Below are 72,089 nucleotides of genomic sequence, written 5' to 3' on the forward strand. Positions count from 1 at the left end.
GTGTCCTCCATGGTGCTGTGTCCCCCTTGGTGCAGTGTCCTCCTTGGTGCAGTGTCCTCCTTGGTGCAATGTCCCCCCCATGGTGCTGTGTCCCCCTTGGTGCAGTGTCCCCCCCATGGTGCTGTGTCCCCCTTGGTGCAGTGTCCCCCCCGTGGTGCTGTGTTCCCACCCTTGGTGCAATGTCCCCCCCATGGTGCAGTGTCTCCCTTGGTGCAGTGTCCCCTCCGTGGTGCTGTGTCCCCCTTGGTGCAGTGTCCCCCCCGTGGTGCTGTGTCCCCCTTGGTGCAGTGTCCCCCCCCTTGGTGCAGTGTCCCCCCCATGGTGCTGTGTCCCCCTTGGTGCAGTGTCCCCCCCCGTGGTGCTGTGTCCCCCATGATGCAGTGTCCCCCATGGTGCAGTGTCCCCCTTGGTGCAATGTCCCCCCCTTGGTGCTGTGTCCCCCTTGGTGCAGTGTCCCCTCCGTGGTGCTGTGTCCCCCTTGGTGCAGTGTCCCCCCCGTGGTGCTGTGTCCCCCTTGGTGCAGTGTCCCCCCCTTGGTGCAGTGTCCCCCCCATGGTGCTGTGTCCCCCTTGGTGCTGTGTTCCCACCCTTGGTGCAATGTCCCCCCCATGGTGCTGTGTCCCCCTTGGTGCAGTGTCCCCCCCATGGTGCTGTGTCCCCCTTGGTGCTGTGTTCCCACCCTTGGTGCAGTGTCCCCCCCGTGGTGCTGTGTCCCCCTTGGTGCAGTGTCCCCCCCGTGGTGCTGTGTTCCCACCCTTGGTGCAGTGTCCCCCCCATGGTGCAGTGTCCCCCCCATGGTGCTGTGTCCCCCCCCCCCCCATGGTGCTGTGTCTCTACCCCAAAACTATACAAAACAGATAGAAAGTGCAGAAATCTTTTAATGACAATGGTGTGACATGATACAAGCCCCCGCACTCCCCCAGTATACAGGAATCCTCTAACAGGAGGAGATCTCGTCTGACCCAGGCTAATCTAAAAGACTAAACACGCACAATGTGAACACTGCTATAAAACTGCACCTCCTTCTATTCAGGGAGGGCCTAGGAGCTGCCTGGGGTAGTGACAGGTTATTTGGGGCCATGGTGATGCTGCAGATTACTTGCGGGGCCAGTATGGAGGACGGAGGAGTCTGAGACGTTCCCTCCGCTGTGCGGACACGTGTAAGTACAAACCGGACGACATCGTATCAATAGTAGAGAATGGCGGCCACTGATGTGGAGCTTCATATGCAGGTTCCCTATGACAGTGCCTGGAGGAGATGAGGAGCGGAGGGAGAAGTGTCCTCAGTCCTCACTGGGGAGGGGGGGGGGGGTTGTTTGAGCCCCTCCCCCGTACTACACACAAAACGAGGCCGAAAGCAGAAAGTTCCAGTCCGGGTATAGTGCGGAGCTGCGGGATCGGGGCACTATACAGGGCACAGAGACCAAGGCCACCGGCCCCCACAGACTGACCTAAGGTAAGGCCATAAAATCCTACATCTTGGGCATCCCCTTTAAGCCGGGGGCCACATCTGCAACTTCCAAGACTTCCATCAGACGCTGCTCATTTTCTCTGACGTCGCAGTCACAATATTCCCGACATTGCAACGTGACTCCAATGACTGACATCGGTAAAGGAGTCACAGCCCGTGTCGCCACGTCAGCCTCGCCGTCTGCAAAGTGCCTGAAGTAAAGGGTGCAAAGATTAGTGAGCACATAGGAGCACTGCGCCCGGTGCGTCTCGTAGACTCTGTAGCAAGCGTCCGACCAAAGTCGCCAGACGCACGACTATTTCATCCAGCACTGTCAGTCACAGACCCCTGACGGACCCCAATACACTGCATGGAGTCCATGAGGCTCTGCATGTCTCCGCTATGTCCGTTGTTCTGCTCCTCCAACAGATCAGAGCAATGGACACCCTGGCACCGCTTTACCATCTAGTCTATGGGGCCTCTTCCCAACCCCCTAAGCATTTGGTTTGTGTTGTGGGAATGGCGCGTCTTGTATAATAACCCCCATTACCATACATAGGGCAGGGCACAGTATGGATTCCTTAATGTCCCGGGAGATTATAACATCTGCACGGGCTTTTCGGCGCTGTGCACCCGCTGGTGAATGACCAGGCTGGATCTCAACATGAAGAAGTCTCCGCAGTCCGGACACGAGTAGCGTTTCAGACCTTTGTGGGTTTTCCTATGGTTGACCAGATGGGACTGGCGAATAAAGTTTTCCCCGCACTCGGGGCAGGAGAAAGGTTCGTTTTCGGCGTGGAACTTCTGGTGCATGATGAGACTTTGTTTCTGGGCGTACAGCTTGCCGCACTCAGTACATTTATACGGCTTCTCGCCCGTGTGGAGTCTCTGGTGTCGGATGTAATTCGCCTTCTGTATAAACTCTTTCCCACACTGCGAACACGAGAAGGGTTTCTCTCCGGAGTGGATTCGGCGGTGCAGGACCAGACTGGACTTGTGCTTGAAGAAGCCGCCGCAGTCGGCACAGAAGAAGGGCTTTTCGGCGGTCACCAGTCTACGGTCGATGGCGTGGAGTTTCTGGCCAGCGGCGGACGTTGCAGTCACGTGTCGGGCTGTTCCACGTTCCAGGCAGGTTTTGTTACTACCTGTAAAATGGAAAAATAAAAGAACCAATAAGATAATGGTACAGTCCACCATCCTGTTAATATCTGATGTTGGGCGTCCATATGTATGAGCTGCTGCTGTGAACGGATCGGACACGTTGCATTTCCACATGTCCAACCCTTTGCCCTGAAGGGAGAGACGTGGTCTTGTGTGGCTGAGACTTGTCTATAAGACTCCAGCGTGGGCCGGCTGTGTCCTTGTACCCTGGTCGGTAATACTAAGGTCCTCCTACAATGACTTCTGCCTGCCAGACTCTACATCAGCAATTCCCAATCGGAATGCCGCAACAATCCGGCGGGGGAATGGCTGCTCGCCTCCTATTAACTATATGGGCCTCCTAAGCTGATGTCGTGGAATAGAAGGGAGCAGCGGAGCTTTATCTTCCTGCTCTATTACTCTGGCATCAGCTGGTGATGTCTGGTGGAGACTCGCGGCCTCCAGAGGATCACAGAGCACCGGGGGCCGAGAAGAGGGAAGTAAGGGGTTAATATATATATATATATATATATATATATATATATATATATATATATGTAGCACAACTACCACTGAGGGTATTAATACTTGTCTGGGGGCCACTGGGGAACCTGATACTATGTGGGGCCACTAACGGAGCTTGGGAATAGGAGGAGGTGAATGTGTGTATGTGCGGGATAGTATAGGACGGATTCACATAGAAAAGACTCATCAGAAGGGTCGTTTTTATGTATTTTTGTAGAAAAGATTTAATTATTTTTTCCAGGGGTCGCCGGAGTCTGAGAAGGTTGGAAACAACGGACTACAGGATAGAGCGACAGCAGCCTGACCATGACATGACGCCAGACGTGTACGCACCGGGGCCGGGGTCTGCAGCCAGCTCTTCTCTCTTAATCTTGACCCGGGTCTCCGTTTCCTCCGACTTAACAATTATGTTCAGGCCGGCGATGCCGTCATCCTATAAGACACAAAGATCTAAGAAGACGGTGCAGGAAGAGAGAGGAGCGAACAGGGAAATATTTCAGATTCGAGATTCGTTTCGAGTAGAGCCTCAACATCCGACTACTCAATCGAATATCGAATTCCATTATAGTCTATGGGGAAAAATGCTCATTTCAGGGGAAACCACTAAAGGAGAGTCACCAAGTCCACGAGTAGCAGGAGCAGAGTGTTTAGGAGGAGCGCTGTGCAGTTATTATAGTGTATGGGGTCCGTGCGCTTTAAATGCACAGCGCTTGCAGTTGCGCTGATAAAAAGTAAGCTCCCTCATAACAGCAAGCTGCCAGCTCTCCCGACTAGCAAAGACGAGTCTGCTGCAGAACCAGCAGTGATTGGCCAAATGCTATGCACTGGCCAATCAACACTGCTCAATTAATTCCTATGAGAAAAAGTAAGCTCCCTCATAACAGCAAACTGCCAGCTCTCCCATCTAGAAAGGACAACCGGCGGCAAATCAACACTGGTCCTGCCGGAGACTCGTGTGTGAGGAGGTGGAGTCTAAAATCGGACCACTATGGAGACTGCTGTGGTCCGATCTTAAACTCCGCCTCCTCACAGACCAGCCTCCGGCAGAACCAGCGTTGATTGGCTGAGTGCTGTACGCTGGCCAATCAACGCTGGTCAATGCATTCCTATGAGTAAAAGTAAGCTCCCTCGTAACAGCAAGCTGCCAGCTCTCCTGACTAGCAAGGACGAGCCTGCTGCAGAACCAGCGCTGTATACACTGTATAGCATTCGGCCAATCAATGCTGGTTCTGAATCGAATATTTATGGCGAATAGCGAGTAGTATTCGATCGAATACGACCATTTCGAATACCTGCTCGCTCATCTCTATACAGAAAGAATTCACAGTCTGACTTGATTTATGGAATTTCATGTATAAAACCTACTAATAAATCTTCTCCGAGTTTATAAAGCTGAACCTCTATGGATGATATATGTGCTGTATTGTATAGGACATAGAGATGAGGCCACTCCCCCATTGGGGTCACCCAGTGAGCTCCTATACAATGACCTGGGGAACACAATACACTTATACTGCTGTGGTCCGGTCCTGCAGTCAGGCGGCCATCTTTCCAGCCTACAGACTGTATGACAACCACACACACTACTCACCTCATCCTCCTCCGTCTCAGAGTCATCGCTCTCATCGTCCTCTTCTAGATATTCCTTTGAATGAAGAGGCCGAGAGGGTTTCCGTAATGTGTCCATAGAACTATCTGTAAGACATAACACAGCCATAAGTGTCCTGCCCTGCGCCCAGGCAGATCAGCCCCTCGTAGGGGCAGCAAGAAAACCATTTGTGGAAAACCAAAGCTCTGCTTCAATTTTTTTTTTGCTGCGAGTTGGACAGCGCAGGATCGCAGCAGCCAGCCGTCACTCAAAACCTAAGCAAGCAATAATCAAAGTGCAATACCACGACTTGGCCACACCATGAAGGGGAGCGCTCCAACAGCTTTTATGTGACTTGTCCCTGGGTATATGTGCTGTATCCTCTACAACCTATGGGATCCACGCCATGTCTCTGGGGTACCTGCACCTCTGCACAGTGGTCACATCCTTTAGGATACTTTGGTGTATACACACTTTTATATTAACGAAAATACCAGAATCGACAATACAGACCAAACTCTCCCCCAGTCCCCCGCACCTACGTCCTGAGCATGTGCAGACCTGTATTCGCAGCCCTCGTGTCGCCCTCACCTGGTCGAGGACCGATAGGAATCTCCTCCTCCTCTTCCTTAAACCGCAGCTCGCCATCACCAGCGTCCACTACCACGATATTCAGGCGGGTGTCCTAGATTGGAAAGAAAATACAATTCATACGACTCTGTACAAGATAGGCCAGTAATGTCTGACCGGTCCCTGACCCCCCCCCCCCCCCCCCCCCGGCCCCGCCGCAGCCCCTGCACTGACACTAGTAGGGATTGTAGGGATTGCTTAATGTCATACTCAAAACATGACCGACACAATATTCATTTACCATGGTGTCAGTGGGATCCACTCCGCGCCCGCCTGGGAGATCAGCCATGTTTCGCGTTTCCACCATTGGTCCTTGACCGCTTTGGTGCAAACGACTGAGCTTCGATTTACCTTTGTGGAAAAACGCACAAGAAGTTTTATAGGAAACATAAGAAGACAGCTGATAAACTAAGGCCGAGGGACAGGGACCAGACGACCCTCTAAGGCCAGTGTAGCGGTGACTTCTGTCCATCCTGGCCTGTGCAGCCATGTTTGGAAGGAACCCAACTGAGTTTTCTGGACTAAAAATATTATCCTAAGAATAAATCATCACTATTAGATTGGTGCAACACTCGCCCCCATACTGATCAGCAGATGGATTCACAGAGAATGGAGCAGGAAGCCGACCGTGAGACCAGGTCTGCAGATCAGCTCCATTCACATATATAGGAGACTATCATTACCCCCCCACCCCCTGCGTGCCCCACCTGCAGTGCCGCCTGGGCCCTCCGCCACGCCTTTGCCTTGTGGCCGCAGTGGGCCCTTCCAACCCCAGTGCGCCCATGGACACCCACCTTGCGCCCCGCTGGCCCCCTTCCCTTCCTTTCTCCCTTTGCCCCCCACTTTTTTCCTTATCCGCTTCAACATTCTCTTGCTCCGTTCTCCCTCCCCAACCCATTACCCTGGTCCCCCTTCCTACCTCACCCCGTGCCCCCTTTCCCCCCCCCCACCCTGTGCCCCATTTTTGCCATCTCTAAGTACCCTCCCACTCGCACCTGTGACCCCGGCTCCACCCCGGGCTCCCCGTGCGCTGAGGTTACAGGGGTGCATGGGGTTGGCAGACCGTGCAGCGTAGCTGCTGCGGCCATGCACGGTGCGCGGCAGAAGTAGACGGCAATCTGTGGGAGTGCGGCACAGTTCCCTGTACACCTTCCAACCCCCGGGGCCCCAGCGGACTCACCGCTCCACGTCACGCGCCGGACTCCAGCGATGCCGGCAGGTGCGGCTCTCGGATGCCGGCATTTTCTTCCTGTGAGTGTGCAGCCGGCTTGTCTATAGCTCCGCCCACGCATTTGCAGGTCCAATTGGAGCCCCGCACATGACGTGGTGACACGAGCTCAGGTCCTTCAGCCCTGTTTGTTCCGACCGACAGTCACTGGTGCTGGTGCGGCTGTCTGCAGAATGTGGGGTGAGACGGCCGCAATCTATGCCGGCTCCATGCTGTCGAACGACATGGCGTCGTCGCTCCAAGCCGGGAGCAGTCGCCATTTTCTCAGGTGGAGACTTTCTCAGTGGTGCCGCCCACGCAAGGCCACCAATATATCAGAGTGCTCGGCTTCCCCTGCAACCCGCCCCCAGACTGCAGCCAAGCAATCGGAGCCCCCGTGAAAGACCTGTGACGTCATCTCAGGTCCTGCAGCGGAGCCGGAGAGCACTTTCGCTGGTCGCGGTCGGGATTCCGGGTGAGTGCGGGACCTAAAAAGTAGCCTATGTTTCCTTCCTAGTGAATATCTAGGTCTGCGGCAAATTTCATGCTAATCCGTTCACCTATTTTTGCGTGATTGAGGAACAAACATCCAAACTCACATATTAGTAGGATAAGGCGTAGGGACTCAGCCCGGCCACTACAGAGATCAGCACACTCCGCTCCCTGCTCCATTCTGTACATCAGCTGACCAATAGGGATAGCGAGTGTCCGACCCCCCAGATCTAACACAGTGACCAATCCTTAGGACAGCTCATCCCGAATCCTCCTATAAGGTTCTTCTGTGTGACACGAACTCGACCCAACCTTGGACGTCAGGAAATTTATCAGAAACAAACAGCAAAGTTACCTGAACTTAATTCCGCAGAGCTTTCCTCCTCTTTACACTGAGCTCCATCTTGGATACCCGGCTTGTTGTCTTGAGGGTTTGTCTGACTGGACTGATCTGCAAAACATAGAAAGAAGGCGACTTGCGTCTCTCCGGGCACCGTCCGACAATCTCCTGTGTGTCAGGCAGCACAGCGCCCCGGCTGTTGTGTAACTCCCATGGTCTTACACATAGAAGTGAGTGGAGCATGCTGGGAGTTGTGGCAGCTGGAGGTCGCTGAGCCGTCTTACCTGCGCTGATGCTCACGGGGACGTCTTCTTCCTTGCACTGCGGTGCGGCGCAGATGTCCGCATCTTCTTCAGTATTGCTCGTTGGTTTATCTTTCCTGTGGACTCCCTGAAAGACACAGAATATTCCATTTACTGCTGCGGATCCTCCGCCATTCTCTTACTGAGCGGTCACCGGTCCTGGATGACTGAATGCACCAAAAAACATCACATTGAACTATGACCTCGGCGTCTCTGTGGCCTGAACTGGCTGATAACAGGGAACAACAGATTGTTTGGTGTTCAGAAGTGGAATCCCGACTAAATGTGAAAGTTTGGATGTTTGTTCCTCAATCACACCCGAACGGCTGAATGGATTTCCTAGAAATTTTGCACACACCTACATATTGGCCAGGAAGGATACATAGGCTACTTTGAAAGTGTCTCACTCACCCCAAAATGCCACCGCAACCCTCAAAAGTTGTCTCCTGCTCCGCTGTCGGCCCGGGCATGACGTCAGCGCAGGTAGTTAGACGCCACTCCTATTGGTGCATGGCAGTGTGTGGGCGGGATAGGGAGCCAGCACAGCGGCCCCATAGGTTTGCGCCGAATTGTGGGTGTGGTCAGTGCGCGGGGACCCTTTGATCAACATGGCGGCTGGCCGCATGCTTCCCAACGCCGCTGACATGCCGGCTGGCCACACATTGCCTCAGGTCGGCGTAACATGCAGCAGCGCACCTGCCCCGACCAAGGCACGTACCCACGAACTGTGCGGCCGGGCACACACACGGCACGGGAAGGACCGCACATGCTCGCTGAAGCTGCGGCCACGAGACACACACCTCCCCAGCATCTGCCTGGTGAGTGCTGTGGGTACAAGGGTTGGCGGGTTGCGGAAGATGGTGGGGGTTACTGAGGGGGCCGGGGGGGGGGGGGGGGGGGGGGTGTTTGGGACCAGAGGGCACAAGGTAAGTGGGGGGAGGGGGGCCAGATTGCACATGTGCAAAGGGGGGGGGTAACGGGGGTAATGGGTGGCGGAAGGGGTAGATGTAGGAGGTGACTGTAATCTCTAATGGGGGGGGGGGAAGGGGGCTGGGGGTGCGGGGAAACGGGAGGGCCAGAGGTGCAGCAGCGGAGCTGTGGGGTCTCGGCCCACGATACTGTGAGAGGGGCCTGCGCCAGCCGCAACAAAATGGCCATGGGGTGCCACGGGCTGCGCTGAAGGTGGTTTGCGCAAGGGTGAGGGGACAGCGGACGAAGTCGCGGGTTATAGCTAGTATATCTATCTATCTCTGTGTGTATATGAATATATTATATCCAGCTGATCGGTGGGGGTACCAGGGGCAGGACCCCCATATCATCACTCAGAATCCTGGAACACCCATGTAATATTAATGATATTTGTCAGGCATGTCACCATAGTATTTGATGAGCCGCCATTGTAGGAGTTGTCCCAGATTAGCGCCCACTCACACTCCCGCCAGCGCTCACCTCTCCGGTCAGGAGTTGGATGATCTGATTGGTCAGCTCCAGGATCTTCTCGTCATTGTGTCTCTCATACGGTGAAGGAGCGGTAATGTCTTCATCATCGTCAGATCTCTTTATTGGGACATAGTCCTGTGTGACACAAACCCCAACATTAGTACCGGCACATCGTGGGGTCGCACTATAGGTCCTCTTTAGGCCGAGGCCCCACGTTGCAGCTTTTTTTGTTGCAGATTTGGTTGCGTTTTTTTGAGCCAAAACAGACGGAATAACATTAGCGCCCCCCACCTCCCGGGACCCCTCACCTCTCCAGTCAGCAGGTAGATGATCTTCAGGGTGAGGTGCAGGATCTTCCCCGTCACGTGATTCCTGTCCATCTCTGTGATGTCTCCAGTCACGTAGTTACTCAATGTCCACCTATGGCCGTTCCATCAGATGAGCAGAATCCAGAATAAACCTGCAGAGAAGACAAGTCATGTGACGGACTGATGGACAACTACAGAGGTCGCCTCATCCAAACTCACAGGAAGCCCCAATATGGCGTCCTTTGGTTTGTTCCCCCCTCTCCAAGGCCCTGAGTTCATTCCTGACCCCCTCACGTTGCAAACAACGCCATTTCTCTTGAGACAGACGTCCTCTGCAGGTTCTTATGGAGTTAAAGGGCTTTTCCAGCACCATAGTAATGGCCGGCACTGGGCTGCAAACACTTTATACTTCCCTGCACCGTTCCCCTGCGCTCGTTCCAGCGAGGTCCAGTTCTTTCACCTTGTAGGAAATTGCTGGGAATGTCTCTCAACCAATCACGGGCTCGACGGTGACCCATGTGACCCAGGCGCTGGATAAGGGGGTACAGTCAGGTGTTTCCTGCCCTGACCAGATGGGAGAACAGAGTGAGCGCCGCTCAGACCCCGCACCGTTAGAACAGGGGTAGTGGGGGATCAGAGGGGGGCGGTATAAGCGCTCTTATTTTTTAAAGGGTTACTTTTCTCAGTCCCATAAGCATTTTTGATACTGATGACACAGACCTGATCTGTAGAGGTCCAACACCCAGAGCCCCCGCAGATCCACCCCGGGCATTGGAAGCTACAGAGGTGGATGGAAGGGGGCAGGGTAACACTGGAGCCTTGCCAAAGACACAGCTGCAAGGAGTTTGTATGTTCTCCCCATTCTGCAAAGACAGGGGGGGGAAATAGGGTCAAGGAGAGTTCAGCAGAGCACCCTGACCCTGAACAATATAAGAGCAGTGCGGGTTACAGCAATTTAGGCAACAGGGACGCCCGTAGTACTCGAGATGATTTATTTGCATGCAGTGAAATAGTTGACTATGATGGAGAAAAGGCGACACTCACGAGATCCTCAGCGAGCTGCCTGCACACTCCAAGAGTCACTTCCATTTGCAGCTCAGTGTCAGCCCCCTGCAGGTCCTATCTGGTCACATGGTGTGCGGGGTCAGGAGGTCACACACCAGACAACTGCAAGTGCAAACTGTGAGGAAAGGGGATTAGACTGCTGCAAAGTGCTGCGGGGGAGCCAGAAAGCGTGGCCGCCGCAGGACCCTACATGGGGGTTATTAATGTCGTCTCCTTAGGACAGTGGGGGTCTCACATACAGGACCCCAGAGACAGCTGTGTATTAGCGCTGTGGCCTCCTCACCGCTTACAAGGTATAGCGCCCCCATTTCATAGTGGCTGTGCTTGGTACTACAAACCAACCCCATTCATTGTCATGAACAGGTCATGTGACCAATGCATGTGATGTCACTGGTCTTCAAAGTGGAAGCGACCCGTGGCAATACGATGAAGATGGCGGGTCAGAAGAAGACGCCAAGTGCTTCACAAGTCACACAATAAAGGGCTGTACACACTCCATATACCAGGCAGGTCTCTGTACATAGGTGTCATGTCAGACGGTAACGCAAAACTCCCCTTTAAGGAGCAGCATTCACATTATACGTGCGGCCTAATGCCATGCGTTATCTGTCACACAGCCGCACTCCCCCTTACCCTGTGTGAACGCGTCCCTTGTAGCCAATCTACGTCATAACACAACAGCCGGGAACAGCGGCATCACCACAAACCCATTGTGACGTCACACGCGCGCCGAGAAAGCGTTTGCGCCTGCGCAATTACAACCAATGGGGGGAACACAAATTCTTCCGAAGCGCAGAATTATCTCCAGGACTATGTGACGTAACAGGTGTGAGGTTACCGCGGTGCGGGCCCGGGACAAGCTGCCGACTTCAGTTTGACTGTACGATCAATTGTCTTATCCTTGCTTGTAACAATAAAGTTGTTTAAAAAAAAAAAAAACTGCCTGTACGGTGGTCTGTAGAGAACAAACTATAGACAAATGCGTTTTATGTTATGTTTATGAGATGGCTTTGTCTATGAGACTGCAGACGCCATTGGTCTCTCCTATCAGGCCACAAGTCAGGGAGACTAGAATATTCCTGACCAGTCATCAACGTATATCAGTGGGGGGACAGCCAGGACCAAAGTGGCAGCAGAGGTGCACAATAAATTCTGCTTCACAGGCTGTGACGTCATGTTCATTCACCATATGGCCTGTGCACAGCTCTGTCCCATTCAAGTGAATGGGGCTGAGCGCAATACCAAGCACAGCCACTATGCAATGGGTGGCGCTGTGCTTGGTCAGCAGTGCCTGCAGCACTCTCAGAAATACTGAGATCTCCTTTAACAGCTGATCTGTGAGGTCTTGCATTTGATACCCAGCTGGCTAAGGCCGGTTCACATCAGCGTTTGGCTAGTCCACGTGAGGACCCCCAAATGGAAACCTATAAAAATGGGTCACTAAGAAAACGCACTGATCCCATAGACTGTAATGAGGTCCGTGTGGTGCTGCTTGCAGGAGTCTTCTCTGTTAGAAGGGCCGACCCGTCACAAGCCAAACTCTATTTCTCCCCGCCCAGCCTGAGTGACTACAGCTTGTGCTCAGCAGTGCGGGTTTATTAGCAGCAGGGAACAGAAATAGAGAAAAGACTAAACCTGTCAGTGTCACATCCACATGCCGCAAGCAGAGAGACGGCGACACTGGCCATGACTCCTGTGATGTGACCAAAGATTGCCATGTCACCCTGCGACTCCTTCACAGCCATACTGACCGGTGATGGTTTGGCTATCAGATTAGTCTGTTGCCTCCATATACCTTCAGTAGTAACAGCTTTACTTATCACCCTCCCCCATATACACACAAGCTTCAGCAAGTGCACAATTGGCTCTGCCAAACATACATGTGACTTGTGATATGGGACATTGTGGCTACCACTGATTTGTAGGCAAGGAGCCTGGTATTCATGTGGGCCGGCGTTTGTGTTGCTGAACCATTGCGTGGCTGGTAGCGTAGTCAGCACTGCTATGGCAATGGGGAATGTGACTGGCATGAGTATAGGGGCACTGCTATGGGACAATGTGACTGGCATGACTATAGGGGCAGTGCTATGGGACAATGTGACTGGCATGACTATAGGGGCACTGCTATGGGACAATGTGACTGGCATGACTATAGGGGCAGTGCTATGGGACAATGTGACTGGCATGACTATAGTGGCACTGCTATGGGGAATGTGACTGGCATGAGTATAGGGGCAGTGCTATGGGACAATGTGACTGGCATAACTATAGGGGCACTGCTATGGGACAATGTGACTGGCATGACTATAGGGGCACTGCTATGGGGCAATGTGACTGGCATGACTATAGGGGCAGTGCTATGGGACAATGTGACTGGCATGACTATAGGGGCAGTGCTATGGGACAATGTGGCTGGCATGACTATAGGGGCAGTGCTATGGGACAATGTGGCTGGCATGACTATAGTGGCACTGCTATGGGGCAATGTGACTGGCATGAGTATAGGGGCACTGCTATGGGGCAATGTGACTGGCATGACTATAGGGGCAGTGCTATGGGACAATGTGACTGGCATGACTATAGGGGCACTGCTATGGGACAATGTGACTGGCATGACTATAGGGGCACTGCTATGGGACAATGTGGCTGGCATGACTATAGGGGCACTGTGACTGGCATGACTATAGGGGCAGTGCTATGGGGCAATGTGACTGGCATGACTATAGGGGCACTGCTATGGGGCAATGTGACTGGCATGACTATAGGGGCAGTGCTATGGGGCAATGTGACTGGCATGACTATAGGGGCACTGCTATGAGACAATGTGACTGGCATGACTATAGTGGCACTGCTATGGGGCAATGTGACTGGCATGAGTATAGGGGCAGTGCTATGGGGCAATGTGACTGGCATGACTATAGGGGCAGTGCTATGGGACAATGTGACTGGCATGACTATAGGGGCACTGCTATGGGACAATGTGACTGGCATGACTATAGGGGCACTGCTATGGGACAATGTGACTGGCATGACTATAGGGGCACTGCTATGGGGCAATGTGACTGGCATGACTATAGGGGCACTGCTATGGGACAATGTGACTGGCATGACTATAGGGGCACTGCTATGGGACAATGTGACTGGCATGACTATAGGGGCACTGCTATGGGACAATGTGGCTGGCATGACTATAGTGGCACTGCTATGGGGCAATGTGACTGGCATGACTATAGAGGGCACCGTGATTACCAGTGTAGTTGGCACTGCTATGGGACAATGTGGCTGGCATGACTATAGGGGCACTGTGACTGGCATGACTATAGGGGCAGTGCTATGGGGCAATGTGACTGGCATGACTATAGGGGCACTGCTATGGGGCAATGTGACTGGCATGACTATAGTGGCACTGCTATGGGGCAATGTGACTGGCATGAGTATAGGGGCAGTGCTATGGGGCAATGTGACTGGCATGACTATAGGGGCACTGCTATGGGACAATGTGACTGGCATGACTATAGGGGCACTGCTATGGGACAATGTGGCTGGCATGACTATAGGGGCACTGTGACTGGCATGACTATAGGGGCAGTGCTATGGGGCAATGTGACTGGCATGACTATAGGGGCACTGCTATGGGGCAATGTGACTGGCATGACTATAGGGGCAGTGCTATGGGGCAATGTGACTGGCATGACTATAGGGGCACTGCTATGGGACAATGTGACTGGCATGACTATAGGGGCACTGCTATGGGGCAATGTGACTGGCATGACTATAGGGGCACTGCTATGGGACAATGTGACTGGCATGACTATAGGGGCACTGCTATGGGACAATGTGGCTGGCATGACTATAGTGGCACTGCTATGGGGCAATGTGACTGGCATGACTATAGAGGGCACCGTGATTACCAGTGTAGTTGGCACTGCTATGGGACAATGTGGCTGGCATGACTATAGGGGCACTGTGACTGGCATGACTATAGGGGCAGTGCTATGGGGCAATGTGACTGGCATGACTATAGGGGCACTGCTATGGGGCAATGTGACTGGCATGACTATAGGGGCACTGCTATGGGGCAATGTGACTGGCATGACTATAGGGGCACTGCTATGGGGAAATGTGACTGGCATGACTATAGGGGCACTGCTATGGGGCAATGTGACTGGCATGACTATAGGGGCACTGCTATGGGGCAATGTGACTGGCATGACTATAGGGGCACTGCTATGGGGCAATGTGACTGGCATGACTATAGGGGCACTGCTATGGGGCAATGTGACTGGCATGACTATAGGGGCAGTGCTATGGGGCAATGTGACTGGCATGACTATAGGGGCACTGCTATGGGGCAATGTGACTGGCATGACTATAGGGGCACTGCTATGGGGCAATGTGACTGGCATGACTATAGGGGCACCGCTATGGGGCAATGTGACTGGCATGACTATAGGGGCAGTGCTATGGGACAATGTGACTGGCATGACTATAGGGGCAGTGCTATGGGGCAATGTGACTGGCATGACTATAGGGGCACTGCTATGGGACAATGTGACTGGCATGACTATAGGGGCACTGCTATGGGGCAATGTGACTGGCATGACTATAGGGGCACTGCTATGGGGCAATGTGACTGGCATGACTATAGGGGCACTGCTATGGGGCAATGTGACTGGCATGACTATAGGGGCACTGCTATGAGACAATGTGGCTGGCTCTGCAGTAAGGACGGTATCTCTGGCATTGATGTGACTGATCTACATGAGGAGTTTATACAGAATATTTGACTTATTGAATTGCCAGCTCCGCCTGCTATACTCCATGTCACCACTAGATGGCAGCGGAGCGCTGAGGCCACACGCGCTATTTATACAGATTGTCCACTAGAGGCAGAACGTCCTGCTGCGGGACTTCAACAAAATGTCCTCCGCGCCTGCAGACATGGCGGGTCACGTGATTTCCCTCTGCCGGGGACTCTGGGCCATGAGACGGGGCTCTGGCAGATACAACAGTCCTCCTATACACGCCGCCCTGGAGGACCAAGAACTCCCGGCATCTACAGGTGACACCCCGCGTGGTTGTGTAGTGCGAGCCGTAAAGCGCGGAGCTCAGTGTCGTCATTGAGGAGCCGCAATAGAGAATGAGCAGAGATGGGGCTGTAGCATACTGGCAGAGGGGAGGGGTTATAGGGTGTTGCCCCTAGCAACCCTATGGGGTAACTTGTGGGCGGGATCTAAAGCAGAGCATGATGGGAATTGGATGGTTGCTATAGACAACTATGGAAGTAATGGCTGATAACAGTGACATCCCCTTTAAGGTGTTGTATGTGCGTCTTAAAGGGATTTCTGGGACTTGTAACCTGACGACCTATTGTTACCCCCAGCGGCCGCTCCTCCTCCATGTGGCGGCACATTCATCACATGACTTCTTCCCAATTCAGGCCCATTCAAATGAATGGGCTGCAATACCAGGCAGAGCCACCGTACAAAGAGGGCGCTGTACTTAGTAAGTACTGAAGGGGGCAGCAGCAGCGCTCACACCAGGTGATGGGGCCGGGCGTCAGACCATTGGCAATCCTCAATCACCTGATCTAGGGATAGGCCATCAATTATATAAAAGGGCTTGTACAAGATTGGAAAAACATGGCTGCTCTCATCCAGAAACAGCGCCACACCTGTGTATAGGATGTGTGGAGAACTGCAGGTCCGCGCCACTGAAGTGAATAGCGCTGGCTCCAGCAGTACAGCAGATATACCAATATGGCCGCCGTATACGTTACAGCGAGGTCAGGTGAACCAGCAGACTGTCTAATGTGTATGGGGGCACCCCGATCTAATGTGTATGGGGGCACCCCGATCTAATGTGTATGAGGGCACCCCGATCTAATGTGTATGGGGGCACCCCGATCTAATGTGTATGGGGGCACCCCGATCTAATGTGTATGGGGGCACCCCGATCTAATGTGTATGGGGGCACCCCGATCTAATGTGTATGGGGGCACCCCGATCTAATGTGTATGGGGGGCACCCCAATCTAATGTGTATGGGGGGCACTCCAATCTAATGTGTGGGGGGGCACCCCAATCTAATGTGTGGGGGGGCACCCCAATCTAATGTGTGGGGGGGCACCCCCGATCTAATGTGTGGGGGGGCACCCCCGATCTAATGTGTGGGGGGGCAGCCCCGATCTAATGTGTATGGGGGCACCCCGATCTAATGTATATGGGGGCACCCCGATCTAATGTGTATGGGGGGGCACCCCGATCTAATGTGTATGGGGGGCACCCCGATCTAATGTGTATGGGGGGCACCCCGATCTAATGTGTATGGGGGGCACCCCGATCTAATGTGTATGGGGGGCACCCCGATCTAATGTGTATGGGGGGCACCCCGATCTAATGTGTATGGGGGGCACCCCGATCTAATGTGTATGGGGGGCACCCCAATCTAATGTGTATGGGGGGCACCCCAATCTAATGTGTATGGGGGGCACCCCAATCTAATGTGTGTATGGGGGGCACCCCAATCTAATGTGTGTATGGGGGGCACCCCAATCTAATGTGTGTATGGGGGGCACCCCAATCTAATGTGTGTATGGGGGGCACCCCAATCTAATGTGTGTATGGGGGGCACCCCAATCTAATGTGTGTATGGGGGGCACCCCAATCTAATGTGTGTATGGGGGGCACCCCAATCTAATGTGTGTATGGGGGGCACCCCAATCTAATGTGTGTATGGGGGGCACCCCAATCTAATGTGTGTATGGGGGGCACCCCAATCTAATGTGTGTATGGGGGGCACCCCAATCTAATGTGTGTATGGGGGGCACCCCAATCTAATGTGTGTATGGGGGGCACCCCAATCTAATGTGTGTATGGGGGGCACCCCAATCTAATGTGTGTATGGGGGGCACCCCAATCTAATGTGTGTATGGGGGGCACCCCAATCTAATGTGTGTATGGGGGGCACCCCAATCTAATGTGTGTATGGGGGGCACCCCAATCTAATGTGTGTATGGGGCACTCCAATCTAATGTGTGTATGGGGGGCACTCCAATCTAATGTGTGTATGGGGGGCACTCCAATCTAATGTGTATGGGGGCACCCCAATCTAATGTGTGTATGGGGGCTGCTGCTGTGGCCTATCTTACATTACAGGTTTAACTCTTTATTTGCCTGATGGTTGAGGTCCACAAGTGATTGGCCGGTTCCCTGTGGTCAGTCGGGGTCCTGTGTCTTATTAAGGAGACGTCGCCCCCATGAGGCCACCTGAATGCAGCGTACAGGGATTTATTACAGCGTGCACGCCCTGCTAAGAAGACTGGAAAACCTGGCATTGATCTATAGGGAGCGACCCTCCAGAAGGAGGCGCTAGAGTAACCACAGTGCACACCTTTATATCAGGCAATACAGGGGACCCTGAGTTTGGGTTTGGACTCCTTATATCTCCTACTTATTGCTTTGCAGATTTGTCCTGCAGGTGAACGCGGCCCCACAACCTCTGTAAAGCACCGGCGGCCATCGCAACAATGAAGCTGTCGCGGCTCGATGACCCGACCGAATCACTCAGCATGGACAAGACCAGGAAGCAAATGATTGAGAGGATCGTGCACATCGCCCTAGATATTCTGTATCTGCTGACCGGAGAGGTGAGGGATTCTGGGAATGACGTCACATGACCCCGCTTATCTGTATTAGTAATACAGGACGTTACCGGAGAGGTGAGGGATTCTGGGAATGACGTCACATGACCCCGCTTATCTGTATTAGTAATACAGGACGTTACCGGAGAGGTGAGGGATTCTGGGAATGACGTCACATGACCTCGCTTATCTGTATTAGTAATACCGGACGTTACCGGAGAGGTGAGGGATTCTGGGAATGACGTCACATGACCACGCTTATCTGTATTAGTAATACAGGACGTTACCGGAGAGGTGAGGGATTCTGGGAATGACGTCACATGACCCCGCTTATCTGTATTAGTAATACAGGACGTTACCGGAGAGGTGAGGGATTCTGGGAATGACGTCACATGACCCCGCTTATCTGTATTAGTAATACAGGACGTTACCGGAGAGGTGAGGGATTCTGGGAATGACGTCACATGACCCCGCTTATCTGTATTAGTAATACAGGACGTTACCGGAGAGGTGAGGGATTCTGGGAATGACGTCACATGACCTTGCTTATCTGTATTAGTAATACCGGACGTTACCGGAGAGGTGAGGGATTCTGGGAATGACGTCACATGACCCCGCTTATCTGTATTAGTAATACAGGACGTTACCGGAGAGGTGAGGGATTCTGGGAATGACGTCACATGACCACGCTTATCTGTATTAGTAATACCGGACGTTACCGGAGAGGTGAGGGATTCTGGGAATGACGTCACATGACCACGCTTATCTGTATTAGTAATACCGGACGTTACCGGAGAGGTGAGGGATTCTGGGAATGACGTCACATGACCTCGCTTATCTGTATTAGTAATACAGGACGTTACCGGAGAGGGGTGGGATTCTGGGAATGACGTCACATGACCTCGCTTATCTGTATTAGTAACACAGGACGTTACCGGAGAGGGGAGGGATTCTGGGAATGACGTCACATGACCCCGCTTATCTGTATTAGTAATACCGGACGTTACCGGAGAGGTGAGGGATTCTGGGAATGACGTCACATGACCCCGCTTATCTGTATTAGTAATACCGGACGTTACCGGAGAGGGGAGGGATTCTGGGAATGACGTCACATGACCCCGCTTATCTGTATTAGTAATACCGGACGTTACCGGAGAGGTGAGGGATTCTGGGAATGACGTCACATGACCCCGCTTATATGTATTAGTAATACAGGACGTTACCGGAGAGGGGAGGGATTCTGGGAATGACGTCACATGACCTCGCTTATCTGTATTAGTAATACCGGACGTTACCGGAGAGGGGAGGGATTCTGGGAATGACGTCACATGACCCCGCTTATCTGTATTAGTAATACCGGACGTTACCGGAGAGGGGAGGGATTCTGGGAATGACGTCACATGACCCCGCTTATCTGTATTAGTAATACAGGACGTTACCGGAGAGGTGAGGGATTCTGGGAATGACGTCACATGACCCCGCTTATCTGTATTAGCAATACCGGACGTTACCGGAGAGGGGAGGGATTCTGGGAATGACGTCACATGACCCCGCTTATCTGTATTAGCAATACCGGACGTTACCGGAGAGGTGAGGGATTCTGGGAATGACGTCACATGACCCCGCTTATCTGTATTAGTAATACCGGACGTTACCGGAGAGGTGAGGGATTCTGGGAATGACGTCACATGACCCCGCTTATCTGTATTAGTAATACCGGACGTTACCGGAGAGGGGAGGGATTCTGGGAATGACGTCACATGACCCCGCTTATCTGTATTAGTAATACAGGACGTTACCGGAGAGGGGAGGGATTCTGGGAATGACGTCACATGACCCCGCTTATCTGTATTAGTAATACAGGACGTTACCGGAGAGGGGAGGGATTTTGGGAATGACGTCACATGACCCCGCTTATCTGTATTAGTAATACAGGACGTTACCGGAGAGGTGAGGGATTCTGGGAATGACGTCACATGACCTCGCTTATCTGTATTAGTAATACCGGACGTTACCGGAGAGGTGAGGGATTCTGGGAATGACGTCACATGACCTCGCTTATCTGTATTAGTAATACCGGACGTTACCGGAGAGGGGAGGGATTCTGGGAATGACGTCACATGACCCCGCTTATCTGTATTAGTAATACAGGACGTTACCGGAGAGGGGAGGGATTCTGGGAATGACGTCACATGACCCCGCTTATCTGTATTAGTAATACAGGACGTTACCGGAGAGGGGAGGGATTCTGGGAATGACGTCACATGACCCCGCTTATCTGTATTAGTAATACAGGACATTAGATGTGAGTAGAGAATACAGGGGCTTTGGCTCATATATCACTCTGCAGGCCGGCCACTTGCATCCTGGCCCCGTACTAAGGTAAATATACTACTATACCGCCATTCACAGGATTACGTCGTCCTGAAGATGTCTGGTGGCCGAGTCACACACAGCAGTAGCCCCATTGTATCTGGAGGATTCTGTAGGAAAGAGAGCAAAGACCCCAAGAGAGACCCGATGATAGAAGACGGACGCAACGAGCAGAAGATCCTGGAGCTCACCCAGACCATCACCCATCTGCTGACTGGAGAGGTGAGCGCTGCTGAGCCCCAATGTACTGTATATAGTGCTGGTCTACTCATATTGGGGGGAGGTACCTTATGGAAGACCCCTAAGGCCTCATACACATTAGGGAGGGTGGGTCCCTCGGACTATCCACTACGGTGTCTGGTGATGACGGTGTCATTGTGTTGTCAGGTTCCCATAAGGTGTCAGGATGTCACCGTCTATTTCTCCATGGAAGAGTCTGATGATTTAGAAAGGCCTAACAGTCCAACACGGGAGGAGCCGCCTCAGGCGCAGCAGCACAGGACACCGGGTGAGTGACTCCCTTCTATAGTAAGGTCACCTGCACACCCTGCGGATCGCTTGCTTTTCCTTGGAGAACATACGGGTCATGCCTTGTCCTTTGACCTCATCCAAGACATCCCTGAGGCCAGCCATACACGTTGCCACTGGCCAGTTCAACCATTTTGGCTCTTGTTTGGACCTGTAGATGCCTCAAGCAGTCGTTTGCGGCTGACAAATAGGTCGGCCATGTTGGATATTTTCGACCACCTGATCGCTTTGGGTTGATCGTCAGCACAGACTCTGCACTTTTATTGATGAAGTGTATGGCTGGCCTCCTCCTCGGCCTCCATTCCTTCAGCACGGTGCCGCACGCCTCTGGCAGCAGAGGAATGACCGATGGGGATGATGAATGTCGCTACGGCCAGTCCTTCATTCTCGGGGAGTGTCTGGTAGAGCCCTACTCCCTCTTGAGAGCACCTGCACACTTGGCTTGGGGGTTTGGCCCCTATCTATGGTGTATTGGCCCCTTTGTTTCCATAGTTCACTCCTGAAGGGGCTGCAGGTAACTATTATGTGACGTGATCTGATTTACATCCCTCAGACGGAGCCAAGAACAAAGAACCCTATGAGAAGTCCCCACCTGCTGTGACTACAGAAGAGGCCGTGGCCCCGCAGTGTCCGCTCCTGGTAGGTTCTTACATGGCACACACAATATTATGGGATAGCTCCCTGCGACTCGCAGCTTCCTCGCTCTGGCTTGGTTAGTATTCCCAGGTTATGGCATTAGGGTGATGATAAGCGGCACCAGAAAGCTTAAAGGGGCGGTCCCATTACAGACACAGGATAGTGGATAAGTGTCACATCACTGGGACTCCAAATACTGTGCCCCCCCTCCCCCCCCCCCATATAGTAGGGCCTAGAACAATGGCGTAACTAGGAATGACGGGGCCCTGTGGCAAACTTTTGACATGGGGGGGGGGGGGGCCCGACCGACACCGAAGACCTCGACCTCCCCCCCCCCCCCCCCCACACACGCTTTCCTGCGCATTTTACCATGCCCCATAGTGGCCCCTTCACACAATATTATACCCCATAGTGGCCCCTGCACACAGTATTCTCCCCCATAGTGGCCCCTGCACACAGTATTATGTCCCATAGTGGCCCCTGAACACAGTATTATACCCCATAGTGGCCCCTGCACACAGTATTATCTCCCATAGTGGTCCCTGCACACAGTATTATGCCCCATAGTGGCCCCTGCACACAGTATTATGCCCCATAGTGGCCCCTGCACACAGTATTATGCCCCATAGTGGCCCCTGCACACAGTATTATGCCCCATAGTGGCCCCTGCACACAGTATTATGCCCCATAGTGGCCCCTGCACACAGTATTATGTCCCATAGTGGCCCCTGCACACAGTATTATCCCTATAGTGGCCCCTGCACACAGTATTATCCCCCATAGTGGCCCCCGCACACAGTATTATGTCCTATAGTGGCCCCCGCACACAGTATTATGTCCCATAGTGGCCTCTGCACACAGTATTATCCCCCATAGTGGCCCCTGCACACAGTATTATCCCCCATAGTGGCCCCTGCACACAGTATTATCCCCCATAGTGGCCCCTGCACACAGTATTATGTCCCATAGTGACCCCTGCACACACTATTATGTCCCATAGTGGCCCCTGCACACAGTATTATCCCCCATAGTGGCCCCTGCACTCAGTATTATGTCCCATAGTGGCCCCTGTACACAGTATTATCCCCCATAGTGGCCCCTGCACACAGTATTATGTCCCATAGTGGCCCCTGCACACAGTATTATGTCCCATAGTGGCCCCTGCACACAGTATTATCCCCCATAGTGGCCCCTGCACACAGTATTATGTCCCATAGTGGCCCCTGCACACAGTATTATCCCCCATAGTGGCCGCTGCACACAGTATTATCCCCCATAGTGGCCCCTGCACTCAGTATTATGTCCCATAGTGGCCCCTGTACACAGTATTATCCCCCATAGTGGCCCCTGCACACAGTATTATGTCCCATAGTGGCCCCTGCACACAGTATTATGTCCCATAGTGGCCCCTGCACACAGTATTATCCCCCATAGTGGCCCCTGCACACAGTATTATGTCCCATAGTGGCCCCTGCACACAGTATTATCCCCCATAGTGGCCGCTGCACACAGTATTATCCCCCATAGTGGCCGCTGCACACAGTATTATCCCCCATAGTGGCCGCTGCACACAGTATTATGCCCCATAGTGGCCCCTGCACACAGTATTATGTCCCATAGTGGCCCCTGCACACAGTATTATGTCCCATAGTGGCCCCTGAACACAGTATTATACCCCATAGTGGCCCCTGCACACAGTATTATCTCCCATAGTGGTCCCTGCACACAGTATTATGCCCCATAGTGGCCCCTGCACACAGTATTATGTCCCATAGTGGCCCCTGCACACAGTATTATGCCCCATAGTGGTCCCTGCACACAGTATTATGCCCCATAGTGGCCCCTGCACACAGTATTATGTCCCATAGTGGCCCCTGCACACAGTATTATGTCCCATAGTGGCCCCTGAACACAGTATTATACCCCATAGTGGCCCCTGCACACAGTATTATGCCCCATAGTGGCCCCTGCACACAGTATTATGCCCCATAGTGGCCCCTGCACACAGTATTATGTCCCATAGTGACCCCTGCACACAGTATTATGTCCCATAGTGGCCCCTGCACACAGTATTATGTCCCCATAGTGACCCCTGCACACAGTATTATGTCCCATAGTGGCCCCTGCACACAGTATTATCCCCCATAGTGACCCCTGCACACAGTATTATGTCCCATAGTGGCCCCTGCACACAGTATTATGTCCCATAGTGGCCCCTGCACACAGTATTATGTCCCATAGTGGCCCCTGCACACAGTATTATGTCCCATAGTGGCCCCTGCACACAGTATTATGTCCCATAGTGGCCCCTGCACACAGTATTATCCCCCATAGTGGCCCCTGCACACAGTATTATCCCCCATAGTGGCCCCTGCACACAGTATTATGTCCCATAGTGGCCCCTGCACACAGTATTATCCCCCATAGTGGCCCCTGCACTCAGTATTATGTCCCATAGTGGCCCCTGTACACAGTATTATCCCCCATAGTGGCCCCTGCACACAGTATTATGTCCCATAGTGGCCCCTGCACACAGTATTATGTCCCCATAGTGGCCCCTGCACACAGTATTATGTCCCATAGTGGCCCCTGCACACAGTATTATGCCCCATAGTGGCCCCTGCACACAGTATTATGTCCCATAGTGGCCCCTGCACACAGTATTATGTCCCACAGTGGCCTCTGCACACAGTATTATGTCCCACAGTGGCCCCTGCACACAGTATTATGTCCCATAGTGACCCCTGCACACAGTATTATGTCCCATAGTGGCCCCTGCACACAGTATTATGTCCCCATAGTGACCCCTGCACACAGTATTATGTCCCATAGTGGCCCCTGCACACAGTATTATGTCCCATAGTGGCCCCTGCACACAGTATTATGTCCCATAGTGGCCCCTGCACACAGTATTATCCCCCATAGTGGCCCTACACACAGTATTATGTCCCATAGTGGCCCCTGCACACAGTATTATGTCCCATAGTGACCCCTGCACACAGTATTATCCCCCATAGTGGCCCCATCACCCAGTATTATCTCCCATAGTGGCCCCTGCACACAGTATTATGTCCCATAGTGACCCCTGCACACAGTATTATGTCCCATAGTGGCCCCTGCACACAGTATTATGTCCCATAGTGACCCCTGCACACAGTATTATGTCCCCATAGTGACCCCTGCACACAGTATTACGTCCCATAGTGGCCCCTGCACACAGTATTATCCCCCATAGTGGCCCCTGCACACAGTATTACGTCCCATAGTGGCCCCTGCACACAGTATTATGTCCCCATAGTGACCCCTGCACACAGTATTATGTCCCATAGTGGCCCCTGCACACAGTATTATACCCCATAGTGGCCCCTGCACACAGTATTATCCCCCATAGTGGCCCCTGCACACAGTATTATGTCCCATAGTGGCCCCTACACACAGTATTATCCCCCATAGTGGCCCCTGCACACAGTATTATGTCCCATAGTGGCCCCTGCACACAGTATTATGTCCCATAGTGGCCCCTGCACACAGTATTATGTCCCATAGTGACCCCTGCACACAGTATTATCCCCCATAGTGGCCCCATCACCCAGTATTATCTCCCATAGTGGCCCCTGCACACAGTATTATGTCCCATAGTGACCCCTGCACACAGTATTATGTCCCATAGTGGCCCCTGCACACAGTATTATGTCCCATAGTGACCCCTGCACACAGTATTATGTCCCCATAGTGACCCCTGCACACAGTATTACGTCCCATAGTGGCCCCTGCACACAGTATTATCCCCCATAGTGGCCCCTGCACACAGTATTACGTCCCATAGTGGCCCCTGCACACAGTATTATGTCCCCATAGTGACCCCTGCACACAGTATTATGTCCCATAGTGGCCCCTGCACACAGTATTATGTCCCATAGTGGCCCCTGCACACAGTATTATGTCCCACTGTGGACACCCATAAACAATTATTATACTCTATTTATCTTTTCAGACCCCAGAGTATAATAATTAGAGACCTGGGGGAATAAAAAAACATAAAAAAAACTGTTTCTTACCTGTCCCCGGCTCCTTCGCGGTCTTCTCCACTGCTGTCCTTGTTCAATGACGTCAGACGTCACATGACCCGGGACGCAGGCCGGGTTCATGTGACGTCAGAGACGTCTAGAAGGAGGCCTGGCAGGATCGTGGAGAGGTAAGTAACATGTTTTTTATGTTTCTTACCTCTCCCGGTCCGCCAATCATTATACTCGGGGTGGGGGGTGTCCGAAAAGACCCCCGAGTCTAATGATGGTAGCGGCTGTCACTGGGCCCCTAATGTCCCGGGCCCTGTGGCAGCTTCCTCTGCTGCTATGGCGGTAGTTACGCCACTGGCCTAGAACTACAAGCCCCAGTCATTGCAATGTTGTGCGGACTGTTGAGGGCACTTTGGGGACTTCCAAGTGCAAAACTCTCTGGAAATCCTATATAATGTCTGCCAGCCGGTGTAGTCCTAGGCACCTGCTTATCCTACAGTGTTACTGATTGGGTAATGGTATATGGCTGGAGTTCCCCTTTAAGGAACATTTCAGCAATAGAGTTTAATTCATTTTGTCTTCTCCTTAGAGCGAGATCCCCACAGACACAACTGGAACCCAGACCATGATTGTCAAAGAAGAAGAGACCTATGAGATGGCCGAACATAGCACAGACAGCACCGGTGAGGACGAACCCTTAGGCTAGCCCCCCCACTCCATTCATTGCACTAGGACCACCTGTGATAGCCGAGCACTGCACTTCTGCTTTTTCCAAGGGCCCTATTAAAATACATGGGGGGGGGGGGGGGGGACTTTCTGTATATACTCAGTATACACTCAGTGCTCTCACTGCCTGCTGATTTGGGGTGTATTCATAGTAAGATCCCCCTTAGTAGATGTAGCAGGCCTTGGTATGAACGCTGCCTCATCCATGTGTATGGCCGGCCTGCTCTATAAGTTTATTTCCATGTCTGTCCTGCAGGAACATCCAGTAACAGAAGTTCACCAGAGAAGCTTTGTCGTCCTCCTTCACCAGAGGATTCCTCAGAAGATGACGATGAAGCCCCCCAGGATGAACAGGTAGATACCCGACCTTCCCAGAGGCCTTTGCTGCACTGATGTGGGATTTTACCAAGTCAGTCTCTCAGCCGAGGACAGCTGTTTCCATCTGATTGGATCTCTTCAGCTCGGCGCAGAGAAGACTGACTTGGCAGAGGTGAGAGGCTTCAAGACAGGGTTAAGGGGATATCGTCACTCCTTAGGGAGAGACCACCATGTAGGTGTGTGGAGTCTTATTAAGCCATAGATGCTCCCCTGTAAGGGATTATGGGAAGAATATGCAAATCTGTCTTCCATGATGTAAAATTGGTAAAATCCCACATCATTTGCAGCAAAGACCTCTGGGAAGGTCAGACATGATGTTAAAGGGAGCGCCCCCTAGTGGGCTGCATGACTGAGGCGCTCTCTTCCTATTTACAGCATGGAAGACAGATTTGCATATTCTTCCCAGGTAGATACCAGCAATGATAGAAGACCTGAGATAATACGGTGGCGTCTCCCAGGAGGTGATACGGCCACGTCTCCCCTGCGTTATGTTGGTTGTGACTGGGTTACACACATAGTATATCAGTATACAGGGTGACTGACAGAGTTGGGAGGTGCTTCTAGATTCTGCCTTAAAACTTGCCTGTAAATAAATCTCTGTGTGAACATGTCCTAAAGGGTTGGGGGGGCCTCACTTTGGATGATCCCCGGTTGGTTGTGTTATTTTTATTTGGTAATTTTCTTGGTATTTTTATGACTGACGCTCGATTCACACCTGCGTTCTGGTCTCCGTTCTGTGCTTTCCGTCTTCTACATGTAAGAAGACGCAAAGCACAGACCGGGTCCGGCTGTGAGCGGCGGTGAGCGTTTTAGGCTCTCCGCCGCGAAACCGGATTTTTTTAATCCGGACACAGAGTACTGCATGTCCGACTCTGTGTCCGGATTAAAAAAACCGGTTTTGCGGCGGAGAGCATAAAACGCTCACCGCCGCTCACGGCCGGACAGCTTTCTCACCCATTCAAATGAATAAGAGAGTCCTGCAGGTTTCCGAATCCTGCTCTGTTTTATGCAGGAAACGGAAACCTGAAGTACGGAGTGCCGGGCGCAGATGTGAACGAGCCCTGACAATAAAATCTCCGCCATTATTCATGTTATATACCAGGGGGAGGCAACCTTTTTTGTTCAGCGTGCCGATTTAAATTAAAAAAAATCAAAGATGAGGTCCTGGGAGTTCCGGGCAGTAATTGTAAGGCTGACGACACCGAACTAAAGTCATATAGCACAGACATAGGGGCGCTGTCATACTGCGCTCCCAGCCACATGAACTCATATTGCTTTTAATGGAAAAGCACATGTGTATCCAGGCAAATAGCTGTAAGTGCATGTGTAACCCACACTTAGTGATAATGTATGTGACTGGGAGCAGAGTGAGGTAACACCTGTAGGGGGAGACACACAATATTCGATGGGTGCTGCATCTAGTCCCCAGCCGTCAGTAACTTCAGTTTTCTGTAAGGGCGGGTTCACACCTGCGTCCAGTCCCAGCTTTATGAGTTTCCGTCTTCTGCCTGAGAAACTGGACAGGAGACAGAAGCTCGGCAGTCAGTGTCCGACCATTAGCATCTTCTGGTCTCTGCGACAAAAGCGTTTTTTTTTTTTTTTAATCGGTCACAAAGTCCTGTATGTCCGATTTTGTGTCCAGTAAAGAAAAAAACCGCTTTTGCTGCAGAGAGGAAGAAGACGCTCCCGGGCGGACACTTTGCAAATCTATTGAAGTGATTGGGTTTGAAAAGTGACTGCCGGTTTCTGTCTCCTGTCCAGTTTCTCAGGCAGGAAACGGAAACCTGCAAAGAGGAGACCGGGCGCAGATGTGACCCCGCCCTCAGTGACATGTAAATTCAATTCAGTCTCTTTTCATTCCTGGCAGTGCAGTAATAGCAAAACCCCGGGCAGGACTTAATCAATGTCACAGTTACCCCAAAAGTGACTGGTGCCCAGAAACTGGATTTGGCTTTAGTTGCACCTGAGTACACAGTGTTACCCCCCCCCCCCAATAGACTCCCACTAAGGATGATGCCCCACGTTGCAAAAACGCTGCTTTTTTTTTTTTTTTCCCATCAAAGGCAAAACTGACTACAAAACGAATGGGAAATAGGAAATGTATAGGGAGCTACTTGTACTTCTATTTTCTGCTCAATCCACTCCTGGCTTTGGCTAAAAAAAAAAAAAAAAAAAATCTGCAACAAAAAAAAGCTTTGCTTCTGCAATGTGGGGCTTTAGCCTAAGGCCGGGCCCCCCACGTTGTGGAAACGCAGCTTTTTTTGTTGCATATTTTGCTGCGTTTTTCTGAGCCTAAGCCAGGAGTGGATTGAGCAGAAGGGAGACGTATAAGAAGCTTCCTATATATTTCCCATTCCTTCTGTAGCCATTTTTAGCTTTGGTTAAAATAAACCGCATCAAAATCTGCAACAAAAACGCTGCATTTCTGCAATGTGGGGCCTCAGCCTTAGGCCTCCTGCATACAAATGGCACGGATGTGGTGATCAATGACCTGTACATTAAAAATGAATTGACAGGGCCACAAATGCAGACAGATATAGGGGATGTATAGGACAGATATAGGGGATGTATAGGACAGATATAGGGGATGTATAGGACAGATATAGGGGATGTATAGGACAGATATAGGGGAAGTATAGGACAGATATAGGGGATGTATAGGACAGATATAGGGGATGTATAGGACAGATATAGGGGAAGTATAGGACAGATATAGGGGATGTATAGGACAGATATAGGGGATGTATAGGACAGATATAGGGGATGTATAGGACAGATATAGGGGATGTATAGGACAGATATAGGGGAAGTATAGGACAGATATAGGGGATGTATAGGACAGATATAGGGGATGTATAGGACAGATATAGGGGAAGTATAGGACAGATATAGGGGATGTATAGGACAGATATAGGGGATGTATAGGACAGATATAGGGGATGTATAGGACAGATATAGGGGATGTATAGGACAGATATAGGGGATGTATAGGACAGATATAGGGGATGTATAGGACAGATATAGGGGATGTATAGGACAGATATAGGGGATGTATAGGACAGATATAGGGGAAGTATAGGACAGATATAGGGGATGTATAGGACAGATATAGGGGATGTATAGGACAGATATAGGGGATGTATAGGACAGATATAGGGGATGTATAGGACAGATATAGGGGATGTATAGGACCTACTCTATAATTTTCAGCTCTTCAATTTGGCCCATATACACAGTCATGTATACACGGGTCTATTGACATGTATAGGTCTGTACTTATATCCACAGTTGTGAATAAAAAGTCTGGTCATGTGTGTCACAGTTTAGCAACTCCATGTACCTCATATTAATAGCAGTTAGCCCCATCATGTCCCTCACATTAACCCCCTGTGCTTTACATAAGGGATACTGATATGAGAGACATATGGGGGTAATAATTAAGTAAATATCTTCATTATATAGTACCCCATATGTCTCACACATCAGTAACCCTTATGTGAGCCACACAGGGGTTAATGTGAGGGGCATGATGGGGTAACTGCTATTAATGTGAGGCACATGGAGTTACTGTAACTAAATTAATAACCCCCAATGCCTGACAGTAATAAGAATAGTCAGTAACACACATGTACCTGGGGTTGTGTTTGCTGTCACTTTGCTCCCCGGAGCTTCCTCTCCTCCTCAGGGCTGCAGACGGCAGGAGCTCCTCCTCTGATTGGTGGCAAGGAGAGAAGGGGGCGTGTCCTACACCTGAGCTCTAGCAGAGCACTGAAGGGACGCTCTCTCTTAATTTAATGCATGAAAGTCGCAGGCTGCCTGCCGTGCCAGCAAAATAGGCCTCGCGTGCCAGGGGTTGCCAACCCCTGTTATATACTGTAAATCACAGTAAAACAATGAAAAATCTTATTTGCATCAAAATAATATTCATCATTTTTTTTTCTTTTTTCTATCCTATAAATAGTGAAACAATAAATTCTGAGCCGAAGAGATAAAAAATACAGAAAAATAAAAACCACAAAAATCCGGATGGCTTATTCCTTATTCTATAATGTCTTGTTGCTTCTCCCCCTCCTTGTATTTCTCAGTGCGATGATTTAGATGATCTGAAGATCGAGATTAAATCCCTTGAAGACGGAGAAGAGATGAGCAAGTGGGACGATGAGCAATGTAAGGAGGAGGACGTCCCGAAAAAACGGAGAAGAGGTGACCAGTGACTGTTCTTAGCCGCGTCTCGCTGTCTGTCATGTCCCCATCATTACTACTGATGTTTTTCTTCTACTGACTTGTTGTGATACAGGGCGGACTTGTAAGACGACACTGACGGAGAAGGTGAAGTCTGACAGAGAAGAGGGAGCAGCGGACGAGAGGCGAGGTCAGTCATCTACCTCTATAGAGGGGGGGGGGGGTCCCCACTGGCATCTATGACATTCATAAAAACATGGCTGCCTCCATCTAGGAACAGCGCCACTCATCTGGATAGGCTGTGTTTGGTATTACAGGTCAGTGGCGCTCTTTCTGGAAGGGAAGTGGTCACGTTTTACAGGTCGGTCACAACCCGTTCAATCCCAGCCATAGATGTTAGTCTAAGCAGACATTCGGCCATCTTGTCTGATGAGTTTATTTCCGCTTTGTACGCCAATATATATATGGGTACAGTCAGAGCAGGTAGAGAGGTGACGCACGCAAGTCTTTCTGAAGGTCCTCTAACCTTATCCTAATCCATGCCACGTTATACCTGCAGACCTGCCACGTAGAGCAAAACACCCGCTGACCGCAGTGATCGAAGTGGATGAGGAGGAGATGGCGCGCCTGCAGCGGGCGGCCGAGTGGGAGATTCACGAAGGTGCGTACGGCTTTGGGGTTTAACTCCTTCATGACCTCAGGGTTTTAGTCCTAAATGAACAGACGCCTTTTACCAGTTTTTGTCCCTCCCCTCTGCACACTGAATAGTCATGGCCAAAAGTTCTGAGACTGCCACAAATCTCCTCTTGTCACATGATCTGCTCCCTCTGGTTTCTGTGTGTTTGTCAGATGTTTTTATCACATACAGAAATAGAATTGCAATCATATTCGGAGTAACAAAAGCTTATATTGACAGTTAGAATGAGTTAATGCAGCGTTGCAATATTTGCAGTGTTGACCCTTCTTCTTCAGGACCTCTGCAATTCTCCCCGGCAGCCCTCAATCAACTTCTGGACCAAATCCTGACTGATAGCCGTCCATTCTTGCACAATCAATGCTTGCATTTTGTCAGAATTTGTAGGTTTTTGTTTGTCCACCCGTCTCTTGATGATTGACCACAAGTTCTCAATGGGATTAAGATCTGGGGACTTTCCAGGCCATGGACCCAAAATCTCTCTGTTTTGTTCCCTGAGCCATTTAGTTATCACCTTTTGCTTTATGGCAAGGTGCTCCATCATGCTGGAGAAGGCATTGTTGGTGGCCAAACTGCTCTGGACGGTTGGGAGAAGTTGCTCTTGGAGGACATTCTGGTCCCATTCTTTATTCATGGCTGTGTTTTTAGGTCAGACTGTGAGAGAGCCGATTCCCTTGGCTGAGAAGCCACCCCACACATGAATGGTTTCAGGATGCTTTACAGTTGGCCTGAGACAAGACTGGTGGTAGCGCTCACCTCCTCTTCTCCCAATAAGCTGTTCTCCAGATGTCCCAAACAATCGAAAAGGGGATTCATCAGAGAAAATGACTTTCCCCCAGTCCTCAGCAGTCACTCCCTGGACCTTCTGCAGAATATCAGTCTGTCCCTGATGTTTTTTCTGGAGAGAAGTGGCTTCTTTGCTGCCCTCCTTGAGACCAGGCCTTGCTCCAAGAGTCTCCGCCTCACAGTGCGTGCAGATGCACTCACACCTGCCTGCTGCCATTCCTGAGCAAGCTCTGCACTGCTGGTAGCCCGATCCCGCAGCTGAAACACTTTTAAGAGACGGTCCTGGCGCTTGCTGGTCTTTCTTGGGCGCCCTGGAGCCTTTTTGCCAACAATGGAACCTCTCTCCTTGAAGTTCTTGATGATGCGATAGATTGGTGACTGAGGTGCAATCTTTCTAGCTGCGATACTCTTCCCTGTTAGGCCATTTTTGTGCAGTGCAATGATGACTGCACGTGTTTCTTTAGAGATAACCATGGTTAACAGAAGAGAAACAATGATGCCAAGCACCAGCCTCCTCTTAAAGTGTCCAGTGGTGTCATTCTTACTTAATCATGACAGATTGACCTCCAGCCCTGTCCTCATCAACACCCACACCTGTGTTACTGGAGCAATCACTGAAACGATGCTAGCTGGTCCTTTTAAGGCAGGGCTGCAATGATGTTGAAATGTGTTTTGGGGGATAAAGTTCATTTTCTAGGCAAATATTGACTTTGTAAGTAATTGCTGTTAAGCTGATCACTCTGTATAACATTCTGGAGTATATGCAAATTGCCATTAGGAAAACGGAAGCCGTAGACTTTGTAACAATTACTATTTGTATCATTCTCAAAACTTTTGGCCATGACTGTACATATCATGTTAAAGGCATCTGCTTCTTAAAGGCGGCCTATGCCCTCTTCCAAGAGTATTCTGTCAGACTCACGTCTTCCCCCTTTTTCCCCCCAGATGGGTCGACCCATCTCATGGCGTCTGGAGGACCCTCAGACTGTAAGAGAAGACCCCCTGTACCGCCCAGTACCCCGCCAGACTCTAAAGCTGCGCTCTCTGACCTGAACGCACATCCTTGTTCTGAGTGCGACAAGTGTTTCTCGGAAGTGTCGCACCTTGAGAGTCACCGGAAAGTCCACGCCGTCCCGGCCCTGTTTTCTTGCGCCGAGTGTGGGAAGAACTTCACCACGTCTTCAGAGCTCGGCAAACACATTAAAGTCCACACGGAGGAGAAGCTGTTCGCTTGTTCGGAGTGCGGGAAGTGTTTTACGGTCAAGTCCAATCTGCTGGCGCACAAGGCCGTCCACACTGGGGAGAAGCCGTTCGCCTGCGCCGAGTGCGGTAGACGCTTTGCACTGAAGTCCTCCCTTGAAACGCACATGTTGGTCCACGCCCTGGAGAAGCCGTACGCCTGCTCCATCTGCGGCAAATGTTTCACCTCCAGCGCTCGCCTCGCCTACCATCAGACTACACACATAGGGGAGAAAACGTACGAATGTGAAGAATGCGGGAAAGTCTTCACCGCCAGCGGCAGTCTGAACAGGCACAAAAGAACGCACACGGGGGAGAAACCGTACGCCTGCCGGATATGCGGCAAGTGCTTCAACCGGGAAACCAACCTGTACAGGCACCAGATGATCCACACAAGGTGATGACGGGTCCGCCATGAACTATATACACACCCCGCCGCTGGAGTAGTCGCCATGATCGCCCCCCCTCTATATATGTATATATTGTATTCTGGCCCATCTGGCTTCAGGACACTGAACTCCAGCATTTAATACGCAGTTGAGGGGAAAGGAAGATAAAGGGGTTTTCTGGACCCCTGGCCAGATGTGATGGTGATGACCTCTCCTTGGTGCACTGTATAGTGGTGGTGCTGGAATAGTAGCACAGCTGGAATTTGCCTGCTATACGGGGGGGGTGGGGGGTGGGGGGTGGAGCCTCCTGCTAAATGGGGGAGGAGCCACCTCCTGTATATAAGGGATGAAGCCTCTTGCTATATGGAGGGTGGAACCACCTGTTATATGGGAGGGTGGAGCCTCCTGCTATATGGGGGTGGAGCCACCTCCTGCTATATAAGGGATGAAGCCTCTTGCTATATGGGGGTGGAGCCACCTGCTATACGGAGGGGTGGAGCCACCTCCTGCTATATGGAGGGTGGAACCACCTGTTATATGGGGGGTGGAGCCGCCTCATGCTATATGGAGGGTGGAACCTCCTGCTATATAGGGGCGGAGCTGCCTCCTGCTATATAGGGGGTGGAGCCACCTGCTATACGGAGGGGTGGAGCCACCTCCTGCTATATAGGGGGTGAAGCCTCTTGCTATATGGGGGTGGAGCCACCTGCTATACGGAGGGGTGGAGCCACCTCCTGCTATATAGGGGGTGAAGCCTCTTGCTATATGGGGGTGGAGCCACCTGCTATACGGAGGGGTGGAGCCACCTCCTGCTATATAGGGGGTGAAGCCTCTTGCTATATGGGGGTGGAGCCACCTGCTATACGGAGGGGTGGAGCCACCTCCTGCTATATAGGAGGTGAAGCCTCTTGCCATATGGGAGTGGAGCCACATGCTATACGGAGGGGTGGAGCCACCTCCTGCTATATGGAGGGTGGAACCACCTGTTATACAGGGGGTTGGAGTCGCCCCATGCTATATGGAGGGTGGAGCCTCCTGCTATATAGGGGTGGAGCCACCTGCTATATGGGGGGCGGAGCTGCCTCCTGGTATATAGGGGTGGAGCCTCCTGCTATACAAGGGGTGGAGCCTCCTGCTTCCAGCCACGCCCCCTGTACAGGTAGTCTGGCGTATCCAGTCAGTGCAGGGTCTGTGTGACGGGCCCCCCCAGTCTGTTATCCATACGGTAGATCATCAGAATTGGCCAGGAGACCACAAATGCCTTTAAGAGTAGATATTGAGGATCACGCCAACTGCTTAAAGGGGAATTCCACCTTACTGTATCTCTGTTATATCCTATGAGGAGACGACATTGCAGGGTCCTGTGAGATGTCTCCTCTACACATCCTGACCGCGCTTCAGATTTCCAGTCATTTAAAGGGGTTTTTTGGGGATAAGAACCCTGATGACCCCCCCTTCCCCTCAATATCAGATCAGCGAGGGTTCGACTCCTCCTCCTACTCCTGGGAATCTGGGAAAAAATGCCTCCCCCCCAAAGGGTCTGGTCACTAATATAATGTATCATAAAATCCATAGACGTCTATTACAGGCCGCCCAGTACATAGAAGACAACTGTGTGAGGCTTCAGTGGGCTCCTGGCTGTCAGATTAGTGGATTGATGGCCCTGGGATGGCGATCCACCCCAAAACGGCACCGAGATATTAGCGGATATATTACAGCAGAGACGCAGCGGCCGCCATATTTAAATCCTTCACATCCACCATAATGGTCTGGCAGATTTAGGGACAGACGATTTCCATCTCCAAAATGCATGTGTGATATTGATGACCCATCCCCAGGGCGGCAGCCCCGTCCACTGTATAGTAGCGCCACGCTGCTTTCGGATCTTAGTGTTGGACCGCCGCTGATCAGATATACGGAAAATGCATTTAACCTTTAACCTCACAGGTTCATTGACTACCAGAGCAGTGCCAAAGGGTTGGGAGTCTGTCTTATCCCTACAACATACTGTATAAGTGGATCCATTAAGGTGGACTTTTCCTTTAAGGGCCTCCAGTAGTCCTGTAGTCCACATTAAAGGGGTAGGAACTAATCCTAACCGCAAATGGCTGTAACGTGTTGTTGTCCTCACAGTCACCAGGAAGGGGCGGCCATTGGCACGGGCTCATATCTCACCCCCCTCAGAGATGTTCCCCTTCCTCTAGTCTTGATTCTCCATTGTGGCGCAGTTCTTCTCTTGTTGTGGTTTGTTCACCTTAAAGACAACCCTTCGCCACCTCCGATTCTTCGCTTCCTTCACTAGTCGCCGCTCCTCTCCCACCAATCCCAAGCAATAGGTCCGGTTAGTTAGGCTCTGCACTGTCAGGAGGGCGGGGTCAGGCAGGGGCAGACAAGGGGGTGTGATTCTTGGCTCTGGCTGCTGCTGATTGGTGCTCTGAATCACGCCCCCTTGTCTGACTCCACCCATGTGACGATACAGAGACTGGTTACTACCTGCACTTATTACTCAGGAGCGGTGGGGGCTAGAGAAAAAATTGCCAGAGTCAGTCATGTGGAAGGTTCCCTTTAAGCACCATTGATGGTCACTTTGATGTTTCGTCTCTTTTTCTGTTTTAAAAATAAAAAATTTAATCAAAACCAGTAAGATATTAGAGAGTCATTAGCGAGTCATTACAGGGTCAACCCTCAACGTGAAGAAGCTTACTGGGGACCTGTGGGCACTGCCTGTGTTCACACTCGTCTTATTACTGAGGGACGCTGTACTCATACACCTCTATTCATGTGATGGGTGAGTGGTCGGACGCCAAACTCTTCACAATTTAACCCTATCCTGTGAAAGAGGGAAGATCCCTTTAAGTAATACCCGCTCTAATTCATACACAGTTACTAGTTTCCTCGGTGTTATACTGCACCAGGTTTATCACAGTCACTGACGCTTGCTGATAAATCTGCCGTGTCTTCCTTTACACCACCTTTTCGTTGCCCAGAATTTTACATTATTTTGGCGCTTTTAAGCGCACATCGCTGAGGACGTGAAATGCACCAAAATAGTGTTGTACATGGTGGTGTAAGGCCAGACGGTGCAGAGCTTTATCATCAGGCATCAGTCACTGTGGTAAATCTGCTGCATTTTCAGACTTTGCTCATATTCACACGACTATATGAGATTTGTGAGGCTTCACATTGTTCAGGTCTTGTCCGGACTGCCTGTCACGTTTGCACCACCTCAGGTTTTATCTGCACTGCCTGTCATGTTTGCACCACCTCAGGTCTTATCTGCACCACCTCAGGTCTTATCTGCACCGCCTGTCACGTTTGCACCACCTCAGGTCTTATTTGCACTGCCTGTCACGTTTGCACCACCTCATGTCTTATTTGCACCGCCTGTCACGTTTGCACCACTGCCTGTCACGTTTGCACCACCTCAGGTCTTATCTAGGCTGCCTGTCACGTTTGCACCACCTCAGGTCTTATCTAGGCTGCCTGTCACGTTTGCACCACCTCAGGTCTTATCTAGGCTGCCTGTCACGTTTGCACCACCTCAGGTCTTATCTGCACCGCCTGTCACGTTTGCACCACCTCAGGTCTTATTTGCACAGCCTGTCACGTTTGCACCACCTCAGGTCTTATTTGCACTGCCTGTCATGTCTGCACCACCTCATGTCTTATCTGCATCGCCTGTCCCATTTGCACCACCTCAGGTCTTATCTGCACTGCCTGTCATGTCTGCACCACCTCAGGTCTTATCTAGGCTGCCTGTCACGTTTGCACCACCTCAGGTCTTATTTGCACTGCCTGTCATGTCTGCACCACCTCATGTCTTATCTGCATCGCCTGTCCCATTTGCACCACCTCAGGTCTTATCTGCACTGCCTGTCATGTCTGCACCACCTCAGGTCTTATCTGCACTGCCTGTCACGTTTGCACCACCTCAGGTCTTATCTAGGCTACCTGTCACGTTTGCACCACCTCAGGTCTTATCTGCACCGCCTGTCACGTTTGCACCACCTCAGGTCTTATCTGCACTGCCTGTCACGTTTGCACCACCTCATGTCTTATTTGCACTGCCTGTCACGTTTGCACCACCTCAGGTCTTATCTAGGCTACCTGTCACGTTTGCACCACCTCATGTCTTATTTGCACTGCCTGTTACGTTTGCACCACTGCCTGTCACGTTTGCACCACCTCAGGTCTTATTTGCACTGCCTGTCACGTTTGCACCACCTCAGGTCTTATCTGCACCGCCTGTCACGTTTGCACCACCTCAGGTCTTATTTGCACTGCCTGTCACATTTGCACCACCTCAGGTCTTATTTGCACCGCCTGTCACATTTGCACCACCTCAGGTCTTATCTGCACCGCCTGTCACGTTTGCACCACTGCCTGTCACGTTTGCACCACCTCAGGTCTTATTTGCACAGCCTGTCACGTTTGCACCACCTCAGGTCTTATTTGCACTGCCTGTCATGTCTGCACCACCTCATGTCTTATTTGCACTGCCTGTCACGTTTGCACCACCTCATGTCTTATTTGCACTGCCTGTCACGTTTGCACCACCTCAGGTCTTATTTGCACCACCTCATGTCTTATTTGCACTGCCTGTCACGTTTGCACCACCTCAGGTCTTATTTGCACCACCTCAGGTCTTATTTGCACTGCCTGTCACGTTTGCACCACCTCAGGTCTTATTTGCACTGCCTGTCACGTTTGCACCACCTCAGGTCTTATTTGCACTGCCTGTCACGTTTGCACCACCTCAGGTCTTATTTGCACTGCCTGTTACGTTTGCACCACCTCAGGTCTTATCTGCACTGCCTGTTACGTTTGCACCACCTCAGGTCTTATTTGCACTGCCTGTCACATTTGCACCACCTCAGGTCTTATTTGCACCGCCTGTCACATTTGCACCACTGCCTGTCACGTTTGCACCACCTCAGGTCTTATTTGCACAGCCTGTCACGTTTGCACCACCTCAGGTCTTATTTGCACTGCCTGTCATGTCTGCACCACCTCATGTCTTATCTGCATCGCCTGTCACATTTGCACCACCTCAGGTCTTATCTGCACTGCCTGTCATGTCTGCACCACCTCAGGTCTTATTTGCACTGCCTGTCACGTTTGCACCACCTCAGGTCTTATTTGCACCACCTCAGGTCTTATTTGCACTGCCTGTCACGTTTGCACCACCTCATGTCTTATTTGCACAGCCTGTCACGTTTGCACCACCTCAGGTCTTATTTGCACCACCTCAGGTCTTATTTGCACCACCTCAGGTCTTATTTGCACCGCCTGTCACTTCTGCACCACCTCATGTCTTATCTGCATCGCCTGTCACATTTGCACCACCTCAGGTCTTATCTGCACTGCCTGTCATGTCTGCACCACCTCATGTCTTATCTGCACCGCCTGTCACGTTTGCACCACCTCAGGTCTTATTTGCACTGCCTGTTACGTTTGCTCCACCTCATGTCTTATTTGCACAGCCTGTCACGTTTGCACCACCTCAGGTCTTATTTGCACCACCTCAGGTCTTATTTGCACCACCTCAGGTCTTATTTGCACTGCCTGTCACTTCTGCACCACCTCATGTCTTATCTGCATCGCCTGTCACATTTGCACCACCTCAGGTCTTATCTGCACTGCCTGTCATGTCTGCACCACCTCATGTCTTATCTGCACCGCCTGTCACGTTTGCACCACCTCAGGTCTTATTTGCACTGCCTGTTACGTTTGCTCCACCTCATGTCTTATTTGCACAGCCTGTCACGTTTGCACCACCTCAGGTCTTATTTGCACCACCTCAGGTCTTATTTGCACTGCCTGTCACGTTTGCACCACCTCATGTCTTATTTGCACTGCCTGTCACGTCTGCACCACCTCATGTCTTATTTGCACTGCCTGTCACGTCTGCACCACCTCATGTCTTAATGCACTGCCTGTCATGTCTGCACCACCTCAGGTCTTATTTGCACTGCCTGTCACGTTTGCACCACCTCATGTCTTATTTGCACTGCCTGTCACGTTTGCACCACCTCAGGTCTTATTTGCACCACCTCAGGTCTTATTTGCACCACCTCAGGTCTTATTTGCACTGCCTGTCACGTTTGCCCGCCATTTTGTTGGGCCAGTTTGTGTAAAAACAAAACAAACTTGTGTCTATGTTTTGTTGTCATTTGGCGCGGTTATTGCGCATGCGTGACACATACACGTGCGGCGCCATGTCATTGACCAATCAGTTTCCCTTTCAGTTTAGTGTGCGCACTACAAGTACTAGAATCTTCCGCCGGGTTCTTTCACGTGACACCTACTAACCAATTAGACGGCGAGGAAGTGAGGTCATCGCTGAGCCCCGCCTCTGTCGCCGCCTGTTCTTATAGTGTGTGCGCATGCCCGGCTCTCATTCCGCGCTGAGTCTTCCGGTGAGCTCCCGGTGCAGGTCAGTGCTGCCGCCGCCGCTGGCTGTTACCGTCCGCTAGTTATAGATAACGGCTGCTGTGGCCGCCGCCCGTGTCACGTGACTGTGTTGTCCTTTATCCCCCGCGGCCACGGGCAAATACCGTGCCTTTAACCCTTCCCATACCGGACGGTGTATTTGCCGCAGTCACTAAGCGTCCTATAGATGGCCGTGGTCACACCTGCGTCATCCCAAAACTTATTAAAAAAAATAAATAAATGAAGCGTTTTACGTCCCCGGGCTCCGCGGGGTTATCTGTAGCCAAAGAACAAACTCCGTGTCCCCCTATATACCCCAGTGTCCCCCTATATACCCCTGTGTACACGCTGTGGCCCTGTATACTGTATATATGAGCGGGTAGTATATGGTTATATATATATAGCTGGTCCTACAATATGTGGCCGGACATCTATAGCGCTGATAGAACCATAATACAGTATAAGTCACTTCTATAGCGCCCACATAGGCCGGAGTGTCCTGGTAATACAGACAAGAAGGGAATAGTCACTGCACATAATGGGGGAGAGGGGCCGGGGAGCGGGGGAGACATTGGGGGGAGCATTGGTGACATTGGGGGTATCGGGTGACATTGGGGGGAGCAGGGGTGACATTGGGGGGAGCAGGGGTGACAGTGGGGGGAGCATTGGTGACAGTGGGGGGAGCAGGGGTGACATTGGGGGGAGCATTGGTGACAGTGGGGGGAGCAGGGGAGACATTGGGGGGAGCATTGGTGACAGTGGGGGGAGCAGGGGAGACATTGGGGGGAGCATTGGTGACAGTGGGGGGAGCAGGGGAGACATTGGGGGGAGCATTGGTGACAGTGGGGGGAGCAGGGGAGACATTGGGGGGAGCATTGGTGACAGTGGGGGGAGCAGGGGAGACATTGGGGGGAGCATTGGTGACAGTGGGGGGAGCAGGGGTGACATTGGGGGGAGCATTGAGGGGAGCAGGGGTGACATTGGGGGGAGCGGGGGTGACATTGGGGGGAGCATTGGTGACATTGGGGGGAGCGGGGGTGACATTGGGGATAGCATTGGTGACATTGGGGGGAGCGGGGGTGACATTGGGGATAGCATTGGTGACATTGGGGGGATCGGGTGACAGTGGGGGGAGCAGGGGTGACAGTGGGGGGAGCAGGGGGTGACAGTGGGGGGAGCAGGGGAGACATTGGGGGTATCAGGGGTGACAGTGGGGGGAGCATTGGTGACATTGGGGGTATCAGGGGTGACAGTGGGGGGAGCATTGGTGACATTGGGGGTATCAGGGGTGACAGTGGGGGGAGCATTGGTGACATTGGGGGTATCAGGGGTGACAGTGGGGGGAACGGGTGACATTGGGGGTATCAGGGGTGACAGTGGGGGGAACGGGTGACATTGGGGGGAGCATTGGTGACAGTGGGGGTATCAGGGGTGACAGTGGGGGGAACGGGTGACATTGGGGGGAGCATTGGTGACATTGGGGGTATCAGGGGTGACAGTGGGGGGAGCAGGGGAGACATTGGGGGTATCAGGGGTGACATTGGGGGGAGCATTGCTTATACAGGGGTCCAGCCGTTTTAGTGATAGAGGTTACTGTCACTGCACATAAAGCCCAGTATATGGTCATATCTATATAATCTGATCTGATTGTACAGTAGATATATATATTCCTGATAGTACAGTAGATATATATATATTCCTGATAGTACAATAGATATATATATTCCTGATAGTACAGTAGATATATATATATTCCTGATAGTACAATAGATATATATATTCCTGATAGTACAGTAGATATATATATATTCCTGATAGTACAATAGATATATATATATTCCTGATAGTACAATAGATATATATATTCCTGATAGTACAGTAGATATATATATATTCCTGATAGTACAATAGATATATATATTCCTGATAGTACAGTAGATATATATATATTCCTGATAGTACAGTAGATATATATATGCCTGATAGTACAATAGATATATATATGCCTGATAGTACAGTAGATATATATATGCCTGATAGTACAGTAGATATATATATTCCTGATAGTACAGTAGATATATATATGCCTGATAGTACAGTAGATATATATATTCCTGATAGTACAATAGATATATATATTCCTGATAGTACAATAGATATATATATTCCTGATAGTACAGTAGATATATATATGCCTGATAGTACAGTAGATATATATATGCCTGATAGTACAGTAGATATATATATGCCTGATAGTACAGTAGATATATATATGCCTGATAGTACAGTAGATATATATATGCCTGATAGTACAGTAGATATATATATGCCTGATAGTACAATAGATATATATATATTCCTGATAGTACAGTAGATATATATATTCCTGATAGTACAGTAGATATATATATTCCTGATAGTACAGTAGATATATATATGCCTGATAGTACAATAGATATATATATATTCCTGATAGTACAGTAGATATATATATTCCTGATAGTACAGTAGATATATATATTCCTGATAGTACAGTAGATATATATATGCCTGATAGTACAATAGATATATATATATTCCTGATAGTACAGTAGATATATATATGCCTGATAGTACAGTAGATATATATATATTCCTGATAGTACAGTAGATATATATATTCCTGATAGTACAGTAGATATATATATTCCTGATAGTACAGTAGATATATATATTCCTGATAGTACAGTAGATATATATATGCCTGATAGTACAGTAGATATATATATTCCTGATAGTACAGTAGATATATATATTCCTGATAGTACAGTAGATATATATATTCCTGATAGTACAATAGATATATATATATTCCTGATAGTACAATAGATATATACTGTATATCCTGTATATCTTGCATTAGTCCTATACCTGTATATTTCGGTATAATAGTGCGGTATAATAGAGGCGCCATAAAGCATCTGCACAATCCCCTGTAATGATCTGAGCGCTCGGAGTCCTGGATCCTCTTATTAGTTCTGTGCGACACCTCGGAGTTACAGGCTGTGATATATACAAGTGGCGATAGTCTCCGTATACCTTATACCATGTGAGGTGCAGAATATCACTGGCCCTAATTGCCCTCCAACCAACCAGAACCGCTGCGCCCCGGCTGACTCCTGTCCAATCTGGTTCAGGGATTAGGAAATGGTTTTTTTACGCATTTTTCACATGATGCTTTTTTTTCCGTGTTTTTTCGCTCCCGGACACTTTCCATCTTCCGCCATCCAGTGATTTTAATGGGTTTTCCTGAAGACGGCTCCCGTCCCTGCTACTGACGCCCATTGAAATGAATGGTTGGCGAATTTTGGAGGAGGATTCTGCTGCAAAATCCTCAGTCCCGGGTGCAGATTCCTCCTGCGAGCTCAGATGTATTATAAGCGGAAAAACCGTACAAAGGTTGTCAGTCAGTGTGGAGGTCTCCTGTGTCCCCGGGTCATACTACTATACCGTGCCACTTAACCCTTTGCCCACCATGAGGTGCCCCCTTTATATAGGTTATCCTTATTCATTGGCTGAGGTAGCGCCGCTCACTCTATAGTGGTGAGTGTAGGTACTGCAGCGCCGTCCCATAGTCTTCAATCATACAGACCCATCTATCTATATGGCCCCATACATGTGTTGGGATTGTCATGGAGTCACATGGGGGGGGCCTCAGGACGCACATAAGTTGCCTTTTATTTTTGCGGATGTGTCGCAATGAGATGCCAGGGGGCCGAGGCCTAGCGGGTCTGCCCAGAGCCTGGAGAAGAGACGTGGAGGGGACTTCTTACCACAAAGGTCATCTCCTCAGTTCTCTTGGCCATGTCGCATCCTACTGTGGAGCACGAGATCGCCCCGATCCAGGACCGTCCCTTTAATGTGGGAGATGTAAGAAGAGGACGATCACAATGGGGTCGGTCTGCAAAGAGCAGGCATGGGAGGAGGGAGTCCAGGATCTGCACGGGAGCATGCGAAAAACCTTGTAAGTTACTCCCCTGATGTCCCTGTATGTAAGTAGCCATCGCCCCTTTACCCATCTGTGCCAGTAGCCGCCACCTATACGACCAGTGTTACGTGCTGCATGCCGTGCGGGTTTCCCTTTCCAGCCAATATATTATTCGTATATATTATATTAGTATTATTATTGTGTATTATTATAGTATTATTTATTGTGTTATATTATTATTTATTATATTTATATTGTTATATTAATTTTTATTATTTTTTTTTATTATTATTATTGTATTTTTATTTATTATTTTATTTATTTATATATTTATTATTTCTTATAACAGAAGACAGTGTCATTAACCCCTGCGAGGACGAGAACCGGCGCTGCCTGATGGAGTCTTCCCTGTAAGTGCAGGTTCTTCCCCCCCCCCCCCCCCCCCCCGCTGTATATTTGGTGTGTCAGTAACGTTCTATCGGGTTATTTGGGCGCTGTCATGTAGTACGGGGCCATGTATGGTACCGCGGACACCCTTGTCCTAAAGCGCGCCGCAGTCCGCCCGTCTGTTCTATCTTGAGTTATTCGGGCCTAGTTTGATGCTCGGAGCCTGGGTCATGTAGCGTCATGGTGCTTGCATCTGTGCAACAACCCATGAGAGAGGTGAGTAACACTGTTTAGGTTTGCTCGCCTCCCCCTGGGCTACCACATTATACTTGGGGGTCGGTTTAATAATGGCAGTTCCAAACGGGGTCCTGGCCGATGTTCAGTTTTGGTTACTTTTCGATGAATCTCCCTGTGGCCGAGGTGCAAAATGGCCACGAACAAGGGACAACAATGTGTTGCGTACCCGTGCTATAGAACGTGTCTCCATCTGTCCGTTCTATTCATCTTGATTCATGTCGGTTCGGGCCCAGTGTCACCCATGGAGCCATGTTTGGCAGCGCCATCGGCCGGGGTCATGTTTGGCAGCGCCATCGGCCAGAGTCATGTTTGGCAGCGCCATCGGCCGGGGTCATGTTTGGCAGCGCCATCGGCCGGGGTCATGTTTGGCAGCGCCATCGGCCGGGGTCATGTTTGGCAGCGCCATCGGCCGGGGTCATGTTTGGCAGCGCCATCGGCCGGGGTCATGTTTGGCAGCGCCATCGGCCGGGGTCATGTTTGGCAGCGCCATCGGCCGGGGTCATGTTTGGCAGCGCCATCGGCCGGGGTCATGTTTGGCAGCGCCATCGGCCGGGGTCCTAAAGAGGTCACTAATTGTTTCTTCTCTATTTTCCCACCACAGATTGGACGATAGCCTTGATCTCGAGGACTTCGGTGAGACCTTGCTGGAGACCGGGTCGCTCGATGATTTATCTGCAACCCCAAAATCTCTGGCCAACCCGAAAGAGGAGGTGGCTTGTGCAGCGCGCTATAGTCCCGCCTCTTCACTATCCTGTAGCGGTCCGCCCTGCGCACAACCCCAACGAAGCCAAGCCCACAACGTGACCATGTCCTCGACCGCTTCAGAGGCCGGGGCCGACGCCAATGATCAGGTGGAGGAAGCGCCCAACCAGGTGAAGCAGGAGAGTCCGGAAGCGCTGTTCTGCGGCAGCCTGGCTCACTTCCTGAAGAAGGTCCCTGAGGAGCTGCAGATCCGCTGTCAGACAACCCTACTGGCGGTCCTGGAGGTTTTCACCTCCAACAATAATCCTAAAGAGCTGTACGAGGCAGTGGAGTATTACCGGGCCCCACCAGAGGAGGGGGATCGAGGAGCCCCATATGCACCTGTCCTCCATCATCCGCCGCCCCCTCCCCCCACCCCACAACCTCCCTTGTATATACCGTGCGATTCGTCCCAGATCCTGCTGCCGCCCCAGGACAGGCCGATGTATCCCACACCTCCGCCCTTCTTTCCGGGGAGGCCATACCTCGGCTTCCTGAACCGCTTGCCAGGCAAGGGCTTGTAACGCGGGGAGTCCAGTGTTGAGACGCCGCCTACCTCAGTTTTTTTTGTTATTTAACGTTCTGACGTTCAGTCTGTTTTTTGGGTGTTGATGTTACGTGTTATGTTATTTTATGTTTGATCATTGTTTTTGTATATTAAAAGGTTTTTGCAGTAAAATTTTTGCCGGTGTCATCGTGGTTGGCGTGTTCAGGGCGAGGTGTATCGCTGTGTTATGTGAGCGGACGTGTGCGGGGTGTACATTATTGTCAATGGGAACGGCCATAGAATCAGTGTGTGTCCATTTTCTGCAGTTTAACCCTTTCCCGCCAATGGCATTTTTTGATTTTTGTTTTTCGTTTTTGACTCCCCTCCTTCTAAACCCCATAACTTTTTTATTTCTCCGCTCCCAGAGCCATATGAGGTCTTAATTTTTGCGGGACAAATTTTTCTTCATGATGCCACCATTAATTATTCTATATAATGTACTGGGAAGCAGGAAAAAAATTCAGAATGGGGTGGATTTGAAGATAAAATGCATTTCTGCGACTTTCTTACGGGCTTTGGTTTTACGGCGTTCACTGTGCAGCCACAATGACATGTCCCCTGTATTCTGTGTTTCGGTACGGTTCCAGGGATACCAAATTTCTATGGTTTTATTTACATTTTGACCCCTTTAAAAAAATCCAAAACTGTTAAATTTTTTTTCTAAAAGTCGCCATATTCCGACGGCTGTAACTTTTTTATACGTAAGTGTACGGGGATGTATAGGGCGTCTTTTTTTGCGGGGCCGGGTGTACTTTTTAGTTCTACCATTTTCGGGAAATGTTATTGCTTTGATCACTTTTTATTCAAATTTTTATCAGAATCAAAACAGTGAAAAAACGGCGGTTTGGCACTTTCGACTATTTTTCCCGCTACGGCGTTTACCGAACAGGAAAAATATTTTTATAGATTTGTAGAGCGGGCGATTTCGGACGCGGGGATACCTAATGTGTATGTGTTTCACAGTTTTTAACTACTGTTATATGTGTTCTAGGGAAAGGGGGGTGATTTGAACTTTTAATTCTTTTTATATTTTTTTTTAACTTTTTTTTTATTTATTTTTTTTTTTGCATTTATTAGACCCCCTAGGGGTGTTGAACCCCAGGGGGTCTGATCACTAATGCAATGCATTACAATGCTAATGCATTGCAAAAAATCATCCTTTCTTTTGCAGGCTGCATAGACCAACCTGCAAAAGAGACAATTTGCAGACAAGCCTGGGAGCCTTGTAAAGGCTCCCGGCTGTCATGGCAATGGGACGTCAGCCCTGGAGCATGCTCCAGGAGCCGGCGATCCCGGCCAAAATGGCGGCGCCGGAGGGGTTAATGCCTCCGATCGGTCCGGGGAGGCATTAGAGCCGGTTGTCTACTGCTTAATAGACGCGACATGCGCCGTACTATTACGGCGCATGTTGGGAAGGGGTTAATGTCCGTCGCTGTCATCCTATTACGGAAGACGGCGACGAACCTTAACAAAACTGGGGGCCTAAGAGCCTACTAAGACTGTCTGCAAGCATCGAGACCTGATGGAGGGCAAAGCATTGCAGCATTTACCCCCCCCCACCCGCCTGAAACTTTTGCACAATAGTGTAGCTTTATTATGCTATCTCCTCATTGATCAGGGATGTGTCAGACTGCGCTATAGCAAGGACTGTTCAATAGGGACACGAGTAACAGGACGTAGCCAGATTCCCCTCCCCCGTGCGAGCAGGCAGATGTAAGCAGCGACCATAGCGTCTCATTGTTCTCCCCCAGGTATAGACGCCGTCTTATGTCAGGTGTGTTGTGAACGGAAGACACGGCAAGTCCGGGCTCTTTACTCATAGTCACTTTTAATCGGGCAAAGATCTACCAAGTGCACTCACCGCCCAAAAATATACCGCACCAAGACAGAGTTGTTGGAATAGAACGAGGCAAAGTGACTGTAATGATGATGTATGTGATCCCAATCCTCGAGGAAAAGCGTACATGTGGGTGGAGCCTCGATACGGCAGGACATGGCGGTATATACAGGTTCTGGATGTTCTATAGCAGCACGTTTACCCACAGATGTTGCCCGTTCGTCGATTGCTGAAGCTGGCGACCAAGGAAGTGTTGTGATAGGCCGACTGTTATCTGCCATAAGAGGCGGCACGTGACCGCAGGGTGTCCGTGTCCCTCCTATCACTACTACTGTCCTATGTCATGGCTCCCAGATCACCACACCGCCACTCACAACCGTCGTCAGATCCCGAATAGAACCAGGAGCCGTCACTAGTAGAGATGAGCGAGATCAGCCGATCCGAACAGCACGCTCGTATAGAAATGAATGGACGTAGTCGGCACGCGGGGGGTTAAGCGGCCGGCCGCCGTCAAAGCGGAAGTACCAGGTGCATCCATTCATTTCTATGGAGCGTGCTGTTCGGATCGGCTGATCCCGCTCATCTCTAGTCACTACCGTGTTTCCCCGAAAGTAAGACAGTGTCTTACATTCTTTTTACCCCCAAAAGTCCCACTGTGTCTTACTTTCGGGGTATGTCTTATATTGGGAAAACCAACCACCCTCCCCCCCCCCCCCATCATCATCAATCATATGGATTGAAGCGGCGGCCGTCGGCAGAGTCTGCGTGCCGCTTCCATACATTGCAATGGGAGCGCGCTATTCAAATAGTATTCGTTCATCTCTAACTTCAATTGCAACTTCTTACAATTGAAGTTAGAGATGCGCGAATACTATTTGAATAGCGCGCTCCCATTGCAATGTATGGAAGCGGCACGCAGACTTGGCCGCCGCTTAAAGGGATTCTACCATTAAAAGAAGTTCTTTCTTCTGACCACGTCGGAATAGCCTTAAAAAAAGGCTATTCGTCTCCTACCTGTTGCCGTAGCCAGCGCCGCCTTCTTCCTGAGCTGCTTCCGCCCCGTCTGTCTCTTCTTTGGGCCTCATGGATGACGCCTGTTAGAGCCGACTGCGCATGCGTCATCCATGAGGCCCGACGGGGCGGAGGAAGAAGGCGGCGCTGGCTATGGGAACAGGTAGGAGACGAATAGCCTTTTTTTAAGGCTATTCCGACGTGGTCAGAGGAAAGAACTTCTTTTAATGGTAGAATCCCTTTAACTCCTCGCGTGCCGAGCGCTTCCATTCATTTCAATAGAAGCGGGGGGTTAAGCGGCCGCCGGCAAAGTCCTTCTTCACAGCGCTGTGCTGTGAGAGCCGGGGGGAACGCCCCCTCCCTCTCCGGGGAGTTCCCCCCGGCTCGCACAGCGAGCCCCGTGTTTCCCCAATACGGTAGTAACACCCCCCCCCCCCCGAAAGTAAGACAGTGTCTTACATTATTTTTACCCTGAAAGTCCCACTATGTCTTACTTTCGGGGTATGTCTTACATAAGCCGACCTCCCTAAAACCCCCCGCTACGTCTTACTATCGGGTAAACACGCTAGCAGTCCAGGTTTCTTATTCATGACTGGCAGGACATGTAATGGCTACCGGTGGGAGAATTGGGCTAGCCTCCAGGGAGCATAGACATCTAATGGCTACTGTCAGACACACAGGTAAGCCACTAATGGTCTGAGCAGAGACGGGGTATAATGGAGGGGTCAGCTGTGTCTGGGGGGTGGAAAAGGAACCTTGGAGCCTCTTGTGCTTGTCAGTAGCCACCTGACCACATGGTCGCCATATGTGCGCGCCCTCATGTCATACCTGACCCCCAACACCAGATCCTCCTGCTCCTCTCCGTCCATCTTCCAAATGAGAAAGCAGTCAGTGATCTCTCACCAAGAGGTACACTACCCAAAAGTATCCAGAGACCCTCTTTCATGGTAAGACTCCGAGTCTATCAGACCACCCCTGTAATACCGTACACATCCGCCTGAGATATAACCGCAGCAGTCTGACACTTCTATCTTGGTGCGGTACGTCTGTGATGGCGCCAGCGCTAAACACTCTTGTCATACCTAGAACAAGGAGCCAGGTCGTAAATGTCGTGAGACCAGCCGTTCACTTTATGGAAACTCCAAGGGTCCTGCAAGCTGTGGCGGCCATAGCTGTCGGCCGGTTTCTCTACCTCGTGAGTCCTGAGGTGGCGGTTCAGGTGGCCCTTGTGCCCGAAGCGCTTGCCGCACTCGGAGCACACAAAGGGCTTCTCCCCCGTGTGAATTCGCTGGTGTACGATCAGGTTGGAGTTGTTGGTAAAACATTTGCTGCAGACGGGGCAAACAAAGAGTTTCTCCCCCGTGTGGATCCTCTGATGGATGACCAGGCTGGACTTGTAGAAGAATAATTTGCCGCACTGCGGACAGGACACTTTGCTTCCGTTGTGCATCGCTTGGTGCTTGACCAGGCCGAAGTGGGAGGTGAAGCTTTTGTCGCAGGTGGAGCAGACGTACATCCCCTCCGCCACCGGGACGGGCGGGCGAGTTGTGCACGGCACGTGTTCGGGGGTTTTATTCCAATCCCTGTAGATTGTTGGAGAAATGATTTTGATCTCCGCCGCCCCTTTAATACTGTTCATTGGCTGGGCGGGGGCGGGGGGGTGCAGCCTCTCTATACAGTCTGTGGGGATGTAGAGTTCATAGCCCTCTCCCTGAGGGATGGGTTCCACCTTAACCTCAGGGGTATGCTGTTCCTGCGCGCGATCGGGTTGCGTGTACATTGACGCACTGAGACTGTTCTCTTCTTCAGGCTCCTTCTTAATATGATCCAGCGTGTACGGCGGCGTGCGGCCCGCTGCATAAGTATTAGCGCCCGTTTCGTTTGTTTTCTGCCATGATTCCTGATTGGGTCTATAATCGTCAGCTTCCATGGGGTCGGCCTCCTCCTTAATAGACGTGTACCCATACTGTGCATAAGACGTGCCCATTACAGTATCTAGGGGGGGTTCTACAATACAAGACGAGACCACCGGAGGACTAGACGTGACCCCTCCATTGTCTCCTGTAGAGCTTCCGCCAGGACTCGAAGATGTCTGAGCATTGGGTGTCTGCGTCTCATTACCTGACAGGCGTGGATCCGAGGACGAATACGTGACATCACCAGTAACGTTCCCCTCTAGATTCATGGAGGACTCACTAGTGATGGCGGAGTGTTCTGGCCTCTTCTCACCAGACAAGTCCTTATAGGAAGCCATTCTCTCCTTGTGTTTGCTGGTGGACTTGGCCCGTCTTCTCCTGGGTTTCCTCCATTTTGGAGCCTTCTTGCCTGCCTTAGCTTGTACCTCACTTGCCTCCTTATTTCGGCAGGGTGGTGAAGGTGAACCTGGGTCATCTTCTACTTCGGGCTCTTCCCTGTTAAAATCTACAAGAAAGGAAAGTACGTGACTATAAAGATGAATGACATGAACATTGGTAATGCGATTCTTCTCACAAAGATTTACTCATGACCGATCACTAGAGATGAGCGAACAGTAAAATAGTCGATATTCGTTCCAAATAGCTGCTCAATATTGGACTATTCAAACGAATATGGAACCCCATTATAGTCTATGGGAGAAAATGCTTCGTTTCAGGGGATCCCACCATTCACCTCAGGAGAGTCACCAAGTCCACTATGACATCCCAGGAAATGATGCCAACACCTCTGCAATGTAACTGGGACAGCAGGGGCCGCATGTCTGGGGGCATCTAACAAGCCCAAGTCACTGTATTATGTCGGGATCCCTGTCAGCTTGTGATATGCGGGAGCTGACTTTTTCCCATAGGAATGCATTGACCAGTGTAGATTGGCCGAATGTCATACAGAAGTACAGCATTCGGCCAATCAACGCTGGTTCTGCCGGAGGCTCGTCTGTGAGGAGGCGGAGTCTAAGATCGGACCAGAATGGAGACTGTTGTGGACCGATCTTAGACCCCGCCTCCACCGGCAGAACCAGCGTTGATTGGCCAAATGCTATAGCATTCGGCCAATCAACGCTGGTCAGTGCATTCCTATGCCGAGATGTAGCAGTGCTGGCACTGCTACACCGGAGATGAAGTAGAGCTGAGTGTGCGCTAAACCCTGCTGCACACTCAGTTCTGCTGCATCGGACTGCTACATCGGGCCATGTGTTCAGCTGGGCTACTCCAGAGATGCAGCCAAGCAGAGCGCACTCCCAGCACTGCTATATTGGAGATGAAGCAGAGCTGGCCGTTGGCTGAGCTCGGCTACTCTGGAGTAGCCAAGCTGAGCGCACGGCCTGATGTAGCAGTGTCCAATGTAGCAGAGCTGAGTGTGTGCTGAACCATTCTGCACACTCAGCTCTGCTGCATCTCTGTGTGTGCTGAGCTCTGCCGCTTCTGCGCTGTCAGCACTGCTACATCTGAGATCGGACCACAATGGAAACTGCTGTGGACGGATCTTAGACTCCGCCTCCTCTGGCAGAACCAGCGTTGATTGGCCGAATGCTATACTCTGTATGACATTCGGCCAATCAAGGCTGGTCAATGCATTCCTATGAGAAAAAGTCAGCTCCGGCATATCACAAGCTGACAGGGATCCCGACCAGATAGAGCCCCAAAGAGCTGGGTGAGTGACATTCCCCCTAAATAAAGGTAACCCCTAGCTAACCCTTCTGTACATCTGTCCCTGTCTCACAGTCACATAGTTCACAGTCTCATATGACCTGGATATTAAATCCCCCATTCGTATAAATTGGAGGTCACCTGATTTCGGCCGCCAATTACTTTTTCCAATTTTTTTTCGATGCCTCCGTTTTCCTACTTCCTGTCCCACCTCCCCTGCGCAGTTATTGGTGCAAAAAAACGCGCCAGGGAATTTTTACTGCATTTGCCTCGTGGTATTTGATTGGAATTGAATACCTCGAACGGCCTGATATTCGATGGAACGGTGTTGGTTCATCTCTACCGATCACCAATAATAATGTATATACCGTATACCAGTCACTGGAGATCACTGACCTTTACCAGTGCCAATGTCTTCCATCAGGACGTCCTTGTACAGGTCCTTGTGTCCTTCTACATACTCCCACTCCTCCATGGTGAAACTGAGCGTGACGTCCTCGTATCTTATAGGAACCTGAGGACACAATGACACCGCCATCACCAGACACGTCCCCCCTCGTGTTACTCTCTAATACCCCCGGACCCCCGGCAGCAGCGCTCACCTCTCCGCTCAGCAGCTCAGTGATCTTGTTGGTCAGCTCCAGGATCTTCTGGTCATTGCTCCTCTCCTGTACCGGTGATGATGGCTCCATAGCGAGACTCTGGGATCTGTGGGGTCTCCCCAATTTATGAGCCGCATTGCTTCTGGTGACGGGCAGAGTCGGAGTGTGTACAGGGGCATAATCCTGCAGATACAGATAGAAAACTTAGAGCATTGCAGAGTTAGACATTGCTGATCTATCCTTAGGTTATCCGTATCTGATCAGTTTGGGTCCAACACCCCGTGGTCATAGATAAGGCACACAGAGCCCTCACCTCTCCAGTCAGCAGATAGATGATCTCCAGCGTCAGCTTCAATATTCTCTCCGTCATGTGATCCCCGTCCTTATCCATCCTCAATATCGTTGACTAGAAGTCATGGGAAGACCTATGAGGAGACGAACAATAGTCCGATGTCATACAGAAGTCTTCAGCCCCCCTATAGCCATACTTGGTCTTTAGCGCTCGGTCTGCACCAGCTTTGCACATCTAGAGACGATTCTGTTCTTCGCTGCGATGGGGTGTGAGAGCAATGCAAGTTTGGTGGATGTGAAGAAGCTAATAAACTAATGGGGGGGGGGGGGGGGGGACATCTTTGTGATTAATTTTAGCGGGGGGTCGTTCCTGTTGCCATAACTTACTTCACCAGAACCTTCACCAACTAATCCTGGACTGCAATGAGAACTGGCTGAATCTGGCACGGCCCACAAAGATGTCCCAGCCCCCCCAATTCTCACTCCTGTCACATCCTCCTCCAACTCACCCCCCATTTTAACAGTCCTGCCAAATAACGCCCCCTCCCCCCCCCACACACACACATTCTGCCTTAGCCTTGTGTTACTGCTCCTGAACCTCTGATGGTCTGGTGCTGTATTATGGAGCTGTGCGGACAATGAAGTGTCTATCAATTTACAGGGAAAGCTCAGGGGGTTGTAGCGACCATTAGTCCATATATGAGACACTGCTGTGACTACTGGGAAACCTCAGGGGGTTGTAGTGACCATTGGTCCATATATAAGACACTGCTGTGACTACTGGGAAGGCTCAGGGGGTTGTAGTGACCATTGGTCCATATATAAGACACTGCTGTGACTACTGGGAAGGCTCAGGGGGTTGTAGTGACCATTGGTCCATATATAAGACACTGCTGTGACTACTGGGAAGGCTCAGGGGGTTGTAGTGACCATTGGTCCATATATGAGACACTGCTGTGACTACTGGGAAGGCTCAGGGGGTTGTAGCGACCATTAGTCCATATATGAGACACTGCTGTGACTACTGGGAAACCTCAGGGGGTTGTAGTGACCATTGGTCCATATATGAGACACTGCTGTGACTACTGGGAAGGCTCAGGGGGTTGTAGTGACCATTGGTCCATATATGAGACACTGCTGTGACTACTGGGAAAGCTCAGGGGGTTGTAGTGACCATTGGTCCATATATGAGACACTGCTGTGACTACTGGGAAACCTCAGGGGGTTGTAGTGACCATTGGTCCATATATAAGACACTGCTGTGACTACTGGGAAGGCTCAGGGGGTTGTAGAGGCCATTGGTCCATATATGAGACACTGCTGTGACTACTGGGAAGGCTCAGGGCGTTGTAGAGGCCATTGGTCCATATATGAGACACTGCTGTGACTACTGGGAAGGCTCAGGGGGTTGTAGAGGCCATTGGTCCATATATGAGACACTGCTGTGACTACTGGGAAAGCTCAGGGGGTTGTAGTGACCATTGGTCCATATATGAGACACTGCTGTGACTACTGGGAAGGCTCAGGGGGTTGTAGTGACCATTGGTCCATATATGAGACACTGCTGTGACTACTGGGAAGGCTCAGGGGGTTGTAGTGACCATTGGTCCATATATGAGACACTGCTGTGACTACTGGGAAGGCTCAGGGGGTTGTAGTGACCATTGGTCCATATATGAGACACTGCTGTGACTACTGGGAAGGCTCAGGGGGTTGTAGTGACCATTGGTCCATATATAAGACACTGCTGTGACTACTGGGAAGGCTCAGGGGGTTGTAGTGACCATTGGTCCATATATGAGACACTGCTGTGACTACTGGGAAGGCTCAGGGGGTTGTAGTGACCATTGGTCCATCTTTGAGACACTGCTGTGACTACTGGGAAAGCTCAGGGGGTTGTAGTGACCATTGGTCCATATATAAGACACTGCTGTGACTACTGGGAAGGCACAGGGGGTTGTAGTGACCATTAGTCCATATATGAGACACTGCTGTGACTACTGGGAAAGCTCAGGGGGTTGTAGTGACCATTAGTCCATATATGAGACACTGCTGTGACTACTGGGAAAGCTCAGGGGGTTGTAGTGACCATTGGTCCATATATAAGACACTGCTGTGACTACTGGGAAGGCTCAGGGGGTTGTAGTGACCATTGGTCCATATATGAGACACTGCTGTGACTACTGGGAAGGCTGAGGGGGTTGTAGTGACCATTGGTCCATATATAAGACACTGCTGTGACTACTGGGAAAGCTCAGGGGGTTGTAGTGATCATTGGTCCATATATGAGACACCGCTGTGACTACTGGGAAGGCTCAGGGGGTTGTAGTGACCATTGGTCCATATATAAGACACTGCTGTGACTACTGGGAAAGCTCAGGGGGTTGTAGTGACCATTGGTCCATCTTTGAGACACTGCTGTGACTACTGGGAAACCTCAGGGGGTTGTAGTGATCATTGGTCCATATATGAGACACTGCTGTGACTACTGGGAAACCTCAGGGGGTTGTAGTGACCATTGGTCCATCTTTGAGACACTGCTGTGACTACTGGGAAAGCTCAGGGGGCTGTAGTGACCATTAGTCCATATATGAGACACTGCTGTGACTACTGGGAAGGCTCAGGGGGTTGTAGTGACCATTAGTCCATATATGAGACACTGCTGTGACTACTGGGAAAGCTCAGGGGGTTGTAGTGACCATTAGTCCATATATGAGACACTGCTGTGACTACTGGGAAAGCTCAGGGGGTTGTAGTGACCATTGGTCCATATATAAGACACTGCTGTGACTACTGGGAAGGCTCAGGGGGTTGTAGTGACCATTGGTCCATATATGAGACACTGCTGTGACTACTGGGAAGGCTGAGGGGGTTGTAGTGACCATTGGTCCATATATAAGACACTGCTGTGACTACTGGGAAAGCTCAGGGGGTTGTAGTGATCATTGGTCCATATATGAGACACCGCTGTGACTACTGGGAAGGCTCAGGGGGTTGTAGTGACCATTGGTCCATATATAAGACACTGCTGTGACTACTGGGAAAGCTCAGGGGGTTGTAGTGACCATTGGTCCATCTTTGAGACACTGCTGTGACTACTGGGAAACCTCAGGGGGTTGTAGTGATCATTGGTCCATATATGAGACACTGCTGTGACTACTGGGAAACCTCAGGGGGTTGTAGTGACCATTGGTCCATCTTTGAGACACTGCTGTGACTACTGGGAAAGCTCAGGGGGTTGTAGTGACCATTAGTCCATATATGAGACACTGCTGTGACTACTGGGAAGGCTCAGGGGGTTGTAGTGACCATTGGTCCATATATGAGACACTGCTGTGACTACTGGAAAGGCTCAGGGGGTTGTAGTGCCCATTGGTCCATATATGAGACACTGCTGTGACTACTGGGAAACCTCAGGGGGTTGTAGTGACCATTGGTCCATATATAAGACACTGCTATGACTACTGGGAAGACTCAGGGGGTTGTAGTGACCATTGGTCCATATATGAGACACTGCTGTGACTACTGGGAAGGCTCAGGGGGTTGTAGTGACCATTGGTCCATCTTTGAGACACTGCTGTGACTACTGGGAAACCTCAGGGGGTTGTAGTGACCATTGGTCCATATATAAGACACTGCTGTGACTACTGGGAAGGCTCAGGGGGTTGTAGTGACCATTGGTCCATATATAAGACACTGCTGTGACTACTGGGAAGGCTCAGGGGGTTGTAGTGACCATTGGTCCATATATGAGACACTGCTGTGACTACTGGGAAGGCTCAGGGGGTTGTAGTGACCATTGGTCCATATATGAGACACTGCTGTGACTACTGGGAAAGCTGAGGGGGTTGTAGTGACCACTGGTCCATATATGAGACACTGCTGTGACTACTGGGAAAGCTCAGGGGGTTGTAGTGACCATTAGTTCATATATAAGACACTGCTGTGACTACTGGGAAAGCTCAGAGGGTTGTAGTGACCATTGGTCCATATATGAGACACTGCTGTGACTACTGGGAAAGCTCAGGGGGTTGTAGTGACCATTGGTCCATCTTTGAGACACTGCTGTGACTACTGGGAAAGCTCAGGGGGTTGTAGTGACCATTAGTCCATATATGAGACACTGCTGTGACTACTGGGAAAGCTCAGGGGGTTGTAGTGACCATTAGTCCATATATGAGACACTGCTGTGACTACTGGGAAGGCTCAGGGGGTTGTAGTGACCATTGGTCCATATATGAGACACTGCTGTGACTACTGGGAAGGCTCAGGGGGTTGTAGTGACCATTGGTCCATATATGAGACACTGCTGTGACTACTGGGAAAGCTCAGGGGGTTGTAGCGACCATTGGTCCATATATGAGACACTGCTGTGACTACTGGGAAAGCTCAGGGGGTTGTAGCGACCATTGGTCCATATATGAGACACTGCTGTGACTACTGGGAAACCTCAGGGGGTTGTAGCGACCATTGGTCCATATATGAGACACTGCTGTGACTACTGGGAAGGCTCAGGGGGTTGTAGTGACCATTGGTCCATCTTTGAGACACTGCTGTGACTACTGGGAAACCTCAGGGGGTTGTAGCGACCATTGGTCCATATATGAGACACTGCTGTGACTACTGGGAAGGCTCAGGGGGTTGTAGAGGCCATTGGTCCATATATGAGACACTGCTGTGACTACTGGGAAGGCTCAGGGGGTTGTAGTGACCATTGGTCCATATATGAGACACTGCTGTGACTACTGGGAAGGCTCAGGGGGTTGTAGAGGCCATTGGTCCATATATGAGACACTGCTGTGACTACTGGGAAGGCTCAGGGGGTTGTAGTGACCATTGGTCCATATATGAGACACTGCTGTGACTACTGGGAAGGCTCAGGGGGTTGTAGAGGCCATTGGTCCATATATGAGACACTGCTGTGACTACTGGGAAGGCTCAGGGGGTTGTAGTGACCATTGGTCCATATATGAGACACTGCTGTGACTACTGGGAAGGCTCAGGGGGTTGTAGAGGCCATTGGTCCATATATGAGACACTGCTGTGACTACTGGGAAGGCTCAGGGGGTTGTAGTGACCATTGGTCCATATATGAGACACTGCTGTGACTACTGGGAAAGCTCAGGGGGTTGTAGTGACCATTGGTCCATATATGAGACACTGCTGTGACTACTGGGAAGGCTCAGGGGGTTGTAGTGACCATTGGTCCATATATGAGACACTGCTGTGACTACTGGGAAGGCTCAGGGGGTTGTAGTGATCATTGGTCCATATATGAGACACTGCTGTGACTACTGGGAAAGCTCAGGGGGGTGTAGTGACCATTGGTCCATATATGAGACACTGCTGTGACTACTGGGAAGGCTCAGGGGGTTGTAGTGACCATTGGTCTATATACGAGACACTGCTGTGACTACTGGGAAAGCTCAGGGGGCTGTAGTGACCATTGGTCCATATATGAGACACTGCTGTGACTACTGGGAAACCTCAGGGGGTTGTAGTGACCATTGGTCCATCTTTGAGACACTGCTGTGACTACTGGGAAAGCTCAGGGGGTTGTAGTGACCATTAGTCCATATATGAGACACTGCTGTGACTACTGGGAAGGCTCAGGGGGTTGTAGTGACCATTAGTCCATATATGAGACACTGCTGTGACTACTGGGAAAGCTCAGGGGGTTGTAGTGACCATTAGTCCATATATGAGACACTGCTGTGACTACTGGGAAAGCTCAGGGGGTTGTAGTGACCATTGGTCCATATATAAGACACTGCTGTGACTACTGGGAAGGCTCAGGGGGTTGTAGTGACCATTGGTCCATATATGAGACACTGCTGTGACTACTGGGAAGGCTGAGGGGGTTGTAGTGACCATTGGTCCATATATAAGACACTGCTGTGACTACTGGGAAAGCTCAGGGGGTTGTAGTGATCATTGGTCCATATATGAGACACCGCTGTGACTACTGGGAAGGCTCAGGGGGTTGTAGTGACCATTGGTCCATATATAAGACACTGCTGTGACTACTGGGAAAGCTCAGGGGGTTGTAGTGACCATTGGTCCATCTTTGAGACACTGCTGTGACTACTGGGAAACCTCAGGGGGTTGTAGTGATCATTGGTCCATATATGAGACACTGCTGTGACTACTGGGAAACCTCAGGGGGTTGTAGTGACCATTGGTCCATCTTTGAGACACTGCTGTGACTACTGGGAAAGCTCAGGGGGTTGTAGTGACCATTAGTCCATATATGAGACACTGCTGTGACTACTGGGAAGGCTCAGGGGGTTGTAGTGACCATTGGTCCATATATGAGACACTGCTGTGACTACTGGGAAGGCTCAGGGGGTTGTAGTGCCCATTGGTCCATATATGAGACACTGCTGTGACTACTGGGAAACCTCAGGGGGTTGTAGTGACCATTGGTCCATATATAAGACACTGCTATGACTACTGGGAAGACTCAGGGGGTTGTAGTGACCATTGGTCCATATATGAGACACTGCTGTGACTACTGGGAAGGCTCAGGGGGTTGTAGTGACCATTGGTCCATCTTTGAGACACTGCTGTGACTACTGGGAAACCTCAGGGGGTTGTAGTGACCATTGGTCCATATATAAGACACTGCTGTGACTACTGGGAAGGCTCAGGGGGTTGTAGTGACCATTGGTCCATATATAAGACACTGCTGTGACTACTGGGAAGGCTCAGGGGGTTGTAGTGACCATTGGTCCATATATGAGACACTGCTGTGACTACTGGGAAGGCTCAGGGGGTTGTAGTGACCATTGGTCCATATATGAGACACTGCTGTGACTACTGGGAAAGCTGAGGGGGTTGTAGTGACCACTGGTCCATATATGAGACACTGCTGTGACTACTGGGAAAGCTCAGGGGGTTGTAGTGACCATTAGTTCATATATAAGACACTGCTGTGACTACTGGGAAAGCTCAGAGGGTTGTAGTGACCATTGGTCCATATATGAGACACTGCTGTGACTACTGGGAAAGCTCAGGGGGTTGTAGTGACCATTGGTCCATCTTTGAGACACTGCTGTGACTACTGGGAAAGCTCAGGGGGTTGTAGTGACCATTAGTCCATATATGAGACACTGCTGTGACTACTGGGAAAGCTCAGGGGGTTGTAGTGACCATTAGTCCATATATGAGACACTGCTGTGACTACTGGGAAGGCTCAGGGGGTTGTAGTGACCATTGGTCCATATATGAGACACTGCTGTGACTACTGGGAAGGCTCAGGGGGTTGTAGTGACCATTGGTCCATATATGAGACACTGCTGTGACTACTGGGAAAGCTCAGGGGGTTGTAGCGACCATTGGTCCATATATGAGACACTGCTGTGACTACTGGGAAAGCTCAGGGGGTTGTAGCGACCATTGGTCCATATATGAGACACTGCTGTGACTACTGGGAAACCTCAGGGGGTTGTAGCGACCATTGGTCCATATATGAGACACTGCTGTGACTACTGGGAAGGCTCAGGGGGTTGTAGTGACCATTGGTCCATCTTTGAGACACTGCTGTGACTACTGGGAAACCTCAGGGGGTTGTAGCGACCATTGGTCCATATATGAGACACTGCTGTGACTACTGGGAAGGCTCAGGGGGTTGTAGAGGCCATTGGTCCATATATGAGACACTGCTGTGACTACTGGGAAGGCTCAGGGGGTTGTAGTGACCATTGGTCCATATATGAGACACTGCTGTGACTACTGGGAAGGCTCAGGGGGTTGTAGAGGCCATTGGTCCATATATGAGACACTGCTGTGACTACTGGGAAGGCTCAGGGGGTTGTAGTGACCATTGGTCCATATATGAGACACTGCTGTGACTACTGGGAAGGCTCAGGGGGTTGTAGAGGCCATTGGTCCATATATGAGACACTGCTGTGACTACTGGGAAGGCTCAGGGGGTTGTAGTGACCATTGGTCCATATATGAGACACTGCTGTGACTACTGGGAAGGCTCAGGGGGTTGTAGAGGCCATTGGTCCATATATGAGACACTGCTGTGACTACTGGGAAGGCTCAGGGGGTTGTAGTGACCATTGGTCCATATATGAGACACTGCTGTGACTACTGGGAAAGCTCAGGGGGTTGTAGTGACCATTGGTCCATATATGAGACACTGCTGTGACTACTGGGAAGGCTCAGGGGGTTGTAGTGACCATTGGTCCATATATGAGACACTGCTGTGACTACTGGGAAGGCTCAGGGGGTTGTAGTGATCATTGGTCCATATATGAGACACTGCTGTGACTACTGGGAAAGCTCAGGGGGGTGTAGTGACCATTGGTCCATATATGAGACACTGCTGTGACTACTGGGAAGGCTCAGGGGGTTGTAGTGACCATTGGTCTATATACGAGACACTGCTGTGACTACTGGGAAAGCTCAGGGGGCTGTAGTGACCATTGGTCCATATATGAGATACTGCTGTGACTACTGGGAAAGCTCAGGGGGTTGTAGTGACCATTGGTCCATATATGAGACACTGCTGTGACTACTGGGAAGGCTCAGGGGGTTGTAGAGGCCATTGGTCCATATATGAGACACTGCTGTGACTACTGGGAAGGCTCAGGGGGTTGTAGTGACCATTGGTCCATATATGAGACACTGCTGTGACTACTGGGAAGGCTCAGGGGGTTGTAGTGACCATTGGTCCATCTTTGAGACACTGCTGTGACTACTGGGAAAGCTCAGGGGGTTGTAGTGACCATTGGTCCATATATGAGACACTGCTGTGACTACTGGGAAGGCTCAGGGGGTTGTAGTGACCATTGGTCCATATATGAGACACTGCTATGACTACTGGGAAGGCTCAGGGGGTTGTAGAGGCCATTGGTCCATATATGAGACACTGCTGTGACTACTGGGAAAGCTCAGGAGGTTGTAGTGACCATTGGTCCATATATAAGACACTGCTGTGACTACTGGGAAAGCTCAGGGGGTTGTAGTGATCATTGGTCCATATATGAGACACTGCTGTGACTACTGGGAAGGCTCAGGGGGTTGTAGTGACCATTGGTCCATATATGAGACACTGCTGTGACTACTGGGAAAGCTCAGGGGGTTGTAGTGACCATTGGTCCATATATGAGACACTGCTGTGACTACTGGGAAGGCTCAGGGGGTTGTAGTGACCATTGGTCCATATATAAGACACTGCTGTGACTACTGGGAAAGCTCAGGGGGTTGTAGTGATCATTGGTCCATATATGAGACACTGCTGTGACTACTGGGAAGGCTCAGGGGGTTGTAGTGACCATTGGTCCATATATGAGACACTGCTGTGACTACTGGGAAAGCTCAGGGGGTTGTAGTGACCATTGGTCCATATATGAGACACTGCTGTGACTACTGGGAAAGCTCAGGGGGTTGTAGTGACCATTGGTCCATCTTTGAGACACTGCTGTGACTACTGGGAAACCTCAGGGGGTTGTAGTGACCATTGGTCCATATATGAGACACTGCTGTGACTACTGGGAAAGCTCAGGGGGTTGTAGTGATCATTGGTCCATATATGAGACACTGCTGTGACTACTGGGAAACCTCAGGGGGTTGTAGTGACCATTGGTCCATCTTTGAGACACTGCTGTGACTACTGGGAAAGCTCAGGGGGTTGTATTGACCATTAGTCCATATATGAGACACTGCTGTGACTACTGGGAAGGCTCAGGGGGTTGTAGTGACCATTGGTCCATATATGAGACACTGCTGTGACTACTGGGAAGGCTCAGGGGGTTGTAGTGCCCATTGGTCCATATATGAGACACTGCTGTGACTACTGGGAAACCTCAGGGGGTTGTAGTGACCATTGGTCCATATATAAGACACTGCTATGACTACTGGGAAGGCTCAGGGGGTTGTAGTGACCATTGGTCCATATATGAGACACTGCTGTGACTACTGGGAAGGCTCAGGGGGTTGTAGTGACCATTGGTCCATCTTTGAGACACTGCTGTGACTACTGGGAAACCTCAGGGGGTTGTAGTGACCATTGGTCCATATATAAGACACTGCTGTGACTACTGGGAAGGCTCAGGGGGTTGTAGTGACCATTGGTCCATATATAAGACACTGCTGTGACTACTGGGAAGGCTCAGGGGGTTGTAGTGACCATTGGTCCATATATGAGACACTGCTGTGACTACTGGGAAGGCTCAGGGGGTTGTAGTGACCATTGGTCCATATATGAGACACTGCTGTGACTACTGGGAAGGCTCAGGGGGTTGTAGTGACCATTGGTCCATATATGAGACACTGCTGTGACTACTGGGAAAGCTGAGGGGGTTGTAGTGACCACTGGTCCATATATGAGACACTGCTGTGACTACTGGGAAAGCTCAGGGGGTTGTAGTGACCATTAGTTCATATATGAGACACTGCTGTGACTACTGGGAAAGCTCAGGGGGTTGTAGTGACCATTGGTCCATATATGAGACACTGCTGTGACTACTGGGAAAGCTCAGGGGGTTGTAGTGACCATTGGTCCATCTTTGAGACACTGCTGTGACTACTGGGAAAGCTCAGGGGGTTGTAGTGACCATTAGTCCATATATGAGACACTGCTGTGACTACTGGGAAAGCTCAGGGGGTTGTAGTGACCATTAGTCCATATATGAGACACTGCTGTGACTACTGGGAAGGCTCAGGGGGTTGTAGTGACCATTGGTCCATATATGAGACACTGCTGTGACTACTGGGAAGGCTCAGGGGGTTGTAGTGACCATTGGTCCATATATGAGACACTGCTGTGACTACTGGGAAAGCTCAGGGGGTTGTAGCGACCATTGGTCCATATATGAGACACTGCTGTGACTACTGGGAAAGCTCAGGGGGTTGTAGCGACCATTGGTCCATATATGAGACACTGCTGTGACTACTGGGAAACCTCAGGGGGTTGTAGCGACCATTGGTCCATATATGAGACACTGCTGTGACTACTGGGAAGGCTCAGGGGGTTGTAGTGACCATTGGTCCATCTTTGAGACACTGCTGTGACTACTGGGAAGGCTCAGGGGGTTGTAGTGACCATTGGTCCATATATGAGACACTGCTGTGACTACTGGGAAGGCTCAGGGGGTTGTAGAGGCCATTGGTCCATATATGAGACACTGCTGTGACTACTGGGAAGGCTCAGGGGGTTGTAGTGACCATTGGTCCATATATGAGACACTGCTGTGACTACTGGGAAAGCTCAGGGGGTTGTAGTGATCATTGGTCCATATATGAGACACTGCTGTGACTACTGGGAAACCTCAGGGGGTTGTAGTGACCATTGGTCCATCTTTGAGACACTGCTGTGACTACTGGGAAAGCTCAGGGGGTTGTAGTGACCATTAGTCCATATATGAGACACTGCTGTGACTACTGGGAAGGCTCAGGGGGTTGTAGTGACCATTGGTCCATATATGAGACACTGCTGTGACTACTGGGAAGGCTCAGGGGGTTGTAGTGCCCATTGGTCCATATATGAGACACTGCTGTGACTACTGGGAAACCTCAGGGGGTTGTAGTGACCATTGGTCCATATATAAGACACTGCTATGACTACTGGGAAGGCTCAGGGGGTTGTAGTGACCATTGGTCCATATATGAGACACTGCTTTGACTACTGGGAAGGCTCAGGGGGTTGTAGTGACCATTGGTCCATCTTTGAGACACTGCTGTGACTACTGGGAAACCTCAGGGGGTTGTAGTGACCATTGGTCCATATATAAGACACTGCTGTGACTACTGGGAAGGCTCAGGGGGTTGTAGTGACCATTGGTCCATATATAAGACACTGCTGTGACTACTGGGAAGGCTCAGGGGGTTGTAGTGACCATTGGTCCATATATGAGACACTGCTGTGACTACTGGGAAGGCTCAGGGGGTTGTAGTGACCATTGGTCCATATATGAGACACTGCTGTGACTACTGGGAAAGCTGAGGGGGTTGTAGTGACCACTGGTCCATATATGAGACACTGCTGTGACTACTGGGAAAGCTTAGGGGGTTGTAGTGACCATTAGTTCATATATGAGACACTGCTGTGACTACTGGGAAAGCTCAGGGGGTTGTAGTGACCATTGGTCCATATATGAGACACTGCTGTGACTACTGGGAAAGCTCAGGGGGTTGTAGTGACCATTGGTCCATCTTTGAGACACTGCTGTGACTACTGGGAAAGCTCAGGGGGTTGTAGTGACCATTAGTCCATATATGAGACACTGCTGTGACTACTGGGAAAGCTCAGGGGGTTGTAGTGACCATTGGTCCATATATGAGACACTGCTGTGACTACTGGGAAGGCTCAGGGGGTTGTAGTGACCATTGGTCCATATATGAGACACTGCTGTGACTACTGGGAAGGCTCAGGGGGTTGTAGTGACCATTGGTCCATATATGAGACACTGCTGTGACTACTGGGAAAGCTGAGGGGGTTGTAGTGACCACTGGTCCATATATGAGACACTGCTGTGACTACTGGGAAAGCTCAGGGGGTTGTAGTGACCATTAGTTCATATATGAGACACTGCTGTGACTACTGGGAAAGCTCAGGGGGTTGTAGTGACCATTGGTCCATATATGAGACACTGCTGTGACTACTGGGAAAGCTCAGGGGGTTGTAGTGACCATTGGTCCATCTTTGAGACACTGCTGTGACTACTGGGAAAGCTCAGGGGGTTGTAGTGACCATTAGTCCATATATGAGACACTGCTGTGACTACTGGGAAAGCTCAGGGGGTTGTAGTGACCATTAGTCCATATATGAGACACTGCTGTGACTACTGGGAAGGCTCAGGGGGTTGTAGTGACCATTGGTCCATATATGAGACACTGCTGTGACTACTGGGAAGGCTCAGGGGGTTGTAGTGACCATTGGTCCATATATGAGACACTGCTGTGACTACTGGGAAAGCTCAGGGGGTTGTAGCGACCATTGGTCCATATATGAGACACTGCTGTGACTACTGGGAAAGCTCAGGGGGTTGTAGCGACCATTGGTCCATATATGAGACACTGCTGTGACTACTGGGAAACCTCAGGGGGTTGTAGCGACCATTGGTCCATATATGAGACACTGCTGTGACTACTGGGAAGGCTCAGGGGGTTGTAGTGACCATTGGTCCATCTTTGAGACACTGCTGTGACTACTGGGAAGGCTCAGGGGGTTGTAGTGACCATTGGTCCATATATGAGACACTGCTGTGACTACTGGGAAGGCTCAGGGGGTTGTAGAGGCCATTGGTCCATATATGAGACACTGCTGTGACTACTGGGAAGGCTCAGGGGGTTGTAGTGACCATTGGTCCATATATGAGACACTGCTGTGACTACTGGGAAAGCTCAGGGGGTTGTAGTGATCATTGGTCCATATATGAGACACTGCTGTGACTACTGGGAAACCTCAGGGGGTTGTAGTGACCATTGGTCCATCTTTGAGACACTGCTGTGACTACTGGGAAAGCTCAGGGGGTTGTAGTGACCATTAGTCCATATATGAGACACTGCTGTGACTACTGGGAAGGCTCAGGGGGTTGTAGTGACCATTGGTCCATATATGAGACACTGCTGTGACTACTGGGAAGGCTCAGGGGGTTGTAGTGCCCATTGGTCCATATATGAGACACTGCTGTGACTACTGGGAAACCTCAGGGGGTTGTAGTGACCATTGGTCCATATATAAGACACTGCTATGACTACTGGGAAGGCTCAGGGGGTTGTAGTGACCATTGGTCCATATATGAGACACTGCTGTGACTACTGGGAAGGCTCAGGGGGTTGTAGTGACCATTGGTCCATCTTTGAGACACTGCTGTGACTACTGGGAAACCTCAGGGGGTTGTAGTGACCATTGGTCCATATATAAGACACTGCTGTGACTACTGGAAGGCTCAGGGGGTTGTAGTGACCATTGGTCCATATATAAGACACTGCTGTGACTACTGGGAAGGCTCAGGGGGTTGTAGTGACCATTGGTCCATATATGAGACACTGCTGTGACTACTGGGAAGGCTCAGGGGGTTGTAGTGACCATTGGTCCATATATGAGACACTGCTGTGACTACTGGGAAAGCTGAGGGGGTTGTAGTGACCACTGGTCCATATATGAGACACTGCTGTGACTACTGGGAAAGCTTAGGGGGTTGTAGTGACCATTAGTTCATATATGAGACACTGCTGTGACTACTGGGAAAGCTCAGGGGGTTGTAGTGACCATTGGTCCATATATGAGACACTGCTGTGACTACTGGGAAAGCTCAGGGGGTTGTAGTGACCATTGGTCCATCTTTGAGACACTGCTGTGACTACTGGGAAAGCTCAGGGGGTTGTAGTGACCATTAGTCCATATATGAGACACTGCTGTGACTACTGGGAAAGCTCAGGGGGTTGTAGTGACCATTGGTCCATATATGAGACACTGCTGTGACTACTGGGAAGGCTCAGGGGGTTGTAGTGACCATTGGTCCATATATGAGACACTGCTGTGACTACTGGGAAGGCTCAGGGGGTTGTAGTGACCATTGGTCCATATATGAGACACTGCTGTGACTACTGGGAAAGCCTGAGGGGGTTGTAGTGACCACTGGTCCATATATGAGACACTGCTGTGACTACTGGGAAAGCTCAGGGGGTTGTAGTGACCATTAGTTCATATATGAGACACTGCTGTGACTACTGGGAAAGCTCAGGGGGTTGTAGTGACCATTGGTCCATATATGAGACACTGCTGTGACTACTGGGAAAGCTCAGGGGGTTGTAGTGACCATTGGTCCATCTTTGAGACACTGCTGTGACTACTGGGAAAGCTCAGGGGGTTGTAGTGACCATTAGTCCATATATGAGACACTGCTGTGACTACTGGGAAAGCTCAGGGGGTTGTAGTGACCATTAGTCCATATATGAGACACTGCTGTGACTACTGGGAAGGCTCAGGGGGTTGTAGTGACCATTGGTCCATATATGAGACACTGCTGTGACTACTGGGAAGGCTCAGGGGGTTGTAGTGACCATTGGTCCATATATGAGACACTGCTGTGACTACTGGGAAAGCTCAGGGGGTTGTAGCGACCATTGGTCCATATATGAGACACTGCTGTGACTACTGGGAAAGCTCAGGGGGTTGTAGCGACCATTGGTCCATATATGAGACACTGCTGTGACTACTGGGAAACCTCAGGGGGTTGTAGCGACCATTGGTCCATATATGAGACACTGCTGTGACTACTGGGAAGGCTCAGGGGGTTGTAGTGACCATTGGTCCATCTTTGAGACACTGCTGTGACTACTGGAAGGCTCAGGGGGTTGTAGTGACCATTGGTCCATATATGAGACACTGCTGTGACTACTGGGAAGGCTCAGGGGGTTGTAGTGCCCATTGGTCCATATATGAGACACTGCTGTGACTACTGGGAAACCTCAGGGGGTTGTAGTGACCATTGGTCCATATATAAGACACTGCTATGACTACTGGGAAGGCTCAGGGGGTTGTAGTGACCATTGGTCCATATATGAGACACTGCTGTGACTACTGGGAAGGCTCAGGGGGTTGTAGTGACCATTGGTCCATCTTTGAGACACTGCTGTGACTACTGGGAAACCTCAGGGGGTTGTAGTGACCATTGGTCCATATATAAGACACTGCTGTGACTACTGGGAAGGCTCAGGGGGTTGTAGTGACCATTGGTCCATATATGAGACACTGCTGTGACTACTGGGAAAGCTCAGGGGGTTGTAGTGACCATTGGTCCATATATGAGACACTGCTGTGACTACTGGGAAGGCTCAGGGGGTTGTAGAGGCAATTGGTCCATATATGAGACACTGCTGTGACTACTGGGAAGGCTCAGGGGGTTGTAGTGACCATTGGTCCATATATGAGACACTGCTGTGACTACTGGGAAAGCTCAGGGGGTTGTAGTGACCATTGGTCCATATATGAGACACTGCTGTGACTACTGGGAAGGCTCAGGGGGTTGTAGTGACCATTGGTCCATATATGAGACACTGCTGTGACTACTGGGAAGGCTCAGGGGGTTGTAGTGACCATTGGTCCATCTTTGAGACACTGCTGTGACTACTGGGAAAGCTCAGGGGGTTGTAGTGACCATTAGTCCATATATGAGACACTGCTGTGACTACTGGGAAGGCTCAGGGGGTTGTAGTGACCATTAGTCCATATATGAGACACTGCTGTGACTACTGGGAAAGCTCAGGGGGTTGTAGTGACCATTAGTCCATATATGAGACACTGCTGTGACTACTGGGAAAGCTCAGGGGGTTGTAGTGACCATTGGTCCATATATAAGACACTGCTGTGACTACTGGGAAGGCTCAGGGGGTTGTAGTGACCATTGGTCCATATATGAGACACTGCTGTGACTACTGGGAAGGCTGAGGGGGTTGTAGTGACCATTGGTCCATATATAAGACACTGCTGTGACTACTGGGAAAGCTCAGGGGGTTGTAGTGATCATTGGTCCATATATGAGACACCGCTGTGACTACTGGGAAGGCTCAGGGGGTTGTAGTGACCATTGGTCCATATATAAGACACTGCTGTGGCTACTGGGAAAGCTCAGGGGGTTGTAGTGACCATTGGTCCATCTTTGAGACACTGCTGTGACTACTGGGAAACCTCAGGGGGTTGTAGTGATCATTGGTCCATATATGAGACACTGCTGTGACTACTGGGAAACCTCAGGGGGTTGTAGTGACCATTGGTCCATCTTTGAGACACTGCTGTGACTACTGGGAAAGCTCAGGGGGTTGTAGTGACCATTAGTCCATATATGAGACACTGCTGTGACTACTGGGAAGGCTCAGGGGGTTGTAGTGACCATTGGTCCATATATGAGACACTGCTGTGACTACTGGGAAGGCTCAGGGGGTTGTAGTGCCCATTGGTCCATATATGAGACACTGCTGTGACTACTGGGAAACCTCAGGGGGTTGTAGTGACCATTGGTCCATATATAAGACACTGCTATGACTACTGGGAAGACTCAGGGGGTTGTAGTGACCATTGGTCCATATATGAGACACTGCTGTGACTACTGGGAAGGCTCAGGGGGTTGTAGTGACCATTGGTCCATCTTTGAGACACTGCTGTGACTACTGGGAAACCTCAGGGGGTTGTAGTGACCATTGGTCCATATATAAGACACTGCTGTGACTACTGGGAAGGCTCAGGGGGTTGTAGTGACCATTGGTCCACATATAAGACACTGCTGTGACTACTGGGAAGGCTCAGGGGGTTGTAGTGACCATTGGTCCATATATGAGACACTGCTGTGACTACTGGGAAGGCTCAGGGGGTTGTAGTGACCATTGGTCCATATATGAGACACTGCTGTGACTACTGGGAAAGCTGAGGGGGTTGTAGTGACCACTGGTCCATATATGAGACACTGCTGTGACTACTGGGAAAGCTCAGGGGGTTGTAGTGACCATTAGTTCATATATAAGACACTGCTGTGACTACTGGGAAAGCTCAGAGGGTTGTAGTGACCATTGGTCCATATATGAGACACTGCTGTGACTACTGGGAAAGCTCAGGGGGTTGTAGTGACCATTGGTCCATCTTTGAGACACTGCTGTGACTACTGGGAAAGCTCAGGGGGTTGTAGTGACCATTAGTCCATATATGAGACACTGCTGTGACTACTGGGAAAGCTCAGGGGGTTGTAGTGACCATTAGTCCATATATGAGACACTGCTGTGACTACTGGGAAGGCTCAGGGGGTTGTAGTGACCATTGGTCCATATATGAGACACTGCTGTGACTACTGGGAAGGCTCAGGGGGTTGTAGTGACCATTGGTCCATATATGAGACACTGCTGTGACTACTGGGAAAGCTCAGGGGGTTGTAGCGACCATTGGTCCATATATGAGACACTGCTGTGACTACTGGGAAAGCTCAGGGGGTTGTAGCGACCATTGGTCCATATATGAGACACTGCTGTGACTACTGGGAAACCTCAGGGGGTTGTAGCGACCATTGGTCCATATATGAGACACTGCTGTGACTACTGGGAAGGCTCAGGGGGTTGTAGTGACCATTGGTCCATCTTTGAGACACTGCTGTGACTACTGGGAAACCTCAGGGGGTTGTAGCGACCATTGGTCCATATATGAGACACTGCTGTGACTACTGGGAAGGCTCAGGGGGTTGTAGAGGCCATTGGTCCATATATGAGACACTGCTGTGACTACTGGGAAGGCTCAGGGGGTTGTAGTGACCATTGGTCCATATATGAGACACTGCT

General features: G+C 50.6%; 4 protein-coding genes across 4 annotated transcripts; 2 read left to right on the plus strand and 2 right to left on the minus strand.

The window, feature by feature from the left end:
• Positions 1–896: 896 nt before the first annotated feature.
• LOC142187869 (uncharacterized) lies at positions 897–11,241 on the minus strand. The gene is made up of 10 exons (XM_075261677.1): positions 11,121–11,241; positions 9,423–9,574; positions 9,124–9,249; positions 7,657–7,762; positions 7,388–7,483; positions 5,575–5,684; positions 5,295–5,388; positions 4,707–4,810; positions 3,449–3,548; positions 897–2,595 (listed from the first exon to the last, which is right to left on the minus strand). The coding sequence occupies exons 2-10, from the start codon at positions 9,492–9,494 to the stop codon at positions 2,048–2,050; spliced, it is 1,356 nt and encodes a 451-aa protein (XP_075117778.1). The 5' UTR covers positions 9,495–9,574; positions 11,121–11,241; the 3' UTR covers positions 897–2,047.
• A 4,199-nt stretch (positions 11,242–15,440) lies between these two features.
• Positions 15,441–34,337, plus strand: LOC142187871 (uncharacterized). The gene is made up of 11 exons (XM_075261680.1): positions 15,441–15,549; positions 17,953–18,134; positions 20,541–20,723; positions 20,889–21,009; positions 21,583–21,668; positions 26,271–26,364; positions 26,664–26,761; positions 30,871–30,988; positions 31,083–31,157; positions 31,527–31,628; positions 33,393–34,337. Exons 2-11 carry the CDS (start codon positions 18,015–18,017, stop codon positions 34,085–34,087), a joined length of 1,692 nt encoding a protein of 563 aa, XP_075117781.1. The 5' UTR covers positions 15,441–15,549; positions 17,953–18,014; the 3' UTR covers positions 34,088–34,337.
• An 8,945-nt stretch (positions 34,338–43,282) lies between these two features.
• On the plus strand, positions 43,283–46,515 carry LOC142187868 (uncharacterized). The gene is made up of 3 exons (XM_075261676.1): positions 43,283–44,510; positions 44,824–44,884; positions 45,760–46,515. The coding sequence occupies exons 2-3, from the start codon at positions 44,871–44,873 to the stop codon at positions 46,421–46,423; spliced, it is 678 nt and encodes a 225-aa protein (XP_075117777.1). The 5' UTR covers positions 43,283–44,510; positions 44,824–44,870; the 3' UTR covers positions 46,424–46,515.
• Positions 46,516–49,735: 3,220 nt separating this feature from the next.
• On the minus strand, positions 49,736–53,955 carry LOC142187870 (uncharacterized). The gene is made up of 4 exons (XM_075261678.1): positions 53,833–53,955; positions 53,520–53,702; positions 53,314–53,431; positions 49,736–51,715 (listed from the first exon to the last, which is right to left on the minus strand). Exons 1-4 carry the CDS (start codon positions 53,908–53,910, stop codon positions 50,358–50,360), a joined length of 1,737 nt encoding a protein of 578 aa, XP_075117779.1. The 5' UTR covers positions 53,911–53,955; the 3' UTR covers positions 49,736–50,357.
• Between the last annotated feature and the right edge of the window lie 18,134 nt (positions 53,956–72,089).

The sequence above is a fragment of the Leptodactylus fuscus genome, unplaced genomic scaffold (assembly GCF_031893055.1).
Source record: "Leptodactylus fuscus isolate aLepFus1 unplaced genomic scaffold, aLepFus1.hap2 HAP2_SCAFFOLD_265, whole genome shotgun sequence".
NCBI lineage: Eukaryota > Metazoa > Chordata > Amphibia > Anura > Leptodactylidae > Leptodactylus > Leptodactylus fuscus.

Excerpts from the sequence above, each read along its gene's own strand:
- LOC142187870 (XM_075261678.1), bottom strand. The coding sequence starts at position 53,910 with ATGGATAAGGACGGGGATCACATGACGGAGAGAATATTGAAGCTGACG. Across the intron at positions 53,703-53,832 it reads TCTATCTGCTGACTGGAGAG|GATTATGCCCCTGTACACAC; the intron begins GTGAGGGCTCTG and ends CTGTATCTGCAG. Across the intron at positions 51,716-53,313 it reads AGACATTGGCACTGGTAAAG|ATTTTAACAGGGAAGAGCCC; the intron begins GTCAGTGATCTC and ends CCTTTCTTGTAG.
- LOC142187869 (XM_075261677.1), bottom strand. The coding sequence starts at position 9,494 with ATGGACAGGAATCACGTGACGGGGAAGATCCTGCACCTCACCCTGAAG. Across the intron at positions 7,484-7,656 it reads CCCCGTGAGCATCAGCGCAG|ATCAGTCCAGTCAGACAAAC; the intron begins GTAAGACGGCTC and ends TATGTTTTGCAG. Across the intron at positions 2,596-3,448 it reads GGCTGCAGACCCCGGCCCCG|GTAGTAACAAAACCTGCCTG; the intron begins GTGCGTACACGT and ends TCCATTTTACAG.
- LOC142187871 (XM_075261680.1), top strand. The coding sequence starts at position 18,015 with ATGAAGCTGTCGCGGCTCGATGACCCGACCGAATCACTCAGCATGGAC. Across the intron at positions 26,762-30,870 it reads AAGCCCCCCAGGATGAACAG|TGCGATGATTTAGATGATCT; the intron begins GTAGATACCCGA and ends TGTATTTCTCAG. Across the intron at positions 30,989-31,082 it reads CCCGAAAAAACGGAGAAGAG|GGCGGACTTGTAAGACGACA; the intron begins GTGACCAGTGAC and ends GTTGTGATACAG.